A 72,089-nucleotide genomic window follows, 5' to 3' on the forward strand; every position below is an offset into this window, starting at 1 on the left:
ATTAGGATTGATAATTATAATTTTAAAGATGTTTTATTTTGAATAAAATATATTAATTATCACAAATCTGATTTTAAATCTACTTAGACGCGGAATTACCTTTTAACCCGGTTAATAAATGATTCCACGAACAAAAGCGCGTTGTACTTGTGAATCAGCGCGAGACGACAGAGTCGTCGCCTGGCGCTGCAATTGTCGCCTGGCGACGAGCTTGTCGTCTGGCGCTGACTCCTGTCGTTGGTGACAGGAGGTATTTTATTCCGAATATGATTTTCTTTGATCCCGTGCTATTTGTCCTTATAAATAGGGGTTGTATCTCCCCGTTTTTAATCATTCACAACCATCATCTCTCTCTATTCTCTCTCTAAAAGCTAGAAGCTTTCCTTCTCTCTCTATTCTTTTTCTAAACCTTCCCTTTTACAAAATTCCACATACATTAGCTTTAGACACACCTAGCCATGTTCGAGGTTGCTTTCACCCTAGACGTGAAAGTTTGATAATTTCTGAGTGTTTAGTCCCAAAGCTTATTACAATTCTTTGATTAGATTTACTCTTTTAATATTTTTCCTTGAAGTTACTAACGTGTGTATTTTGTTATTAGAAAGAGATACGAGGCATCAAAGTAATTACTTTAATTGCTTTATTGATCTATTGATATAGAAATCATGCTTAGATTATTTTGTTGATTCCTAGTATCATGTTAGGATGTTTTATTGCTTCCTAGTATCATGTTTAGGGTAATAACTAAAATTTCTAATATCATGTATGTTTATTATGATGCTTCCTATTTCTTTCCTAATATCATGTTAGGGCTAATTGATCTTTAATGTTTAGTGACATGATAGGGTTTGTTATTAATCTTGTTAGTATCATGCCTAGGATCTTGCTAATATTATTATGCTTTGAGATTGAGAACATTATTATGATTGTTATTATGTTGCTTGATATTATATATATTATTATTTTTATTGCTTGATCACACCTTTTATGCATGTTTAAAGGGAATTTGTACTTGTAATCACGCTTAATAAGATAATTAATAATCTTGTTTAGGTTAATATGATTATAATTAAAGTGATCGCCAATAATAGTTTTATTTGTGCATTAATATTCAACCAACATAGATTGAACAGGTTTAGGGTTAACCTATTGATTGTATGTTAGTCAGAAAGCGCACATGAATACAAGAAGAATAAAGTAGAGGCCTATTATTATGGCAAGTTCAATCTCTTTTAGGTTGGATTTGTACCTTCATCCCCGAACTTCCAGTCATGGTTCCAGACCTATTAGAGTTAGCGATTTCCTGGATCGTTAAGGGGTGTAACCTTCACCCTGTGAACGGTTTACAAGTTCCTAAAACTTGTTGGCGACTCTTTTACTCTAGCTTCCTTCCCTTGGGACGCTACCATGCTTAAGTGTATGATCACAGTGGGGCTCAAGTGTGGGATGCTTGAAATATTCCCTACAGTTTTTTGGCGACTCCACTGGGGAGGATTTCTATTTTAATTCCTAAAATTTATTTTGGCAATGATTTAGAATGAGTGGATGAGACTCGAAAAGTTCTAAGTATTTCATGTGCGTAATTTTGATTAACATTATTGGCATAAGCATAAAAAGGTTCGCATTGGAAAGACCATCCATAATGCGTCAAAAACATTGGATTTTTACACATAGGAATCTAGGGAAATATCTTTCACAACTAAAGTCGAAATAACGCTACGAAAATAAAAGAACAGAAAGCTAATGAGGCATGTAGGAATTATGACAGGCTCAAGTCGTATTCACCCAATCAAAAATAAAACCTAAATCTACTAACTATGTAGATAGGGAAGAAGGGTCGAACCACAGGGAAACAAGTCAATTTACTCCTAATTAATTAAATGCAATCTAAATTATCAAGTAACAAATTGTTGTAAAAAGGGTAATTAAATACTAAAAGGTAAGAGTAGGAAGGGAATAAAAAGGGTATAAATCAATGAAGGGAAAACCTAGGGCATAGGTTCACTAATAAACAATATTCCAGGGCAAATCATAATAAGCAATCATCAAGCATCAATTAATCAGATTATAAAGGGCTTTTGCTACGTATTATAATCACAGAGTTAATTTACCGGTATTAAATCTCATCTCTCGAATCTCGACTTAACCATTAATAATTTAGTCTGCCTATTGAAACTAAGTCTAAACATCAATTCTCATCTGTCGAATCTCGAATTAATATTGCTAAACTCATACAATTAAATCTGGCCAAACCTAATTGCATAGCATTAAATCAATCAATAGGAAATTAATCAAGCATTGATAATCAACAATCACAAATTACCCCTTCATATTATTTATTAGATGCCCATAAACCCTAGAAATGAAACTATTCAAACATAATTAAATCTAAACTAATCAAAACAATAAAGCAAGACATGATGAAAGGATTAAAGAAAATAACTAAAATTAAAAGAGAAGAAATTGTTACCAAAAGAAATCTGGATTAAGGAATGGAGTTAAGAACAAAGTTGAGAGAATTTCAGAGAGAGAAAATATTCTAAGTAGAGAGAGAAAATCTCAAAAAGAATGTAATCAAAATTACGTCCAAAAATCGTGCTTAAACATCCCTAAAACACATGCTAATTGAAAACTAACAATCTTGACAATCAGGTCCTCTAAAAAACACGCGCCGAATCGGGCGAAGGGCCGCCAGATCGGGCCCGCCTTTTTTATTTCGCCCTTCCTGACGCGCCGCGCCCGATCGAGCTTACGCTCACCCGATCGGGCGCGCCTTCTTGGTGCTGCTTCTTTGTGCGCGCCCGCCCGATCGGGCGCAAGCTTGCCCGATCGGGCCCGGCTTCTTCTTCTAGGCTTGGACTTCGATTGGGCTCGATTCTTCGGCCCAATCCGGATTTCCTCTTCGGGTCTTGAATACTCGATCCATATGCCCCGGTATCACATACCGAGCCCTTAATCACCGGCTCTAACCGGTCTTGGGCTTCAAAGATGGTCGTGTCCTTCTAATGCTCGTAGTTGCTTCGTGAAAAACCCGGAAAACGCTCCAAATGTGCAATTTCCTACAAAACTCAAGCAAAACTACAAAAACACTAGAAAACACAAATTAGTAATAAAAGTGGCTCTAAAGAGCCAAAAACACCACTAATTATGACCATGGGACGGGGGTAAAACACTATATAAATTGGACATATCAAACTCCCCCAAGCCAAACCTTTGCTTGTCCCTAAGCAAAGAGCTCATCAATGAACATATAAAACATGCTTCATCCCAAGTAAACAAAATCAAGCACAAACGATTCAAGGCAAATCTAATGAACATGCTTTAATATCAATCAATCTCATTCCTCTAATCATCCTTCCTCCCCAACAATTATCAAGTAGAGCAAACCACATGAGCATATAGAATTCAAGACTAGTTCTCACACACTCAAATCTCATTTATGTGGCGAGTAAAAGATGTACTCGATCACTCTCCAACCAACCCCTTTATAAGTGAACAATGCCCTCCCAACTCACACTCTCGTGTGTTTAAACAATGTACGCTCAACCTACTAATCGACTCGAAATATGTCAAATCATAACTTGCATTGATAAACAACACTTTCACATTCATACAACTCTTATGCACAAAGGTCGGAAGGTCTTTAAATCTTGTAATGTAAGGCTAGGGTAAAGGGTAGGATAAATTTAGGAAAATGTGAGAGTAAAGCCATGCTTAAGGGAGCCATATCCTACTAAAACCCAAGGTCAAAAACAAGTGATGACCAAACCTCTCCAATCACAACTTAACTCCACAAAAATTCACCAAACAATCATATACACAACACAATCCCAACACTTACATATTCACTCACAAAGTATGATAATATGAAATAGAGTGAATTAAAACAAACTTTGAACTACGTATTCTTTTTTTTTTCTTTTTTTTTTCTTGAGCAACCTTCAAATAGAACATTTGAACATTTGAAACAACTTTTTTTCTTTGCTCTTTTTTTTTTCTTTTTACCTCATATTGGAAATTTTCAACTTTGAAACACAAAACATCAATATTTTCCAATCAAAATATCAAAGAACAATCACTCTTCTTTTATTCCCACATTGTGCAAATGATATGCACACCACAACTCCCTCACCAACTAATAGCTCCCCCAAGCCAAGCTTGGGACTAGTAACCAATGGGGCTCATATAGGCTTGTAATGTGGCTAAATAAACAATAAAAAGGGCACAAGCAACAACATGGGTAACAAGAAGAGAACAAATGTATCTAATATCGTCTGACGGCTACCTAAGAGAACAAATGCCTTCGTCCTCCTCAATGTGCATAATATTGAGCCATATAAACATTACTAATAGTTGCAAACCAATACTTAAATTCCTTGACATACCATGAACTATCACACAATTCCTAACCAAATCAACTAGTCAAGCACTATATTCACAAATAGTTGGCAAAATTGACGCATGTTTAGGCATCCGAACAATTAAACTTCAAATCATGATCAACAAATTCACAAAGCTCATTATCATGTACCAAGAATCAAAACAATATTTTCCAAGTATGGGACACAGAGAAGCATGATTTACAATTCATTGGAACTTATTTTTGAATTTTTATATTTTTCAAATTTTTTTTTGTATTTTTTTTGATAAAGGAAAGTAATAAAAACTACACTAGAAAGCAATAAAACTATACTAGAAAAGCAATAAATAGAGAAAAGAGAGAAAGAGTTACCATATGTACAAGAAATCTCCCCCCAAGCCAAATCAAGCAATGCCCTCATTGACTTGGGAGGGTAGCTAGGAGAAGCTACTCCTCGTCATCATCCATCCTCTCGTAGCCTCCTCCATAACTCGAGCCGGCACCACCCTGGGTCGTTCCTGCACCACCGTACCCGAACCACCTGCAAAGTAGTTAGGGTCTACATTTCCCCCCATACCCCCAAAAGGAGCATCACCCCCATATCCATGGAATGAAGAGTAGTCCACGTAAGTACCAAAAGCTCCGGGGGTAGAATACCCTCCTTGGGGGTATTGGAACCAATCGGGAACTAATGCCTCGGGGGGGATAGCCCCTCGGCGTGCATAGTCATCATATATAGGGTATAAACCCCTCCCGAGGTTCCTCTCTACATGACCTACCCGCCTATACAAAGTGCCTAACCTAGAGTCTAGGTTATACACCATGCCCTCCACTCTCCCTTGCCCCCTCTCTGTGCGGTCAAGTTGGCTCCGAAAAGCCGAAAAGTCATAAGGGGCATGGGGGTCGATGTTATAATCGACGGAGGAGGTGGGCATGCCATAGGTGTAGGGTTGGGGTGGTGGTTGGTAGTGTGGTGAATGGTGTTGGGGGGAATGGTGGTGTTGTGGTAAAAGGTGAGGTTCTTGAACCTCGCCTTGACCTTTTATCTCGAAAGTGTATGAAGGCTTCCCTTTCTCAAATTTGGTCAAGGCGGGGTTGGGTAGTGTAAATGCTTGGTCTCTCTTACCCGATTCCCGGTGGACTATCCACCAAGTCTCACCGCCCATAGGTTGCACCCAGTTTAGGCCCCCTAAGTAAGCTAGGTCCATGAGGGTTGAACCCTCCACTTTCCTATGCCCGGTTGGGTTCCATCCTAGGTGTTTAACAGCAATATGGGTCACCAACCCCCCTAAGTAGATAGGCGCCCTAGACCTACCCCCCTCGGCCGCATTGGCCGCCCTTTGAAAATGTTGGGCTATCCTATGTGGTATGTTTAGTTTCTCAGCGTTAGGAATCATATAGGAAGCCAACAATTCAAGTTCATCCCTCCTAACGTTTGCCGGTTCATGCCTCCCAAAAATTGTGAGGCCGGCAAACCTTTGCCAAAACTTTGGGACAGGATGTTGAATCCACGTCCCTTTGGCGTGTTGGAGGTTAAGCAAACCCTCCCCGGTGAGTCTCTTGTAGACCACGGCAATGTGGTCTTGGGAGGGTTTAGTAGGTTTGCCCGATTTAAACTCAAATAATTTACCAAATTCTTTTAAAGTTAATCGCACATCATTGTTTAGCAATCGAAATTGTACATGAGTGATTAAAGCATTCATTTTAATAACATTGAAATTAGAAAGAAATTCTAATGTCAAATAATCATAGGTATGATGATGCATTTGGAAGAAACCACTCATTCCTATACCCTTAAACAATTTCTCTACGGGTTTATCAAGACCTAGCCTAGACAATGTAGGATGATGAACGAATCGAGTAGAGATTACCTGCCTCTGGATGAGGTTGAGCATTCTAGATCGTTGTTCTGTTGAGGTGATAACAACCTCCTTCCATCCCGGTATTTGAAGCTCCGGGTCGACCATCGGTTGTTGTTGCTTAGAACTTTCACCCCTTTGTTGCCTAGATCTCTTTGAAGCCATTTGTAGTGAAAATTTTGGGTATTGAAGCTTTCTCTCTCTAAGGGTTTTGAGAAATCTTGAGAGAAAGTGGTAGAAAGTTGGTGAAAAATGTAGAGGAAGGTGTGAGGATTAAGAATAAGTAAAAAAATTTGAGTTTTGATGGATGAATTTGAGGAGATTTTGAAAGGAAAGTGAGTTTGGAGGTTTGAAAATGGAGGTTTTAGAGAGAGAAAGTGTGAATGAAGAAGAAGAAGTAAGAAAGAAAAAGAAAAGAAAGGGGGAGAAAGGAGGTATAATGCTCGGAATTTAGGCGCGCCCGATCGGGCGAATTTAGGCTTGGCTGAAATGTGAAATGCGCGCCCGATTAGGCAACCTCCGCCCGATCGGGCGCGAACTCGAACTTTGGAATCGCCAAAATGCTCGCTCGATCGGGTGAGCCTCGCCCGATATTTCTTTTTGTGTCACTCGATTTCTCCAAAATTCCGCCCGATCGGGCGTATTTAGCTCGAATTCTGACCACTAGGTGCGCGCCCGATCGGGCCCGTACCCAATCTGAAGCTTCTCTTTTCTTCAAACTTTTTCTCTTGAAAACTCCTTACTTTATGATCTAAAACCTGTACAAAACACTTATGAAAGGTAAAATTTCATTCTCCTCACCTCTCTAAAAAAATAAAATAAAATAAAATAAAATAAAAACTAGTCTAGAAAGCAAGAAATACGGGTTGCCTCCCGCAAAGCGTTGGTTTATCTAGGTCCCGCATGACTCTCTTACCACATTGAAGCTCAAAATGAATCGGAACCGCTTAGGTGAAGTAATTCAACTGCACCAATCGTAGCCCCCTCATGATATAGCTTAAGTCTTTGGCCATTAACCTTGAACTCATTACCATGTTCATTGAAAACCTCCACAGATTCGAATTTATTAGCCCTTTTTACAGTAAAAGGACCCGACCACCTTCACCTCAACTTTCATGGGAATAGTTTAAGTCTAGAGTTAAACAACAACACTTTATCACCCTTTTTGAATTCTCTCGGAAGGATCATCTTGTCGTGCCATCTCTTTGTCTTCTCCTTGTAGACACGAGCACTATCATAGGCCGTCAACCTAAACTCATCGAGTTGGTTAAGTTGAAGTAACCTCTTTTCTCCGGCTAATTTTGCATCCAAATTGAGCTCCTTAATAGCCCAATATGCCTTGTATTCTAATTCGATCGGGAGATGACATGCTTTACCGTACACGAGTCTATATGGAGTAGTACCTAATGGGGTCTTAAACGCAGTTTTGTACGCCCAAAGGGTGTCATCCAACCTATCGCTCTAATCTTTCCTTGACTTTGCCACCACCTTCTCTAGAATGGCCTTGATCTCACGGTTAGAAACTTCAACTTGGCCACTAGTTTGGGGATGGTAGGCTAAACCTGTCCTATGGTAGACACCATACTTTTTGAGGAGGGTGTCTAACTTCCGCTCATGAAAGTGAGATCCTCCGTCACTGATTATAGCTCTAGGCACGCCAAATCTTGGAAAGATGGTCTTCTTAAAAAGTCTGTGGACCACCTTGGCATCATTAGTAGGAGTAGCGATGGCCTCAACCCACTTGGATACATAATCGACGGCGACAAGTATATAGCGGTTCCCTTTTGAAGAAGGGAACGATCCCATGTAATCAACACCCCAAACGTCAAAAATTTCAACTTCCAAAATTCCAGTTTGAGGCATCTCATGCCGCTGCGAGATGTTGCCAGTCCTCTGGCAAGAGTCACAAGCCTGCACAAAAGTGTTAGCATCCTTAAACATTGTAGGCCAATAAAAACCTGACTCATTAATCTTGGCCACCGTTTTAGTGGGGCCATGATGTCCTCCATATGGTGAGGTGTGGCAACTAGTAAGCACACCGTGGACTTCCCATTCGGGAACACACCTGCGAAATAATCCATCTGCACACTCACGAAACAAAAAAGGATCATCCCAAAAATAATGTTTAACATTAGAAAGGAATTTCTTTTTTTTTTGGTAGGACAAGTCATGAGGTAGAGTACCACCCACTAAATAATTAGCAAAGTCGGCATACCATGGGTGTTGCTCTACAACTGCATATAGATTGTCATCAGGGAAAGAATCATCTATAGAAAGAGAATCCTTACCCTGATCATACCTGATACGTGACAAGTGGTCTGCCACTACGTTCTCTGCTCCCTTTTTATCTTTTATTTCGATATTAAAATCTTGGAGCAAAAGAACCCAACGGAGTAGCCTTGGCTTTGATTCTGCCTTAGCTATCAAGTACTTCAACGCTGCATGGTCGGTAAAAACAATGACTTTAGAACCAACAAGATATGATCTAAATTTTTCTAAAGCATATATAACAGCAAGAAACTCCTTCTCCGTAGTGGCATAGTTGACTTAGGCTTCATCCAAAGTTTTGCTTGCATAATAAATAGCATGCAAAACTTTATCCTTTCGTTGTCCGAGCATGGCTCCTAGTGCGAAGTCACTTGCATCACACATGATCTCGAAAGGTAAATTCCAATCGGGAGCACATATGATGGGTGCCGATATCAAAGCTTGCTTAATCCTGTTAAAAGCCTCAAGACACTCGTCAGTAAAAATAAAAGGGGCATCCTTGAGTAAAAGCTGAGTCAGTGGTTTAGCAATTTTAGAAAAATCTTTGATAAAGCGACGATAAAACCCCGTATGACCCAAGAAACTTCTAACTCCCTTAACATTAACTGGGGGAGGTAATTGCTCAATCACTGAAATCTTAGCTTTGTCTACTTGTATGCCCTTGTCAGATACAATGTGACCTAGAACTACTCCCTCTGTCACCATAAAGTGACATTTCTCCCAGTTTAGAACTAAGTTTCATTCTTCACATCGTTTTAAAATTTTAGCGAGATTTATTAGACATGAATCAAATGAAGAACCATACACGCTAAAATCATCCATAAAGACTTCCATAATAGACTCTATGAAATCAGAAAAGATGCTCATCATACAACATTGAAAGGTAGCGGGGGCATTACATAAACCAAAGGGCATTCTACGATATGCAAAAGTGCCATAGGGGCATGTAAAGGTTGTCTTTTCCTGATCTTCAGGGTGAATCGGAATTTGGAAAAATCCCGAATACCCATCCAAATAGCAAAAGAACTTATGGTTAGCTAACCTCTCAAGCATTTGATCTATAAAAGGGAGGGGGAAATGGTCCTTTTTAGTGGAGATATTCAGTCTACGATAATCAATACACATACGCCACCCTGTTACAGTTCTAGTGGGTATTAATTCATTTTTTTCATTAGTGATCACAGTCATCCCACCTTTTTTTTGGCACTACCTGCACAGGACTTACCCACTTGGAGTCAGAAATAGGATAGATAATACCCGCATCAAGTAATTTCATAACCTCTTTCTTGACTACTTCCTGCATGTTAGGATTCAATCTTCTTTGGGGTTGAATGCAGGGCTTATAGTTATCCTCTAAATGTATCCTATGCATACAAAAATCAGGGCTAATACCCTTAAGATCATCAATACTGTACCCAATTTCTTTCTTATGGGTTTGAAGAACCCCTAGAAGTTGGGAAGTTTGTAGGTCATTAAGTGCAGTACTGATGATCACGGGGTATAGTTCCTATTCATCTAGAAAAATATATATTAAATGAGAAGGGAGAGGTTTTAGTTCAGGTTTCTTGACCTCTGCAGGTTTTGATTCCTGAACTAAATTTACTACCTTCATTGTCTCCTTGGGGTCTAACTCTTTTAAGGAAAGAGCTCTTTCAATATCCTGTACTTCATTACCCCAAACGCTTGCATTATCTGCAGATAAAGTCCCACAAAGAATTTCCTCCAGGGGATCCCTTGCAAGAACCTGTGGCAAGCTATCATCACAAATATCGTCCATTATATCAATTACATCAATATAACAACAATTTTCCTCTAGCATAGGCCCTTTCAAAACTTTTCCTAAATTAAAAGTAATATTATCATCACCAACAGAAAGGGTTAGTTTACCATTTTTCACATTAATAATGGCTCCTGTAGTATGGAGGAAAGGCCTACCTAATATAATGGGTATTTGTGTGTCCTCTGCCATGTCTAAAACAACAAAATCAACAGGAATAAAAAATTTACTAACTCTGACAAGGACATCCTCTAAAATACCTAGGGGGTATTTTACAGAACGATCTGCCATTTGCAAAGTGATATTAGTAACTTTTAATTCTCCCATATTAAGTTTAGCACAGACAGACGATGGCATAACACTAGCACTGGCACCCAAATCACACAAAGCTTTATCAATAAAAACATTCCTTATATGACAAGGGATAGAAAAACTACCGGGATCCTTTAATTTAGGAGGGGATTTATTTTGCAATAAAGCGCTACACTCCTCTGTAAAAGCTACAGTTTCTACCTCATTAAAGGCCCTTTTCCTAGTCAGAATGTCTTTCATAAATTTAGCATATGCAGGAACCTGAGTGATTAAATAAGTGAAAGGAACTGTTACCTGCAAGTTTTTCACTACCTCCAAAAACTTACCGAATTGTTTATCAAACTTACTCTTCAATTGTCTATTATGGGAATGGTAGTTTGATAACTGGGCTCTGCACATCTCCTCCCTTATCCTGGGATTTACCCTGCAAAGAAACATTAGAAGGGTTAGTATCTTTTTGTAGCCCTGCAGGGTTAGCAGGATTAGCGTTTGGTATAGAGGAATCTGGATCAGGTACAGGTCCATCTTCCTTTGGCATGGGAGGTCCATCATAATGTGAACCACTCCTTAGAGTGATTGCATTGGCTTGATCTGTGGGATGGATTGGTTGCGATGGTAGAGCTCCCTGCTGACGGGTTTGTAGGGTAGATGAAAGTTGCGCAATTTGATTATCCATGATTTTATTATGAGCTAAAATTGAATCAATTTGTGCATCCCTACTCTCCATATGCTTTTGTATGTTGGTAAGAATTGCTCTAATTTCTGTCATAGCAGGGTCAGAAGATGATGAGGGTTGTGCTTGGTTTTTCTGGCCAGAATTAGGATGGTAATATTTCTACTGTGGTGGAGGTTGCTGTTGTGGTTGTTGTGAAGGTGGAGGGTTTTGTACATTGGTACTCCGGTAAGAGAGATATGGATGGTTCCGGTAACCAGGATTATAAGAGTTGGAATATGGGTTATTTTGCCTATAGGTTTGGAAGGCATTAACTTGTTCCATGGAACTCCTACAATCTTGCTCCCAATGCCCTACAATTTCACAATTTTCACAAAAAGCTTCATTGTTAGTAACAGCAGAAACATTAGCTACAGAGTTAGGAGTAATAGTAAGGTTATCTAATTTTTGACAAATAGACGTTAATTGAGCTTGCAAAAAGGATACGGAATCGACATTATGTTTTCCTTTATTTGCAAACCCTCTCGGATTCCTGTATTGGGAATTGTGTATTGCCATATCTTCAATAACCTGTCCTGCATCGTCCACATTTAAATTCATGAATCTCCCACTAGCTGCAGAATCTAGAACCGATCTAGATGAATTTCCAAGTCCATTGTAGAAAGCTTGGATCAATTGCCACTGTGCTAGATTGTGGTGGGGGCATTCTCTCTGTAGGTCCTTGAACCTCTCCCAAGCCTCATATAGCGTTTCATCGGCCTCTTGAGCGAAGTTCTGAATAACACTCCTTAGTACCGCTATTCTCTCTGCAGGATAATATTTATTATAGAAATTCAAAGCAAGAGTTTCCCAGTCAGTAATACTAAGTGCAGTTCTATTCAAACCATTAAACCATAATTTAGCTTTGCCACATAATGAAAAGGGAAAAAGAATCTCCCTGATTTGGTCCTGCGTGACCCCGGCTTGTCTAATGGTGTTACAATACTGTTAGAAATCTGCAATGTGAAGATTAGGATCTTCACCCTTAGCTCCACTAAATTGCTTCCTCTCTATCATAGTGATAAATTGGGGCTTGATCTCAAATTGAACTCCATCAAGAGCCGGAGTGGGAGTAAGGTGCGGGAAATCTGTGAGCTTCGGCTGCGAGTAGTCACTGAGCTTCTTTTGGGCCGTCATCTCTGATTCTGAATCTGAAGGAATTTCTGCGTCGCTAGAATCAGAGGGAGGGTCTCTTCGATTGTTGTGTTCCTCAGAACTCGCCAGAATTTGTCTATAAAGTTCCTTTGCCTATGAAATGAGCGCTCGATCTCAGGATCAAATGGAACGTAACCTGATCTGGAACACCTGTGCATAAACAAGGAACTAAAAGACAAATATGAGAATTGCCTCAAAGAACTAATGTTCTCTAAGACAAGAAGGGATAATCTAGACTACAAAAATAATCAGAAAATAAAAATAAGACCGTTTCCCCGGCAACGGCGCCAAAATTTGACAGGCTCAAGTCGTATTCTCCCAATCAAAAATAAAACCTAAATCCACTAACTATGTAGATAGGGAAGAAGGGTCGAACCACAGGGAAACAAGTCAATTTACTCCTAATAAATTAAATGCAATCTAAATTATCAAGTAACAAATTGTTGTAAAAAGGGTAATTAAATACTAAAAGGTAAGAGTAGGAAGGGAATAAAAAGGGCATAAATCAATGAAGGGAAAACATAGGGCATAGATTCACTAATAAACAATATTCCAGGGCAAATCATAATAAGCAATCATCAAGCATCAATTAATCAGATTATAAAGGGCTTTCGCTACGTATTATAATCACAGAGTTAATTTACCGGAATTAAATCTCATCTCTCGAATCTCGACTTAACCATTTATAAATTAGTCTGCCTATTGGAACTAAGCCTAAACATCAATTCTCAGCTGTCGAATCTCGAATTAATATTGCTAAACTCATATAATTAAATCTGGCCAAACCTAATTGCATAGCATTAAATCAATCAATAGGAAATCAATCAAGCATTGATAATCAACAATCACAAATTACCCCTTCATATTATTTATTAGATCCCCATAAACCCTAGAAATGAAACTACTCAAATATAATTAAATCTAAACTAATCAAAACAATAAAGCAAGACATGATGAAAGGATTAAAGAAAATAACTAAAATTAAAAGAGAAGAAATTGTTACCAAAAGAAATCTGGATTAAGGAATGGAGTTAAGAACAAAGTTGAGAAAATTTTAGAGAGAGAAAATATTCTAAGTAGAGAGAGAAAATCTCAAAAAGAATGTAATCAAAATTACGTCCAAAAATCGTGCTTAAACATCCCTAAAACACATCCTAATTGAAAACTAACAATCTCGACAATCAGGTCCTCTAAAAAACACGCGCCCGATTGGGCGAAGGGCCGCCCGATCGGGCCCGCCTTTTTTATTTCGCCCTTCGTGACGCGCCGAGCCCGATCGAGCTTACGCTCACCCGATCGGGCGCGCCTTCTTGGTGCTGCTTCTTTGTGCGCCCCCCCCCCCCCCCCCCCCCGATCGGGCGCAAGCTTGCCCTATCGGGCCCGGCTTCTTCTTCGAGGCTTGGACTTCGATTGGGCTCGATTCTTCGGCCCAATCCGGATTTCCTCTTCGGGTCTTGAATACTCGATCCATATGCCCCGGTATCACATACCGAGCCCTTAATCACCGGCTCTAACTGTTCCTGGGCTTCAAAGACGGTCGTGTCCTCCTAATGCTCGTAGTTGCTTCGTGAAAAACCCGGAAAACGCTCCAAATGTGCAATTTCCTACAAAACTCAAGCAAAACTACAAAAACACTAGAAAACACAAATTAGTAATAAAAGTGGCTCTAAAGAGCCAAAAACACCACTAATTATGACCATGGGACGGGGGTAAAACACTATATAAATTGGACATATCAAACTAGCGCTGAGAAAACAGCCTCAGCGCCAAACGATGGCGCTGTCGCCTGGCGATAGTCTTGTCGTCTAGCGACGACGCTATTTTCTCGCGCCAAATTTTTCCAATACCGAGCCAGAAATCTGCCTTCTTGTTTCGACTAGTTTTCTAGTACTGTTTGCTCGGTTTTACTTCCTAATTGAGTTTTTCCCTTTTTTCTAAAACCCATATGTGTTCTACATATGGCCATAACCCTCTAGGAATTCACGCTCCTTCTACCCAATCAAACGCTCCTGGCAACGACGAAAGGTACATCCGAGTTTGTTGAATTCACCAAACCATGGAAGCGAGTTTAACTCGCGAGGTCCCATCCACTCGCACCAACCCTTCCAAAGGTAAGGCTTCCGCGCGGTGCATCCGGACTCATAACCATGGACCCTCTTTGACTAACTCATATCCTGAACTTTAGAGAACTAAAGCCATGGTTAGGTTGCAAACTCATTACATCATATTGTGACTATATGACTACTTGTGCATTATTTGTTGTGCATATTTTATATATGTGATTCCCCTAACCGTTTGTTTGACTTGTGAATGAGTTAAATAAATTAATTAATGACTAAAGGACTTTGCTAATTTAATTAATTAATTAAATAATGATTAAAGTCTAAATAATTGATCAAACTTGACTTAGTACGACTTTTAGGCTTGTCCCTTTTAAGCAAAATACTGGAAATAGTCCCAGATCGACGTTCCAATAATGGCGTAGAGATTAGTACTGTGGCGCCACGCGCTAGAGATTAGCGCCAGGCGACGATCTTGTCGTCTGGCACTGACCCTTAGCGTCTGGCGATAGTTCTGTTGTCTGATTATAGCCTGTATTTTTGCTTGAGTCTTCACGATAAATCAGCCTAATCAATTTGCTAAAACGGTTTAGTCGGTTCATTAATGGTTGTAATCATGTTCAGTCCTTAATTGAGTCTAGGCACATAGTCCCATGGTCTCACACAACAGTCAAAGTATGTCACTCACATTCACCATTAAAGTACACACATAATATGTCACATTTTGACCATGTCTAGAGAGTCTCGTATGCGCGTATTTTCCATCATTTGAGTTGGGGGTCCACTTTGTTCCAAAATTCTTCTATATATTCCCATCTATATCATTTTTTTTCGGTCTCTACATACTTTTTCCATACCTATCATATTCCCCTTTCTTCCATGATCTCTTCCCATCTATTGCATGTTGAATAGAGCTTGAGTCAAAAATGAAAAACTTATCCCTAACTTCCCTTTCCGAAGCGCTTGATTGAAGAGACAAGAGTGTTTAACCAAGACAACACTTTTTTTTTGTATCACTCTTTGATAGAAGAAAAAAGGTCGTAATAATGGCTAGTGAAGAAGAAATTTTCTTAAGTAATACCGAGGAAAACTCGTCAAGTTTGGGAGAGGAAATTCATGAACTACGCAATACTATTGTCATGCTTATGGGTGCAATAGAAGGACTAGCAAACTGGATAATGGTTATCGAACAAGGTTCTCATTGTCAAAACCGAAAGGACAAAAAGGAGGATCATTATTTTTCCTTTTCCTCCCGTCAAAGCTTTAATGAAAAACTCAATGATCCTAAGCCGCTGGCAAAACGGACCATTGATGAGTATACACTAATAGGAATGACTTATAGCGAAGCTTTCAACTAACTCTAGGGCCAAGGTCTCATTCACCCTATTGGTCCAATTCCAGATCTAGTACCTGAGAGATGATCTTCCAATTGGGACCCAAAATCATATTGCCAATATCATAGAGGCCATGGTCACACCACCGAAGAATGTTTCGCCCTCAAGGATCGCGTTCAAGACCTCATTGATTCAAATCTCCTTCATGTTCCTCCGAGCAACAAGAAGGCCAAGATTAGTAGCAATAACAACAGTGGCTGGAAAGGAAAGAGGAACAACCGTCCTTCCTCTTTCGAAAACACCTACTCTAGTAACAATGCTGCTACCTTTGACCTTAATGAAGTCTTAGCCATGGATAATCAAGGACCTAGAAAGCAACTAAAAAAGAATTTTGCTCCTATTGGGATTAGCTATGATATTGCTTTCGATCGACTCCATGCCAAGGGACTCATTACTCCCATTGGACCTATTCAAGATCCCCCACCTGAGAAGAGACTGCCTAGTTGGGACCCAAACGTACACTGCAAGTACCATCAAGGTAGGGATCATACTACTGAGAGCTGTTGGAAGCTAAAGGAGGTCATCCAATATCTAATTGATAATAACAAGCTTCCCACACCTCTAAATGGCAAGAAGACTGAGTGATAATAAAATAAAGACACGAGGCGAGCTTCAACGACAAGATTTCGTGACATTTTTTTCTATTTCTTTTTTTCATCCTTTTCCCAATAAGTCTAGCATAGGCACCTTTTATTTTCCTTAGATCTTATTTGTAGGGTTTTCCTTTTTACCTTTTAATAAAATGAGCATTTCTTTTCTTGCATATGATCATTTCATTACATTGCATTTAATAAAATAAAAAAAATAAAAAAAAAAGTTATGTCGAACTAAGCACAGGGTATACCAATGATTTGAGGCACCCCTTGTATCCACATCATATCACCCTTCACCCTTCAAATATGCAATCCTTTCTTGATAAACCACTTTGAGCCTCGTCTAATGATAGACCTTTCTTTCTTCGACCCACATCTACCTAACCTTGGGATGGGATGGTGTGCAATTTATGCAATTTTTAAAGAACAAAAGCTTAAGTAATTTCAAAAAATTAAAATAAGCAAAAATGATAAAAGTGTACAAAAGGGCAAGTGTTCCAATGCCTTTGATATGAATATATCTTTCATAAGAACACGTCTCAGATTGCGTCTCTTATCGAGTGCTCGGTACCGTGCCTGAGAAACATGAATGCCAAGTGAGTGATAGACCGCATGATCGGGATTGCCCACACTTATCAAAATAAAAAAAAAAGAGAGAGAGTTAAAGAAGTGAGGAAACCTCAAGCATAAAAATATAAAGATTTCAAATGCAAGATTGTACAACTTAGGGGCTTATCTAGGGTCTTGAGCCTTCATTCCCCTTCTTCTTCAACCTTTAGCCTAACCACATTACAACCCTTAAAAGACCTCTTTGAGGTATACACACACTTGTGCGAGGTTCGACTAGGGCTACGTTCGGCCTGATTCCTAACGGATACGTAGGCAACCTCACATTGAGGTGCGGTCGTAATAAAAGTGCATTCATATTTACATTCATAATTAATCATATCAAGGAATTTCCAATGCTCATCTCTTTCCGTTTAGCTTACCTAGCCTAAGAGTCACCATCATTTGACTCTTCTTGAAATAATATCTTTCCATACATTTAGCCTTTGCAGCCTAACTTTAGTGTCACTTTCACACACGTCATAGATACATGCCGAAATAATACTTCCCTTAGGAACCTTTTGTCACGAAATCTTGACATAACATGGAAGCATACCTTGTCATCGTTGCATCACGAAGTATGAAGTGCTTAGCCTCCGTGCCTAAGTTACGTAAATACTTTCATCCAAAATTAACAATGGAGATAGCCTAGGATGTTACAATCTTCACACCCTAAGATACGACATCGACACATACATTTGTTAAAGCTCATTCAACATGCACCTTCAAAAACTTTACTCCTGTCTTTTTGCGTCTTTCTTTTTCGGGAGATAGTCGGTACACTCCACAAAAATGACGGAATTTTTTGTTTTTCTGCGTTTTCGAGTCGAATGCACACATAAGTCATTTACATATCAAGTCTCATGAGTCGACACCTTGCACACACGAGTCACACGAAGTGAGTCATCATTAAGTCAAGTTTACACCTTGAGTCATGTCAAGCCATGTATGTCAAAACGCTTTGAGTCGAGTCATGACAAGTCATATATGTTAAAAATACATTGAGTATTATGCAATGAATCAAACAACACTAAGCCTTAGGTTAACCCTAAAATAAAAATGATGAGAAAAGTCCTATAGTCCAAAATACAAATGCAGGTACAAAAGATTTGAAGCAAAAGAACGCAAATGGCTTAACAAATCAATTAGAGTCGGCCTGATCGCAATTAGATTGACGGTCAGCCTGATTGATTGAGCACTTCCAGATTTTGATCAAGCACCTCGTTTGAAATGGATTTTCGACAGAGTTTCAAGGCATAGGAAGCTATCACTTCCAAAGAGCAAGCAAGCAAGGATGTTCCCGGATTTTTCGAAAAACCGCGAATATAAACGCATGAAATTCTTCCAAGATAAGAGGAGTTTGAACAAAACTTACATGGATTGGTAAATTAGAGATAAAGAGCTTTAATTTGCAAAATATTTGAGCGGATTTGGTTGAAAGGAAACGACCAAGTTGAAGGTTTAGAGCGAAACCGAGCAACGAACAACAGAAGCAGCGGAAATGGAGAAGAAAGGAGTTTTTAGTTCAAAAACTTGACTCTGTCGCCAAACGACAAGATTGTCGTCAGGCGCTGACCATCATCGCCTGGCGACAGAGCGAAAGTCTGGCGACAACGTGTTTCGGCGTGCGCTGGTGCGGCGATAGGATTTATGGCCTCATAAATGACTATGTGGACCTTATGCAGCAATTTCGGGCTCCTTGGTACGCTAATTAGCCCCTATAAGCAATTTGACATGATTAAGTAATCGGCTCGATTACAATCACAGTAGGTGATCGACCTAATAAAAGATCGTCTCACTTAGCTTAAAGCGCCTAAACATTGGCTCATCGCAAGCACCGACGTAATGGTTCACAAGCAGCAAAATGCGCCGACGTACTGGTACCGCGGTAATTTCAGCAAATATCACAGTAGCAAAGTTCAAGCGAGCTTTGAGGATCAACAAGCGTTGGTCTTTAGTAATTTTCTTCGAAATATTATCACAACAACTGAAGATGGCTGGAAGCGGAGTTGTCTTCGACGGCATTCCCTAGCTTGCGGAGGGTTGTCACAAACAACTGAGGGTGGCTTCAAGCGGAGTTATCTTCGACGGCATTCCCTAGGATGTGGAAGGTTGTCAGACAATAGAGGATGGCTTCAACCGAAGTTATCTTCGACGACGTTCCCTAGGATATGGAAGGTTGTCAGAAAATAGGAGGTGATTTCAAGCGAAGTTATCTTCGATCATGTTCCCTAGGATGTGGAAGATGGTCATAAAACAGCGAAAATTGAAGGCAGCTGCAAGCGTGGTATTCTTCAAGCGGTATCCCCTAGCTTGAGGAAGATCGTAAACAAAATCGGTTACTCCAGAGACGTGTGCTTGACGGTGCAAGATACGCGTTTCTTAACTCTTTTATCTTTTTAACTAACGCTAGTTTGCAGGTATCGGCGTTGCAAGAATGATTTAGGATCGCAAAACTTTCTGAATCAATCTCCGTCCCTATCGCTTCTTTGACTTTTGTTTTCGAAACTTGCGTTTCTCCAAACTCAGTCAAAGTGGGGGCTTCTGTAGACACCCAAATGTGTCTCCCCAAAACCAAACCCAGTGATGAATACCTTTCACGTTATTTAATTATCGAACAAGGTGAAAGTGTGAAAAGTCTAGTGATGAGGCTGTTTTTATTAAAATGCTTCTCTTTCTGTTTTCAAAAATAAATATTTCTTTTCTAACTCTATTTATAAAAATAGCCAATCCAATTTGGTTTGGTCCATGATAAGGGTCCAATAATAGTGTAGTTGGATTGGGCTTGCAAAGATCTTTCCAACGATATATTATAAGCTCAATTCCGATGAATTATGAGGAAATTATGGATTAAATTAAATTAGGCCCAATGATTTTACATGTGGCCCAATGATCTAGAGAATGGCCTATTAATTATTATTCGTAAAGTGATTAGGATTGATTTTAATCTTCTAGAAAGTTATTTTTAATTCTAATAAGATTAGGATTGATAATTATATTTTTAAAGATGTTTTATTTTGAATAAAATATATTATTTATCACAAATCTGATTTTAAATCTACTTAGACACAGAATTACCTGTTAACCCGGTTAAAAGATGATTCCGCGTACAAAAGCGCGTTGTACTTATGAATCAGCGCAAGACGACAGAGTCGTCGCCTGGTGCTGACAGCTGTCGCCTGGCGACGAGCTTGTTGTCTTGTGCTAACTCCTATCGTTGGCGACAGGAGGTATTTTATTCCGAACATGATTTTCTTTGATCCCGTTCTATTTTTCCTATAAATAGGGGTCGTATCTCCCCGTTTTTAATCATTCACAACCATCATCTCTCTCTATTCTCTCTCTAAAAGCTAGAAGCTTTCCTTCTCTCTCTATTCTTTTTCTAAACCTTCCCTTTTACAAAATTCCACATACATTAGCTCTAGACACACCTAGCCAAGTTCGAGGTTGCCTTCGCCCTAGACGTGAAAGTTTGATAATTTATGCGGGTTTGGTCCCAAACCGTATTACAATTCTTTGATTAGATTTACTGTTTTAATATTTTTCCTTGAAGTTACTAACGTGTGTATTTTTTTATTAGAAAGAGATACGAGGCATCAAAGTAAGTACTTTAATTGCTTTATTGATCTTTTGATATAGAAATCATGCTTAGATTATTTTGTTGATTCCTAGTATCATGTTAGGATGTTTTATTGCTTCCTAGTTTCATGTTTAGGGTAATAACTAAAATTTCTAATATCATGTATGTTTATTATGATGCTTCCTATTTCTTTCCTAATATCATGTTAGTGTCATGTTAGGGCTAATTGATCTTTAATGTTTAGTGACATGATAGGGTTTGTTATTAATCTTGTTAGTATCATGCCTAGGATCTTGCTAATATTATTATGCTTTGAGACTAAGAATATTATTATGATTAATATTATGTTGCTTGATATTATATATATTATTATTTTTATTGCTTGATCACACCTTTTATGCATGTTTAAAGGGAATTTGTACTTGTAATCACGCTTAATAAGATTAATAATGATCTTGTTTAGGTTAATATGATTATAATTCAAGTGATAGCCAATAATAGTTTTATTTGTGCATTAATATTCAACCAACATAGATTAAACAGGTTTAGGGTTAACCTATTGATTGCATGTTAGTCAGAAAGCGCACATGAATACAAGAAAAATAAAGTAGAGGCTTATTATTAGGGCAAGTTCAATCTCTTTTAGGTTGGATTTGTACCTTCATCCCCGAACTTCCAGTCATGGTTCCAGACCTATTGGAGTTAGCGATCTCCTAGATCGTTAAGGGGTGTAACCTTCACCCTGTGAACGGTTTACAAGTTCCTAAAACTTGTTGGCGACTCTTTTACTCTAGCTTCCTTCCCTTTGGACGCCACCATGCTTAAGTGTATGATCATAGTGGGGCTCAAGTGTGGGATGGCTTGAAATATTCCCTACACAAGGTTTGAACATTTCTTGACTCGTACCCTGAAGTGACCCAATCTGAGATGACTCATGACCCTACCCTAATTGACAGGTCTACGTAGTTATAAAATTCTATTAGATTGTGAAATATATTATTTAATTGATTAGCATATATTATAAATGTATGTTTTACGGTTTGAACTACTTCCTTCGCTCCAAAAAATATTATGATATAAACAAATAAATTTATATGATAATTTTTTAGAATTATAATCTAATAATTTTTTTAATATAATTATAATTCAATGTGTACATCTATAAAAGTTGTATTTTATCGAAAATAAAACTCTAAACTAACAATTTTATCCTAAAATTCTATCCAAATAGAATTCTAAACTAATTTTTTTATCTTATTAATTTTATTTAAATTTATTTAACGTGGCGCGACACTTGGCAAAAAGTTAGAATGGCAAGTGTCGCTATCTCGTGGCCTGATATTAGTTATATGATATTATACATCAATTTTGCTATTAAGGTTGAGAGCTAAGTGAAGGAGTTCTGTCTTTGATAAGTGCAATTACTAGATATATCAAGGATCACAATTATGGAGATAATTAGTTCATTCTATAGGGTCGTCAATGTTTGGTGCTAGATATAACAATTGATCTTTGGGCTAGTTAAATAGTCCAAAGCCTTATAGAATGGATCCTATGAGGTCACACACAAGAGTATTGGGTCAAACAAGTTAGAGACCCATTATTGGGCCTCATGAATTTATGACATGCCACATTGATTGTTGGGCTAGGATGGTTTGATGAGCTTAGAATGTTTTGGGCTTGACATGGATTTATTTAGAGATGTGATATATAAATATAATTCATGCCTAGGGTTGTATGACATAACAATTAACAGTTAATTGTGAACCAAGCAACAAACTCCCAAAACCCTAATTCTCTCTCTCTCTCTACTCGACCCTCTCTCTCTCCTCCCTGTCCATACAGCCCCCCCTCCTTGGGTGGCACGTGTGGTGGTTGTTTGGGTGGTTCGTGGTGTGCTCGTGACTCACATCTCCGTCAAAGGTTGATTGAAGTGTTTGATCACAACTAACTAGCATTAGTGGAGGTTTGATCCGTGCTCGTGGACTTAGTAGAGGAATCACACGTGGGGTTCTTATTCTCCTTATTGTTCTTGCTCGATCATACGTGGAATCACGCTACAAAGGTATTCATTCTAATTCTTTATGTGTTATTCATGATCTTGGGATTAGGTGCTATACGAATGTGATTCATGTTTCCGTAATACGTACCTATAAACTCCAACACTAAGCCTATTACAATAGTCGACCACCTTCTCGACAGCCAACCCTCCTTTAGCATTTATCTAACTATCAAAGAGTTTGCACACCTTAAAGATCCGCAAGCTTCCGCGATATGACAGCCAACAAGGATGTGATGAAATTGTCTCCCACAAGCTCTAAGAATATTAAATAAAGAAAAAGTTAGAAAGAAAGTGGAAAATCCTTAGATGTACAAGGTATGGGGGCCACGTATAAAAAATAAAAGGCATAGCTCTCGGCACTCTAAAATAGATGAGCCTAGCCCTCTGACTTCTCAAATATAAAAAGTAAGCACCCCCCTTGGTATTTCTTTTACAAAAGAAATGACAAAAGAATAGTTCTTTTGAAGTTGAAAATTAAAAAGAAAAGAATTATTCTTTCTTTTTTCAAAGCCAATATCTCGACAATTATCAACAAGTAAGATGGGCTCATTGTGTCAAAAAGATGGGCTCATTATGTCATTTGGGCCCAAGTATAGTTATTCATGCTTAGCTACAAGCTTGTACTTCGTAGAATTAAAATTAATACAGGGTATCAACTCTCTCTGCAAAGCCTAGCCGAATATCAAGACAAGCCATGCCCTGAGCAATATACACAGGGCTCAGTCTGAAGAAAATATTTCAAAAAGAAGAAAAGCTCTCAATTGTTTATTGTTTAGGCAAATCTTAGTAAGGTCATCTAGGAATTTGCTTAAGGGTTTAGGGGGTAATAACAATCAAGCCACAAATAAATACAATAACCAAGAGCAATAATAAAGCATTAAGTAAACAATTATATTGAAGAAGATTAAGTTTAGAGATACAATACTGAGAAAGGACAGGCTTCCTTGTTCAGCAAGGACACAGTCTCGAGAGAATAAGTAGAATAATCCGTTTATATTGATGTATGAGTGTGCGTACATGAGTATTATAATGTCTAATTATGCTATTTATACCTAGGAATAGCTAGGGTTACAAAGATAACAGAATATATTCAAACGAGGGAGATCTTCTTGATTTTATTCTCTTTTCCTTGTTCATCAGGTTTATTCTTGGCAAGTATCTTCTTAATTGATTTTCTGAGCTTCTTTGCTATACATGTATCAATCAGGCCGCTGCTTGCTTCTTGATGTATTTTTGAGTGTTTGGTTGTACCCTAGGTTTATTTGGTTGCTTGGTAACACGGGCCCAACAATTGCCCCTAATTTTTATGCTCAAGCATTGAGGATGAAAATTACCTAAAGGGAGCCGTTGGAGAATTTTCAAATTTTGGAAATTATCTCAACGGTTAACAAAAATAGGGAATGTGGTGACGGTTTTAAGGCAAGTGCTTTGATAACTGTGAAGGGCGGTTTATTTCTCTTGCTAAATTTATTGGGTTTGCAGGTTCGTATCAAATCAGTTTACTCTTTGTCTCAATTTTGACTTTTCTTTAGGTATTTTCTCTATCTTCTCTGTTCTTCTCTGTCTTTTTCATTTTTGCTTCCTTTGTGTTTTGCGATGGGTGACACTGTGAAAGTGGTGTTTGCTGGGGCTGATGAGGGTGTGACAAAGCCGACTCTTGTTGCACAAAACGTTTTCCCTACTAAGGATGTCTATCCTTCTCATATGACAAAGGAGGATGTTCAAAGAATCACCACTGTTGCGCAATTCCCTGATGGTGTGGTGGTGAAGATCCCATCTTCTAAGGAGAGGGCGGACTGGACTGCCCCTAGTTGGGTGTGTTTCTTTGAGTACCCTTTCGTAATTGGGCATACCTTTCCTTTTTCTTCTCTTGTTCGTCAATTTCTGTCTAAGGTTAGGGTTTTGCCCTGTCAGTTTTTGCCCCAAACTTGGAGAGTTTTGCGAATTCTTGATTTGCTGAGTGCGAAATTAGATATAGAGTTGGATGTAAGAGATTTGTGCTATCCTTACACAATTAGGACTAGTGGTAAAGGTCGGGTTGGGCTTCGTTTGAAGGATGGTGTTGATCCTTTGGTGACGGACTTGGAGAAAGCGTTTGATAAGAAGTGGTATCACAAGTTTTTCTTTGTGAGGATTGATTCATTGGGTGATGACAATGATTTCTTGATTGACACTGTTGAGGCCGAAGGTATTTATTTTCTTATTTTCTTTGTGTTGCTTTCCTTCTTTGTTGATTTGGGCTTATTTGCTTGATGGTTGCAGTGAGCAAGTTGAAGCAACGTTCTCAGTCTAAGTCCTTGATTGACAAATTGTACGAGTTGAGTGTGGACGAGAGATCCTTCAACGAATTGACGCAGCCTAAAGTGGTTGTTCAGATCGAGACTTTGGACGATTCTGACTCTAAACAAAAGGTTGCCCCTACTATGTCTCAAGGTATGTCTCCCTTCTTCGCGTTGGTTTTTGTTTCTGCTACATTTGTTGTTGTGCCTTGTTGAGACTGTACGGCTATTTGTCTGTTTTTGTACCTGTTGGATTTTTCTTGTACTTGTTGGATTCTTCTTGTACTTGTTGGATTTTTCTTGTACTTGTTGGATTTTCCTTATTCCTGTTGTATTTTTCTTGTACTTGTTGCTGGGATTGTATTGATGTTGTGTTGCAACTAGCTGAATTTGCCTTTACTTGTCTTGTTTTTTGTAGATACTTCTAGGTCACTAAGGTCCCATGATCTGCTTAGCTCTTCTTCCATCCTGGGTCGCATCAGATCGCGGGCTTCTTCCAAGGCTCCAGAAGATGTTCCGGCTAATGTGATTCCACTGAGGAGTGCCCCTCCTCCGCCTTCGCCTCGTACTAACCTTAAGAGGAAGTTGGAGATACCTGCTGATGTTGATGCTGCCAATTTCTCCTATGAATCTTTGGCTCCTCATGTGGGCACTTTGCTTTTCCTAGCCTAAAAGGAGCGCCAGTCTTCGCAGACCTTTGCTGACCTTTCTCAAGAGGCTGCTGCGCAGTCCTTCCAGGTATAGTATACTCCCAAAAAAAATCAACAAAACGGAACAACAGGCTATTTTATCTTTACTCTGTTGTGTGTTTGTGTAGAGTTTTCAATCATGCTTAGGCGTATTGAACAAGGTGTCAGAGTTCCCTCGGGTTTATGATGTCATGAAGAAGGAACGTGACGCCCTTGCTGACAAGTATAAGGCTGCCACTGATGCTCTGAAGGCTGAACGGACTAAGCACAAGGAGTGCTGAACGGGATGGGTTGAAGAGTACCTTGAAGGATGCTACAAATGACTCTCTTGATGCAGCTAGCTACTATTTTGGGAAGGCACGCTTGGAGATGATGGAGGATTATCAGCAAGGAAAGCATGAAGCGTGGGACTATGCTGCTGAGAAGGCTGCTTTTGAGAAGACTTTTCTTGAAGGGACTTCTGCTCCTGGCACATTGTTGCTGAGTTATGCTGATGAGGAAGTTAATTCTCCCATGAATGAGGATGCTAAATATGGCCCTGGAGATGGAAAGTCTGCTACTGAGAAGGAGGTCCCAGCTGACAACACTGGAGAGAATTAGTTTTTGTGGTGCTGTGTCACCTATTTGTCTTAAACAATATTTATTTTCTTTTGAAGTATGTTTTTTTTACTGCCTTAGTGCAGTTGGATGTTTTTCTTTTGTGCGACCTTGTTCCAGCTGGATGCTTTGTTTGTTTTGTTGCTTTATGCAACTAAGTAATTTCAGTACCTTGTTATGCTATGTGTGTTTTTTGTTAACTTGTGTTTATCATCGTATTACAGTTGTTTTTCAGTTGTATTATAGTTGTGATGCAATGTTGCTTACATGTTTTTGCTGTTGGGGCTTGCTTGTTCTGTAGGGAAGGGTGCTTGCAACGATGCTATGTCTCTCTGCCTTTTGCATAGCATTGTTGTCCTTGCAAAACAGAATAGGGTGAGGGGTGGCCGTGGGTTTCCCCAACGGGCCTCCGATGCTTAAGTTAGTACTCGTAGTGAAGTTAAACTGAATTGATTGAGTTTGAGTAAAGAAGAGTACCTTTCGTGCTGCATCTGGCTGTTGGAGAGTTTTTGCTTTTTTTGTTTTTCTCATTTTTTTTTTGTTTTTCCTGCTTTTCTTTTTTTTTTGTTGTTTTTTTGTAAAAACGAAAAGGGGTTGGGATAGTAACTGCGTACCTTTCTTCATTCCTCATAAATGATAAAGCTTTAAATGTGCTGCATTCCAGCTTCTCTGTACCTCTTTCCCTTCCGAGCTTCTAAGTCTGTATGCCCCACTGCCTACTACCTTGACGATCTCGTAGGGCCCTTCCTAGTTGGGTGCTAGCTTTCCTGCATTTGCTTCTCTTGTGTTCTTATAAACCTTTCTGAGGACCCAATCTCCTATCTTGAAGACTTTTGCTCTTACATTCTTGTTGAAGCTCCTTGCTACTTCTTGTTGGTAATCTGCCATTCTCATTCTTGCATCTTCTCTAAGTTCTTCTACAGTATCCAGATTGTGTATCAACTCGGCTTGATTTCTTTCTTCTGTCATCAACCCGTACCTTGCAGTAGGGACCTTTACTTATGTTGGAATTACTGCTTCACATCCATACACTAGTGAGAAAGGAGTGTGACCTATGGCGCCTTTTGGAGTTGTTCTATCTGCCCATAGTATGTTGGGTAGTTCATCTGCCCACTTCCCTTTAGCGCCTTCCAATCTCTTCTTCATGTTGTTGATTAGCACTTTGTTGCTCGACTCCGCTTGTCCGTTCGCTTATGGGTATCTTGGTGTAGATGTGATAAGAGAGATGTTCCATTCTTTGCAAAAGTTCGTTGTCTTATTGCTGATGAACTGGGACCCATTGTCAGTAATGAAATTTGCTGGTACTCTGAATCTGCTTAGTATATTCCTTTTGACAAATGAGATGATGTGCTTGTCTTTGATGTCCTTGTATGCTTCTGCTTCTATCCATTTTAAGAAGTAGTCTGTCATTGCCAAGAAGTAAACTCATTTCCCTGATGAGGGGGGTAGCTTTACTATATCCATTCCCCATTTCATGAATGGCCAAGGCGTTAGTGTTGGGTGTAGCTCTTCAGATGGCTTATGTGTTAAAGGTGCGTGCTTCTGGCATGATAAACATTTCCTGGGGAATTCTGCGGCGTCCTTCCTCATGTTAGGCCAATAGTATCCCATTCTGAGTGCCCTATTGGCGAGGTTTCTCCCTCCTGAATGATTTCCGCATTCTCCACTGTGCAGTGATTGCAATACCTGTTGTGCCTCTTCTTTTTCTAGGCATCGTAAGAATGGTCCTGCTGCTGACTTCTTGAAGAGTACATTGCTGATTAAGCAATACTTGGATGCCTTTAAGACAAGTGCTTGAGCTGCCACTTTTCCTGCCGGTGTTACTTTGTCTGTGAGGTAATCTTTAAGAGGCCTTGTCCAGCTGTCTTCTTTTTCTGTAAGGTTTGTTTGTATCTCATAGACGCTCATGGTCGAGTCTCTCTCTATGGCTGGTGATAACACATGTACTAGCGGTATAGCTCCAAACACATCAGGGTTGATGTTTGACCCTAAGTTTGCTAAAGCGTCTGCCTCAGTATTCAAGTTCCTGGGTACTTGTGCTATCTTGAATTCCTTAATGAGCCTATTTGTTACTTCCAGATATGCTATCATCTTTGTATCCTTTGCTGCATATTCCCCGTTGATCTGGTTTACGATGAGTAATGAATCAGATATTACCTCCAGATGTTATATCTTCGTGTCTTTCGCCAAAGTTAGTCCTGTGATCAATGCTTCGTACTCTGCTTCATTATTAGTTGCTTTGAAATTACACCTTACTGCCTGAGCGATCTTGTCTCCTTGCGGTGATGTTAGCACTACTCCTAGGCCTACACCTCGAATGTTTGCTGCACCATCTGTGTGGAGTTCCACTTCTGCATTGCCTTGGGTTCCTGCAAGGCCAGTACTTCCTTTTGCGCCTCTTTCTCCAGGGCTGGACTGAAGTCAGCTACGAAATCCGCTAAGGCTTGTGACTTAATTGCGGTTTTGGGCTCATATTGTATATCGTACCTGCTGAGATTTAAAGCCCATTTTTCCATTCTGCCTGACATTTCTGGTTTTCTCATGATGGCCTTGATGGGGTAGTTGATTCGTACTCGTATAGAGTGACTTTCAAAGTATGGGCGCAGTTTTATCGAAGTAGTGACTAAGGCTAGAATGATTTTCTCTAGAGAGGCGTATCTTGTTTCCGTACTGAGTAAGGTTTTGCTTACGTAGTAAATAGGAAATTGCTCTTTGTCTTCTTCCCTGGTGAGGACTGCACTGATTGTCCCTTCTGACACTGCGAGGTATAGCTGAAGTGGTTCTCCTTCTTTTGGCTTGGAGAGTATTAGAGGGTTGGCCAAGTACTCCTTCAGCTTCTAGAATGCCTCTTCGTGCTCTTGCTCCCATTTGAATTCTTTGTTTTTCTTCAGTACGTCGTAGAAGGCTTTGTTCTTGTCAAAAGATTTAGAGATGAATCTGTTCAATGCTGCTATCCTCCCTGTTAGAATTTGCACGTCCTTCTTCGATTTTGGTTGTTCTAAATCCAAAATGGCTTAAACCTGCTCTGGACTGGCTTCTATTCCTCTTTGAGTCACCATGTAGCCCAGGAATTTCCCCGACTTTACTCCGAATGTGCACTTCGTGGGGTTTAATTTCATGTCGTACTGCTTTGAGATGGCAAAGGCTTCCTTAAGATCCTTGACATGATCAACTACTTTCTTGGACTTGACTACCATGTCATCTATGTAGACTTCCATTGTGTTTCCGATTTTTTCTACGAACATCTTATTTACCAATCGTTGGTATGTTGCTCCTGCGTTCTTCAGTCCAAAAGGCATTACCTTGTAGCAATAGATCCCTTGGCTTGTAATGAAAGCTGTTTTCTCCTGGTCGTCCGTGTTCATGAGGATTTGGTTATAACCACTATAAGCATCCATGAAAGAGAGTAGCTCGTTCCCTGCTGTTGCATCTACAATGGCATCAATATGAGGAACGGGAATGGATCTTTTGGGCAGGCCTTGTTGATATCTGTGAAGTCGATATCAACAAGGCCTGCCCACTACCATGTTAGAAAGCCATTCTAGGTACTTTACTTCTCTGATCTTTCCTGTCTTTAGTAAGTTCTGGACCTCTTTATTGATAACTTTATTTCTTTCTGGTGCGAACTTTCTTCTTTTTTGCTTTACTGGTGCGTGCATTGGATCTACGTTCAGCTTATGGGTAATGATTTGGGTTCAGCTGGACTTCTGTTGCTTCTTGATCCTCTGCTATGCTGAGCTTCTCTTGGCCCAACTGACCCTCTGATTGCTATGCTGAACTCTTCTCTGTAGACGTTACTTTTAGGGCAATCTTGTAGCATTCTTTGGCTTCTTTAGGATCCCCTTTAATTTCTTGAATACCCCACCTTGTAGGGAACTTGATGACTTGATGATAAGTAGATGGGATAGCTTTCATTTCATGTATCCACGGTCTGCCCAGAATCATATTGTAGGATGAAAGAGTATCAATTACTAGGAACTTGACTTGTAGATTAATTCCCTTTGCATAGGTTGCCAATGTAATTTCTCCACTTGTCTTCTTAGTCTCTCCACTGAAACCCACTAGCACTGTTGACTTGTTGATAATATTCTTCTCGTCGATGTTCATATGTTTCAGGGTATCGAGCATAATGATGTTTGCTGAACTTCTGTTATCAACAAGGATTCACTTGATCATGCAATTTCCCACTAGGAGCGATATCACTAGGCAATCATGATGGCCTTCCACTGCATCACTTTCTTCAAACATGATTGGGATGTCTATCTTTGACCTTGCTTTCCTATCGGGCTGATCCATATGGCTTTCTTTGGCATGGCACTTTGCTACTGAATATGTTAACCCACACACCTCTGACCCTCCTGATATGAAGCAGATTGTCTTGACTATTGGAGGAGGAGGCGGGGGTCCACCTTGCTGGGACTCTTTCTCCTTTCCTGAGATTTTGGACCTGTTCGTCAGGAGCTCTTTGAGTTAGCCTTTCTTCAACAGGTATGCAACTTCCTTTCTGAGCGCGACACATTCATCACTTGTATGGCCAATATCTGAATGGAAATCACACCATCTTGACGGATCTTTCTTCTCTCCTGGCCTATCACTCTTCCTGGGCCACTGCACAGTATCTCCCATCTTGTTCAAGGTTCTTATTACACCTGCAGGGTTAACATTGAAACAATATTCATGCAATTTAGGTGGGAGTTCAGGATCTTCCCTCCAATCTGAGAATTCTTCTTCGACAGCATTGACCGATCCCTCATCATAGCGGGACCTCTGGTACGGCTTAAACCGATGGTCCCTCCTGGGAAAATTATTCCTTCTTGACGAGCGATCTGGCTCGGGGGTCTTTCTTGCGTACACATCTTCTTCAAATCTGACCTGAGCCATGGCCTTAGCTTGTACATCTTCGAAGGTTGCACAAGGATACTTTGTTAATTCCTTATATAGTTCGCTATGATCCAGCAGCCCCCTTCTGAATGCTTCAATTGTTGTGGGAGCATCACATTTATGTATCCCGATTTTCTCCCTGTTGAACCTGTTAAGATAATCCCTCAAGGATTATCCATGTCTCTGCACGACACGGTACAGATCTGAAGATTACTTCTCGATCTTTCTGTTGCTTGCGAACTTGATCTTGAATAGGTTTACCATTCCTGCAAAAGATCGAATAGTACCATTCTCTAAGTTAATAAACCAAGTTAAGGTTGGACCTGACAGGGTGGCTCCAAAGCCTTTGCACATTATAGCCTCCATGATGTCTCTAGGGATTGAGCTGGTCATCATCTTTGGCTTGTAGAAGGACACGTGCTCATCTGGGTCTGTTGTTCCATCGTACATGGCCATATTGGGTGTGTTAAACATCTTTGGCACTTCCACCATGGCGATCTCTTCTAAGAAGGGTGACTTTATGTGGCCGCCTGCCGCCTCTTCTTCCATGGGCTTTGGCACTCCAGGGATCTTTGCAATCTTGGCTTCAAACGCCTTGAGGTATTCATTGACTACCTTCTCTATCTTTCCCTCCTCAGTTCCTTCCTGCTTGCTTTTCTTGAATGTTCTTGCATCAATGAAATCTAAATCCAGGGGGTCTTCCCTGCTGTTAGAACCTTTTTCCCCGTTATTAGGGGTATGGAAAGTTCCAGACATATCAAGCTGCATGGCTATGCTTTCAGCACTCTTTCGGGTGTTAACAGTCTTAGATGCCACTGACTGTATTTGGCTAAGGAGGGCTTCATTTTGTCTGGTTAGGCTGGTAATCTTGGCTTCAGTTTGGACTTTCTGGGCTAACAATGTTTCTATTTGGCTTTTTTGCTGGTCTAGGGTTTAGCGGAATGCGTTCATTCCTTCATTGATTTCGGCTATGGTGAAGGGTGCTGGTTGTCCAGTCATGGTGATTGTCTTGGTTTTGATGGGTTTAGCAGGTTAATTGATTATCAGCCCCACGGTGGGCACCAAATTGTTTAGGCAAATCTTAGTAAGGTCATCTAGGAATTTGCTTAAGGGTTTAGGGGATAATAACAATCAAGCCACAAATAAATACAATAACCAAGAGCAATAATAAAGCATTAAGTAAACAATTATATCAAAGAAGTTTAAGTTTAGAGATACAATATTGAGAAAGGACAACATGATCCCGAGAGAATAAGTAGAATAATCCATTGATATTGATGTATGAGTGTGCGTACATGAGTCTTATAATGTCTAATTATGCTATTTATACCTAGGAATAGCTAGGGTTACAAAGATAACAGAATATATTCAAACGGGGGAGATCTTCTTGATTTTATTCTCTTTTCCTTGTTCATCAGGTTTATTCTTGGCAAGTATCTTCTTAATTGATTTTCTGATCTTCTTTGCTATACTTGTATCAATCAGGCCGCTGCTTGCTTCTTGATGTATTTTTGAGTGTTTGGCTGTACCCTAGGTTTATTGGGTTGCTTGGTAACACGGGCCCAACATTTATAAGCTGTCATTCCTCATCCGGCTTAGCTCTCGGATAAAATCTCAAAAACCGCATAGTCATCTCAATTAAAGTATTTATAACGCATTGCTTGGGGCTGGTTTTCACACTTGCAAGTCACTTGGGGCTCTTTTTAGCCCTCGGGAACACTAGGGGCTCGTTTTAGCCCTCGGGTACGCCTCAAAATCCACTCCGGCTTACATGACAACTTCTCTCATCTTCATTCCGCGTGATATCCGAACTTTGTGCGATCTCGTTCCCACATCACGCGTGGGGCTAAATGTTTGGGCCAAGTCCATTTTCCTAAGCCCATTGACCTGGAATTACGAAAATACCCCTTCATGATCCAGCCCATCATTAATCAGAGCAAAGTACGGATTTACCCCTAATCTGTTCAATTAAGTACAACTTCTGTCACCTGAAAGTACATCTATAAATAGCTCTCCAATCATTAATGATGGTAACTCTTTTTTAATTCTCTCTCCTTCTCTCTCTAATTTCTCTCTCTAAAGTACTCTCTCTCTCTCTCTCTACTTTCTTTCTCTAGAAAGTACACTCACTGACTTAAGCATCGGAGGGGGTTTCCGGGTCACACCCCCGGGGCAGTTAACCTTCTCTCTTTTGGAGGCCTAGCTCTCGGACAGCAAGGCGGAGCCAAAGGACGTTTGGACAATTATTGGACTTAGCCTTAGGACATTTTGATATTATTACCCTAACCCCGAGGAGTATTTTGTTTCCAGAAACATTAACCACTACTATTTGGTATGAGTCAATCACAATTCAATGAATACCTTATTTTATAAATCCTACATCTACATCTTCAATAAAATAAATTACAATAATTATCAAACGGCTATATATCACCTGAAACATTGTACAAAGATCAAAACACCAGTGTCAATGCTATAAACATCGTATACTATTGCTTACTCAGGTTAGTCATGTACTATATATACTCATAGAATCACGTTAATAAAATTAAATAATATACTTAACAACGTTAGTAAAGACTACGGGACTGTTTGTCATTGGGGCCCTTTGTGCCTTAGCACACCTCACGCCTTTTAATACAGGATTGTTTCTGACAATGCGAAAAGACTACAGTATTTGATGAACTCCTAACATGTTCATAATCTAGAATTTTGTTTCAGACCATGTACCTTGTGTGTTTTGTGACCCATTTGTTGCACACTCATGGTTAAAATTAGGAAAATTTGAATTTTGATACCTCGAATATGGGGCTAATTGAATTTTCGTACTCGTTTAAAATTTTTTTTTTATTCTGGTACCCATCAAAGTGTAAATTTATAGGTTTTGGTACGTCCGTTCATGTTCCGTTAAGTTTTCCGTTAGTGGGATCCATTATCTAATTATTTTATAATTTAAATTATATATAAAAAAAAAAACTTTTTTAAATTTAAAAAATTAAAAAATAACTTAAAAAATAAAAATAAAAACCACCAGCCACTGCCAGTACTGTCACGCTTCCCTCCTTATACCGGCCAACGGCGACCACCAAGCTACAACAGCCTGCCGCCGCGGCCAGGTACGAAGCCCAGCCACAGCAGCTGCCATCGAGACCAGGCACGAAGCCCAGCCACAGCAGCTGCCGCCGTGGCCAGGCACGAAGCCGATCCACAGCAGCCTACCGCCGCGGCCACCTTTCACCACAAACGAACCACCTTTATCAACAAACGAACCACCGACTCCAAACGAGTCGTCGACCACCACCAAACGAACCACCTTTCACCACAAAACGAACCACCTTTCACCATACGAACCATCACAAACAAACCAACACAAATAAACCGTCTTTCACCACAAACGAACCACCAACTACAAACGAGCCGACGACCACCACCGTGAACGCCAAAGCCACCACGACCACCAGCCAAAGTTATTGTATGATTTGAGGAGAGAGATAAGAAATTGAACCCTACAACCCTAAAAATTGATTTGGGGGAAAGGGGGAAGAGATGTGATGTCAGGGGTAGCCAAGAGTGGGAAAGAGAAGGGAAATCGGCAGGGGGAAAGGGAGGGGGTGAAGTCGCCGGCACCAGGGAACATTTGGACAACGGCACGGGGAGGGGGAAAGGTGACGGGGAGGGGGGAGGGGTGTCATTGGCTGGATTTTTTTTTTATTTAAATAAATTATTAATTAATTGGATAATGGGCCCACTAACGGAAAACTTAACAGAATGAAGACGGAGGTACTAAAAGCTACAGTTATGTGTTTTTGAAGGTACCAATGTAAAAATAAATTTTAAATGGATGCGAAAATTAAATTAGCCCCATATTTGAGGTACCAAAATCCAAATTTTCCTTAAAATTATGCTTTGCCGTAGAAATTGCAAAGACTGATGCTTATGCACCTTCCTGTCTAACTAGTAGAGATACTGTAAAGATCAGACACGCTTTGCAGCTTCCAATACAGTTGCGAATACATGAAATGTGCACAAATTGGCACCCTCGGTGCCCCTAATGTATTTAAGCTTAGTTAGCTCATTTACAAAACTATGTCGTATCTCCAAGAGAAACCTATGTTCAGCTGGAAAGCTGAACTATTACATGGTCACTGGATCAATAGGATCCTGCACAACATTTGCGCATTGCGCAGCCACAATAAAGATTTCCTAGATAAACTAATGGCAGTTTTTGAGCCTGTTATACATTAACAAAACATAAAACTCATGCAAAGTACAATGACAGCAGCAGGAAGATCAAGAACTGCCTTCAGATATCCCCGAAGAACCAGCAATATCTTCAATTCTCATATTAATTGCCATTTCTTCGACCAGCTTTCCCTTGTCAGCTGACTCATTAACAGCCTTATCCAATCTTTTTAACCATCCATCATAGTCAACTGGATATGGAGTCCCACATAGGGTGTCTACGTAATCAGCAAACGCCTTCAGAATAGCAGAAACTTCACCAAGGTGCCTCTGAATGTGTCTCTTTGCCCAGCTCCTCTGCCTCCATTGCAGAGCAGATTCTATTGAATCTTGTTGTTGCATATTTCCTCCACACAAGAAGTACAGTAAATAAACAAGGCTCTCCACATCAGATGAAGGGCAAAGTTTCCCATGCTGAAGAGTATGGGATGACGAAAAAAATAAGTTCATTGCAGGGCCATCTCTTTCCTCCAAAACAGCCCGTCCCCATGATACTGGGACGTAAAAGAAGCTACTGCTTGAGCCCTGAGCATCACTAACACGTACCACATTTTCCGGACAAATGTCTCCATGTTGAACATTGGCCATCTTTGCGCTTCTCAAGGCTCCTAAACAATCTCTGCAGCAACGGATCACCTCCTCGCAGGAAAATGGCCCATCTTGAGAAACAATGGACGAAACAGGCTCGCCAATGGGAAAAATCACAAGAACCGGCGTTCCACACAATGGATGACCACATTTCTCATTTGGGTTTTTTTTCTTACAACTACCCGGATGCAACATTTTTCCAGAGGCCACAATTTCAGGCAAATATTTGCTCGAAATTCTGGCCTGCCTCAAGACATTTAGAACTTTGGTTTGCCTTTGTACTTGATACCATAAACTCATATCTTCCCATGATGGTTCTAGTCTAGATGGATGAGCACCCACGTATAAAGTCAACAACTGCGTGGAATTTTCAAGTGATATAGCACTATAGCAAAAGGATTTTTCATCAAACAATGGCTCGTGGATTTTGAAACTCTTTTGACCTTGCTGCTGATCTTCAACATGTATTATGTCACCCTCTTGTAGCATCAGGTGTGATGCTTGATGCATAATTGCTGGATTAACTTCATGCTCAAGCTCTACAATTTCTCTTTCTCCTTGTGCATAGTCATGAGAGGGATGCTTACCGGTTTCAGTCTCCAAGAGATGACACTCAATTCTTCTTTTCTGAAGTCGGAGGCTGTGATCTGATGCTAGTGAGGCTATTGATTTTCTTGGTGAACCACCAAATTGGACAATAGAGTAGAAAGTTGCCAAGAGAAGTTGCAGAGTCCCCAAGTCGCCCCAGTTGGCATTTCCTAGTTTATTCCATATTCTGTCCACTGTAGAAACACTAACCTCTGAATGAGTCTTCATCCATTCCGCCACTGCCTGATATGGATTATCCACATTCAGTTCAAGATGACGAACATCACCAGTTAGCTTCACCACTGCTCCAAACTTAGAATCCATAACCAGAATGTAAACAGAATTATCAATAAACTCACAACGTTTGCTTAGCCTCCTTGAAATAAGTATATGAAAACCGTAGAAAAGGGCTTCACTTAGTGCATTCAGTGAGATACCCAATTTATTTCCCAGCATTATATCAGGTTTGAATAATGATAACTGAACCACTTGGTCCCAATGGATATTTACATCATTTCCGTCTCTTGCAATTAAAGCTGCACCACAAAGCTCTGCAACTTTCCCCCTTGATATCGCTTTATCTAGAGAATAGAACCTTGATCGAGGATGACGAGCACAAGACACAACAAATGGTGAAGGGGAACTTTTATGCCAAAAGGTACGCCATAATCCATCAACCATGGTGTGGAGGAAATCTTCCAGAGCAAAAAATTCCTCTTCTTTTAAATCACTAGAGCAGTACAAAGAAGCTGGCATTCGAAAAAGTTGCTGAAAAAATGTTCCCTCTAAAGCATAGTCAAGCTGACGGAGTTCATCAATCTGGAAAGGATAGTCAAATGAATATTCATGGTTGGAATCTGTAAGAGAATTTTCCAAAATCCAATCTTCTAGGTTCTGAATAAAAAGTTCGGAGTCAACTAAGTTTCTTGCGCAGTCTTTGAGTGCTTTGTAGGCTCTTTTGGAGATAGGAGCTAACTTGTTAAGAGATGCCAAGCCAGAAGAACCCTTACAGACCCCTGCTGAAAGTCATTAGCAATGCATATTGGAGATTAGGTAGTAGTTATAGTTAAAAGGACGGATAATTTTTGAAGTCTTTATTGATGCAGGGTAGGAGAACATGAAATTACCAGTTTTTGGCTTTCTAAAACTTTCGTCAAAAGTTTGTGCCGAGTACAGGTCCAGATCATTATGATGAAACCCTGAGGCATGTCACCTATTTAGAAACCAAAAATGAAATATATAATTGTTGAAAGATAAACGTAACTTTGCTACTGACCAGTGTTGGATTTCCTGAAACTTTCATCCACACCGTGTCCAGGCGAAGAGTCATTTTCTCCAAATACTGCAAGATGCCCACCATAAGTCCATAAGATTGTGCAATATGCCATTTATGAATGTTTTCACCATATACAATCTTTATAACCATACTAAGCAATATATATAAACCAGAAATTGCAAAAATAATCAACACAGAGTCACATACATCATCATGATAGCACCAAGAGGTGCCACTTGAATGATTAAACTATGTACTGTATCTTTTATAGCATTGCCGCATTGGCTACAACCAGAAGCAAACTATATATGTTCTAAATGAGGCTCCTATCAACTCCATATAATATCAATGGGAAGAACCTGCAAACCTCAGATAAAAGTCCATTTAAAGTTTGCAACAACTGGTAGATGCTAAAGCACGAGTCTTTTGTGGAAAATGTATATGGTTTTTGTACTAAGAGAAATAATTTTATTCTTGACACTACTGGAGTAGTCATCTTTGCAATTAACATTAAACGTCTTGTTTAGTAGAGAGGCATTGTATGGAAAGAAATACATGATGGTAATATTCACAAATAAATAAATAAATTGAATATGGCATGCAAGCCAACATGAGCAACATTAAAAATAATACGAACCAGATGTAGATTTTCTGAAACTGCCAGAAAGACTTTGCCCAGTGGATGAGTCAATATCATTCTGTTGAATGCCTGAGTGATGTTAATCATAGAAATCATACATTTAAAATGACTTTATGAAGGAGCATAAAGAAAGCATAGTGCAGAAAAATACAGCTACAGCCTACAACTGATGGAAGCTCATTGAATAGATTTCCTATAGTTTTAGAAATATGATACAAGACAATAGGAGAGCCATCCCCAAAAGCTATCTCAAGTGGAGGAGAACCCATTGTAATATATAAACCCCACATCAGCCCCCTATATGACCGATGTGGGACTCAAGTCCCATACCTTGCAATGGACAGTCCTATAACAAAATATGTGCTTGTGAGGTTGCTAAGTATGTTGCAGAATGTGAGGGGAACAGACTTAGTGGTTTAGTTTGTACAATAAGCTAAATGTGGATATGTGGGATTATGCTTCCCTTGTTATAGAGCTTATAGCTATGTTTGTTTTGCCTATATAAAGATTTTTATAGTAGTTAGTTTTAAATGGAATAAATGGAGAATGGTTCATATTTTATGCTCTTCTCTTCTCTTCCCTTCTCTTATGTTTTTAGTCAAAAATATATGTAAACATTGTAAAGACGAGACGGCATAGGCACACTTTATAACCATAAGCACACATTGAGCAAAGCTATAATGGTCTCAGTTTTGGCCCATTTTTAGCTAAACTGTAGCCGAAACTTTATTATTTTTACCAATATGTCGCTGAAGATCTATTTTTATTATCATAAGTTGCCTGCTAGGTAATATTACCGAAGTTGTCACTTACCTCAATTTTTTTTTTTCTGCCTACTTTGTCATTTGAGCGATAGAGTGATACAGCAAACAGAAGCTACTAGTACATTAAATCAGTGACTAATATGGTAACATCTAAGGCCAAATTGATAGGCCTATGTGAACCAATCATTTTAGGTGCATAAAATTTAGATAGTGAATATTGTAGATCACAGCTTTCATCATGTACAACTACTATAGTACTACTGATAAAATGTAACATCAATCTTTATGTGTGTTTGTACCACCTGGTTCTACTAAATGCAACAACTCGAAAATCTATATAAACAAAATCCAATATCGATATATATCCACTCACACCAATGTAGCTCCTAAGGCTTTCGAATCATTAACCATCAGTCTAGGTCTCTAGGATGAACCAATTCTCACATCCTCTGTCCCAAAGTTACAGCTTACAGGCTGTGCTCAATTTTAGGATGTCTCAGTATGACAAGGCACCTTCTGTTCTTAGTATGTAAAAATTTGAATTCCCTCATATACACTTACCCAAGAATTCGAAAACAAGACTACATTGGTATGGAGAAAATGTAAGAAATTTGTAACAGTGAAAGATAATTATGACCTCAGATCAAAAGTGACCTATTACCGAGGGACAGAGGCTGAAGAGTAAAGGTATACTTTAAAGTTTACATGTATCAATTTCAGTCACAATGACATTCTCCCAAAGGGTGAAAATGATGTTATATTATCACAACTCATGGAGTCATGGACTCATGGGAAAAAGTAACGGAAAAATTGTATAATATCTTACTCCTCATACTAGAGGATGCCAAACTACCTTAGGTAAGGTTTTTGGGGATGTCACGTATGCCACCTTAGCTTTTGGATCAAATTTTATCTACATTACTACCATTTAAGGCTTGTGAAGAGTAGTGGTTAGTTAGCCACGTCAGTATTCATTTGTTTGTTACTTACTTTGTTATTACAGCTGGCTTAGTAGTTAGTTAGGTGGGCCACAATTTGTTATAAATATAGCTGACCCCTGTATTGTACACTTTACTGATTCATTAATAAAAATTCCCTTTCTTAAACTTTCTCTCTCTAAATTTCTTCTCTCTTAATCTCTTCTTCTTCGATTACTTAGACTCAAGAACAGCAAAGTTAACATGGTATCAGAGCCGCGAATCTACTTGATTTGGGCGTAAAAAATCTTCATCAGTTTGTAAGTTTTCTGGAGATTTATCGAATTACATATGTTTTTGAAGATTTTTTGATTGATTGATTCTGGAAATTAGTCACAAATTCCGCTTGATTTTCTGGATTATTTGGTTGATTTCTGGGTTGAATCTGTTTGAAGTAGTTGAATTCTTGAAATCTTGGATGATTATATTGTTGAATTGATTAGAGTTGTTCTAGAGGAATTTGATTGATTGTGTAGAAATCAGTTGAAATTCGTTGAAATCTTTGATATATTGTCGAAATTTGTTGAGTTTTTTGGGTGATATTTGATTGAATATGGCTGGGTTTGAGCAAAGTCAGAATCAAGATCCTACTCAGGATCCTACATCCCCCTATTACATACATCCAAGTGATAATCTGAAAATGGCTTCAGTTCCAATCAAATTTGATGGAACAGGTTTCAGTGATTGGAAAAGATCGATGATGCTAGGTTTATCTGCTAAAAACAAACTAGGGTTTGTTGATGGTTCTATTTCTATGCCTAGTTCTGTTGATGCATCTTTCAGTGCTTGGAAAAGATGTAATGATCTTGTTATAAGTTGGATTTTAAGTGCTCTTGAGCCTGTGTTAGCAAGAAGTGTTTTGTACTTTACAACAGCAAGAGATATTTGGCAAAATTTGGAGGAAAGATATGCTCAGTATTCAGGGCCACAGTTATTTGCTTTACAGCAGCAACTAGCAGATTTACAGCAAGGAACAACAAGTGTAGCTAAGTTTTTCACTAAGATGAAAATGTTGTGGGATGAATTGGATGCTGTAAATCCATTTCCTGTATGTTCTTCTGGTGGTTGTACATGCAATCTTAATCAGAAGTTGGCTACACAAAGGGATAATCAAAGGTTAATCCAGTTCTTGATGAAGTTGAATGAGAATTTTGGTATGGTTAGAGGAAATATCTTGATGATGCAGCCTTTGGTAGCAGTTACACATGCTTATAGACTTTTGGTGCAAGAAGAGAGGCATAAGTCAGTGATTGGTGATATGCAGACCACAAGTGAGTCTTATGCTTTTGCAGCAGATCGAAGGAGTTCATATGACAACAAGGGTTATAAAGGACAGTATCAGAATTATAATCAGAACACAAGGATGAATTATAGTGAGAGAGGCAGAGGAAGGTCTAGTATGGCTTATGATAACAGAAGGTCTCAGTTCTTTTGTGAACACTGCAAAATACCAGGACACACCATTGAAAGGTGTTTCAAAGTCCATGGTTATCCTCAAGATTTCAGAAGCAGTAATAAGGGTAAAAATACAGGCAACAAAAGATTTGCTAATTTTGCTCAGATGGAAGAAGAAGGTTCAGCTTCAGATATGGTTTCTGTTCCCAGAGATCAGTATAATCAATTCATGGAGTTCTCTGATAGGGCATCTCAACAAGCTAGTGTACAGTCTGATTCATAGATTTCTGGTTATACAAAGGATACAGTGAACAACAACATCAATGGTTCTGCTATCATAGCAGGTAAAATATGTTTATTCTCGGCATTTTGTTGTGATTGGATCATTGATAGTGGAGCTACAGATCACATGACTTGTGATCTGAAATATTTTACAACTTATGAAGAAGTTTCACCTGAAGATCATTATATCACTATTCCAGATGGGAGCAAAGTTTCTATGACACATATGGGTTCAGTAGATTTGAATGGTGTCAAGTTGAATTATGTTTTATATGTGCCAGAGTTTAAGTTTAACCTGGTTTCAATTCCAAAATTATGTAGTGATCTAGGTTGTGATGTGGTTTTTACAACTAATGGATGTTTTGTTCAGGATCATTCAATGAGAATGCATCTTGGTGATTTGAAGAATGGGTTATACTATACACCAGCTAGGGCTTCGGAACAGGACAGTTTCCTTTCCAGATTTGAAGGTGCTATGGTTGCAAATGTTGCTTCCTCCTCTTCCTCACATTCTTCCACTAATTCAGCTGACAAAGCTAAGCTTCTTCACCTTAGGATGGGTCATTTACCTTTTTCACAACTTAAACTTGTTGATTCTAGCATTAATATCTCAGATTCTTCTCAATCTTTCTTATCAATCTTTCTCTCAAGTATGTCCTATGGCTAAACAGCATAGATTGTCTTTTCCTACTAGTGCTGTTAAAACTTCTAAATCTTTTCAGCTCTTGCATATAGATATATGGGGGCCTCATAGAATTTCTACTTACAATAATTGTTCAATTTTCTTGACTATTGTTGATGATTACTCTAGATGTACTTGGATTCATTTGTTAAAACATAAATCAGATGTTGTTTCTGTTCTCAATTCCTTCCTTTCCTTTATTGAAAATCAGTATAATACCTCTGTGCAATGCATAAGAACTGTGCAATGCATAAGAACTGATAATGCTCTTGAGTTATGTGAAGGAGAAGCTAAGAAACTTTATCTAAGGAAGGGTATTTTGCATCAAACTAGTTGTGTTGATACACCTCAACAGAATGGGGTAGTTGAGAGAAAACATAAACACCTACTTGAAACAGCTAGATCCCTATTCTTTCAATCTGATGTTCCAGCACAGTTTTGGGGAGAGTGTGTCTTATGTACTGCTTATGTCATAAATAGAATGCCCCTACAGTGTTTAGGAAACATTTTACCTTATGAAAAGATACACAATACTAAGCCTAATATTTCACACCTAAGGGTGTTTGGATGCCTTTGTTTTGTCTCTACACAAAAGCAAGGTAGAAGTAAGTTTGATACTAGGGCAGAACCACATACTTTTTTGGGATACTCTACAACTCAAAAAGGGTATAAGGTCATGAATATCTCAACTAAGGTTGTACAAGTTTCTAGAGATGTAGTATTCTATGAGAGACATTTTCCATACCACATTAATCCTTCATCTACTTCATCTAAATCTTCTTCTTTCTCTATTTTTCTTCCTTTTGAAACCTTACCTGATCACATTATCTCTGTTTTCAATTTTTCTGATTCTCAAACTTCTCAAAACACACAAAATTCACAACATTCTCTGAATTCTCCCAATTCACAAACTTCTCAAAATTCTCAACTTTCTATCCCAAATATTCATGTTCCCAATACTGTCTTTGTTCCTAAAGTTAGAAAGTCTTCAAGATCATCCAAACCACCATCTTGGATGAGTAAATATGTTTGCAGTTTGGCTGTTACTGAACCTACAGAACATTGGTGTAATTTTGTTGCATATGAGAAAGTCAGTTCACATCATAAGACTCTTGTTGCTGAGTATGAGTTTGTTAGGGAACCAGAGTCTTATACAAAAGCATCTAAGTCACCACAGTGGGTGGAAGCCATGAACAAGGAGTTGAAAAACTTGGTGATAATAACACTTGGGATGTTGTTCAGCCCAGTTGGAAAAAAGGCCATAGGATGTAAATGGGTATTCAAGTTGAAAAGAAAAGCAGATGGAAGTACAGAAAGGTTCATTAGTGGCAAAAGGTTATACACAGAAGTATGGGATAGACTTCTTTGAAACCTTTTCTCCTGTTGTTAAAATGGCAACAGTCAGGTGTTTGCTTTCTTTGGCAGCTTGTAAAAATTGGAAAGTCTTCCAATTAGATGTTAACAATGCTTTTTTGCATGGAAACCTTCATGAGGAGGTATACATGAAAGTTCCAAAAGGTTTTAGTGCTCCAAAGAATGTTGTATGCAGACTTAAGAAGTCACTATATGGGTTAAAACAGGCTTCAAGGCAGTGGTTTGCAAGGTTAGTGCAAGAATTGAAGGTTCAAGGTTTTGTTCAATCAAAAAATGATTATTCACTCTTTATCAGAAATTCTGAGGAGAAGTTGACAATAGTGATTGTATATGTGGATGACATTCTGGTGACTGGTTCAGATGAAGTTAGTATACAAGCTTTGAAGGAACACTTACATAGAGTGTTCAGCATTAAGGATCTGGGTGAAGTCAGTTATTTTTTGGGGCTAGAGGTCTCAAGGTCACCTGAGGGTTTTGTTATGACACAGAAAAAATTTACAAAAGAATTGCTTCAGAGTTCTGGTTTTGATCTGACAAAGTATGCTGTAAATCCATTGCCAATCAATCTGAAGCTTACTGCAGAAGATGGTGATCCTGTTTCAGATCCTTCTTTCTATAGGTGTCTGGTAGGAAAACAAATTTCCTCACAAACACCACGCCAGATTTGTCCTTTACAGTACAAGCTTTAAGTCAGTTTCTGCATGATCCTAGGACATCTCATATGGCAGCTTTGCATCATACTTTGAGGTATGTGGCTGGGACAGCAGGACAAGGTATTATTCTAAGGGCTGCAGATAAGCTAAAGCTACAAGCTTTTTCGGATTCTGACTGGGGTGCATGTGCAGACTCCAGAAGATCAATAACAGGCTGGTTGATGATGTTTGGGAATTCCCCAATTTCCTGGAAATCAAAGAAACAGGCAATTGTTTCTAAGAGTTCTTCAGAAGCTGAGTATAGAGCCATGTCAAGTGCAGCTTCTGAGATAACTTGGTTGGTGAGGCTTCTAGAAGAAATTGGAGTTCAAGGTCTCAAACCTGTTGCTCTCAAATGTGACAACCAATCAGCTATCTATATTGCTAAGAATTCTGTCTTTCATGACAGAACAAAGCATATAGAAATTGATTGTCACTTTACAAGGGATAAAGTGATGGAAGGCTTAATTGCTTTGTGTTCTCTGCCCACAAAAGAACAACTTGTTGATTTGTTTACCAAAGTTCTTCCTTCAGCACAATTTAATGAATTGCTTTCCAAGCTGGGAATGTTGCATCCAGATTCCAGCTTGAGGGGGGGTGTGAAGAGTAGTGGTTGGTTAGCCACGTCAGCATTCATTTGTTTGTTACTTTGTTATTACAGCTGGCTTAGTAGTTAGTTAGGTGGGCCACAATTTGTTATAAATATAGCTGACCCCTGTATTGTACACTTTACTGATTCATTAATAAAAATTCCCTTTTTTAAACTTTCTCTCTCTAAATTTCTTCTCTCTTAATCTCTTCTTCTTCGATTACTTACACTCAAAAACAGCAAAGTTAACAAGGCTCTCTAACCTCAAATCGAGGGTGAATACTGAACATTAACCTTGAACGTGAGGCGGTTACTGGCCTTACTGCCCCCTAAAATGCCAGAATGCAGGCCAAACTCACAAGATCATCATCCAACACAAATTCATGCCAATTTTCAAATCCAGGGTTCTCAAACCAATATCATCAAACTCTACAAAAACTACTCTCTATCAAATAGATGCGATATCCTTAATTTTCCTCACCTTAAGGCTGTGCCTCAAAACACACAAAGCCTTAAACCCTTACTACATTGAAACAAAATTCAACACAATGCTCATAAGGTTACACAAAAAGAATCATGTAAATTACATTTCTGCTAGTTTTCTGTAATTCAGTGCTCCATAAAATGCTTAACTGACAATAAACACTGAAACAATCTTACCACTTGGATTTTAGTCAAACAAATGATATAATTTATACTTAGAATGAGCAAATATCAAACTCACCTAATCTCATTGCTTATTTCCAACAAAATTAGCTTCAAAGAGGAGGGATAACAGCAACTCTAATGCCACAAATCCCTGCATTGTATAACAAAATTTCCCATGTCAGAATTTCTTATTTCAACCTGGGATCAAATCTCGTCTACATTATTAACACGTCACAGAACCTTATCACATTAAATCTATTCCTAAAACATAAAATTAGGAAAGAAAACTTACTATAAATTGCAGCTTTCGATTTGGATATTAGAACCACGAGCATCTAAATGCATGAAAAATGTAAGGTATATATGAAAAATTAATATTACCCTTAACTCAAAATCAACCAGAAAATGCTATTTCCCAATTAAAATCTAAGAAAACCCACAATTTTTTTTATGGGTTTTCAACTTATTTTTGCAGTTTTATAGTTTTTTTTTTTTTTTTTTTTTTTCTTGGATTTTTCAAGTGAAGTAACTCAGTGTGGAAAAAAAGGCGGAATTTTGAGAATTCCTAAAACCCAGAAAAAATGAATAATTAAAGAAGTAAAAAACAAGAACTCACATGTAAGATACTACTTATTTCAACACCACTATGACAGACATCTCGTGCTCTTCAAAAAAGGAATTGTTGATTAAATTAAAAAAAAATAAAAAAATAAAACACATACTAACATATTGTATTTTCTTGATTTTTTCAAGGAAAAAATAGAAAAAAAAAATTAAAAATAGAATCAATATAACGAGAAAATAAAAGCTGTTGTGCCATACTAAAAGCTGAAAGTGGTCGGTTCCAGCAAAGCATTGACTGTAGGACCCACTGAAAATGATTTGACTTTACTCTTCTTTTCTGGTTGATTTTGGCGCGTAATTTTCACGCTAACATAGTTTTGTATTTTATCTGTGTTTTAATAGGCTAGAGATGCACGAGTTTTAAATGGTTTAACAAAATACTCCTGTTGTCTCCAAAAGTTCGATTTTTTTGGCCTAATTTTAATCCTAAAATGATTGATCCATTTGCATTAAAATACCCATTAATTTACAACAATATTTATGCAAAATTAGCTTTTTTATGCTCCCTCCATCCCGGAAAGAACGGCCCATTTGGCCAAATTTTAGTCCCAAAAAAAAAGACCCATTAGCATTAAAATACCGACCAATTTGCAACAATATTTGTGCAAAATTAGCTTTCCCATATAAAATTTTGTTTTTTCATATACTTTTATTACTATCTCTCTTTACTTTTTTATAAACCTCATTTAAATTTATCTTTCCAATATACTTTTACTTCTTTTATTTAACTTTATTAATACCCGCGAAATCAACCCAATAAGGTTGTTCTTTCGGGGATAGAGGGAGTATAAAATTTTGTTTTTTCATGTATTTTTAATACTTCCTCTCTTTAGTTTTTTACAAAACCCAAGTAAATTTATCTTTCCAATATACTTTTACTTCTAACCCGCGAAATCAACCCAAAAGTGTCGTTCTTTCAGGGACGAAGGGAGTAAGATGTTAGTGGGATAGATAAGGTTACTCCATATTATTTCATTGTAAAGTAAGGTGGTGTGAGAGGGAGTAGGGATTATTGGAGGAGCTAGTGAGAAATAATAAAGTAATAAAGAGTGGGGACATTAGTGTTTTAAGATGTATTATTAAATTGTAAGAGATTTTCAAAAATGGGACTCTAACTTATAAAAAAACAGACGAAAATAGTAACTCTAGCATATAAAAAAACGAATGGGGTACAATTTGACCGGCACATAGTTTTATATAATTAAACTAGGTTAGGTCCCGTGCCATGCACGGTAATTTTCAATAACTATTTTTAAATGAATATTATATTAAATGTTTGACTTTCATATGTTATATTCATATCAGTTAAATGCTGAAAAACAAAAAAAAATGGTAGGAAAAAAATCACACTAAGAATGTTAAATACGGGTCTAGGCCACACCCGTCACGGGAGAGTGCAAGTCCACCACTTTACAAGACCGAGGAGGTTCCACCTCAAAACCATATGACAATGAGGGGAGTAGCCCCTTAGCCTTATATTGTGATGGTAACTCTTGAATTCTTTCAATGTGGGATTCCATTACCACTACACTCCCCCTTTTTAGTGTTTTAGAGTGGAACAAGAGAATGCTCACATGTGGGTTATTCCTAAACTCAACACTCCCCCTCACATGTGAGCTGTCCATAATTTTTGGCCCAGTATAGTTTAGTCATCAAGGCCCCAATCGTGAGATCGTGGGTCTGACTCTGATACCATGTTAAATACGGGTCTGGGCCGCACCCGTCACGGGAGAGTGCAAGTCCACTACTTTACAAGACCGAGGAGGTTCCACCTCAAAACCATATGGCAATGAGCTAGGGGAGTATCCCCTTAGCCTTATATTTGTGGTGGTAACTCTTGAATTCTTTCAATGTGTGATTCTATTACCACTACACTCCCCCTTTTTATTGTTTTAGTGTGGGACAAGAGAATGCTCACATGTAGGTTATTCATGGGCTCAACAAAGAATAATCAACATGTGTCGTTCTTGGCAAGTATTATTAAAGTGTCCATAGTTAATTATAGGTTATTAATTATTTAAAATTTTAATCATAAATTATTCAAGGAAATAACAAAAGTATCCTTTCTTGAATTGATATTCACATTTCATTGTTTAAATTTGTAGCTTTGAAATTTTGAAAAATAAATAAATTCAAGAAAAAATTATATATGATCTTGTTATAATAATTTTAGTACATTTTTTTTAACCCAACGTAGTACATTTCTTTTAAAAAAAAAATGTTAATTATTTTTTATTTTATTACTTAAGTTTACAATTGTTAATATGTTTTTTTTTTGGAAGGATATGATACATCAAATCTTCTATTACACACCATAAGATATTATTACAGTATTATATACGTAAAGATTTGTTTCTTAAATATAATTTTTTTTTTTTTTTTTTAAAAAAAAAATAAAAAAAAAAAAAAAAAAAAAACTAAGGACACACCAGGAGATGACACGTGTCATTGGTGGTGTGTCTTATAGTATATAGTTATTGATGATTGAATTAAACAAAATACAAAGTAGTCGTAAGAGGTAAGTGGGGTAGTTAGAGTATTAAGGAATTGTAAAAGAAAAATAGTTGGGTTAATAACTTATTGAAAAGTAATAAATGTGATAGAATGGAAATAATAATAATAAAAAATAGTAGTGTGGTTGGGTGGGAACCAAGAAAAGAAATATATAATATTATATTGAAAATATATACTTCCTCCGTTACTTTATAATTGCAACACACATTCATCATGGTATTTAAGATTATTGGATATCACATGATATAATACACTTAAACTGGAGTTAAGAAGTTGTTAGGAGTATAATCAAGTGTACCATGAACTTTAAATAAAGGTAACAAAGCAATAAAAATTTTCCTTTTATAGTGTGTGTAGACACCCAAATGTGTCTCCCCAAAACCAAACCCAGTGATGAATACCTTTCACATCATTTGATTATCGAACGAAGTGAAAGTGTGAAAAGTCTAGTGATGAGGATGTTTTTATTTAAATATTTCTCTTTCTGTTTTCAAAAATATTTCTTTTCTTACTCTATTTATGAAAATAGCCAGTCAAATTTGGTTTGGTCCATGATAAGAGTTCAATAATAGTGTAGTTGGATTGGGCTTGAAAAGAGCTTTCCAACGATATATTATAAGCCCAATTCCGATGAATAATGAGGAAGTTATGGATTAAATTAAATTAGGCCTAATGATTTTAAATGTGGCCCAATGATCTAGAGTAGGGCCTATTAATTACTATTCCTAAAGTAATTAGGATTGATTCTTATAGATGTTTTATTTTGAATAAAATATATTATTTTATCACAAATATGATTTTAATCTGCTTAGACGCGGAATTACCTGCTTAACCGTTTTAAGAAGATGATTCCGCGTACAAAGCGCGTTGTACTTTTGAATCAGCGCGAGACGACAGAGCTATCGCCTGGCGCTAACAGCTGTCGCTTAGCGCTGACAGTTGTCACCTGGCGCTTCCCTTGTCGTTTGGCGCTGACTCCTATCGTTGGCGACAGGAGGTATTTTATACCGAATACGACTTGATTTGATCCCGTGCTATTTTTTCTATATATAGGGGTCGTATCTCCTCGTTTTTAATCATTCACAACCATCATCTCTCTCTCTCTAAAAGCTAGAAGCTTTCTCTCTCTCTATTCTTTTTCTAAACCTTCCCTCTCTCAAAATTCCTCATACATTAGTTCTAGACACACCTAACCAAGTTCGAAGTTGCCTTCGCCCTAAACGTAAAAGGTTGATACTTTCTAAGGGTTTGGTCCCAAATCTCTATTTCAATTATTTAATTTAATTGTTTGATTTATTATTTTCCTTGAAGTTACTAACGTGTGTATTTTGTTATTAGAAAGAGGTACGAGGCATCGAAGTAAGTAATTTAATCTCTTTATTGATCTTTTGATATAGAAATCATGCTTAGATTATTTTGTTGATTCCTAATATCATGTTAGGATGTTTTTATTGTTTCCTAGTATCATGTTTAGGGTTAACTAAAATTTCTAATAATATGTATGTTTTTATGATGCTTCCTATTTTCTTTCCTAATATCATGTTAGTGTCATGTTAGGGCTAATTGATCTTTAATGTTTAGTGACATGTTAGTGTTTGTTATTAATTTTGTTAGTATCATGCTTAGGATCTTGCTATTGTTATGCTTTATTTTTAACATGATTACTATTATGATGATGTTTATTATTATATATTGTTGCTTGATATTATATTATTATTGTTATTGCTTGGTCACGCATGTTATGCATGTTTAAAGGGAATCTTGCTATTATTATGCTTTAACATGATTATTATAATGATGATTATTATGATCATTGTTATTATGTTGCTTGATGCTTATTATTGTTATTTCTTGATCACACCTTTTATGCATGTTTAAAGGGAATTTGTACTCGTAATCACGCTTAATAAGATAATGAATAATCTTGTTTAGGCTAATATGATTATAATTCAAGTGATCGCCAATAATAGGTTTATTTGTGCATTAATATTCAACCAACATAGATAAACATGTTTAGGGTAAACCTATTGATTGCATGTTAGTCAGAAAGCGCACATGAATACGAGAAAAATAAAGTAGAGGCCTATTTTTAGGGCAAGTTCAATCTTTTTTAGGTTGGATTTGTACCTTCATCCCCGAACTTCTAGTCATGGTTCCAGACCTATTGAAGTTAACAATCTCCTGGATCGTTAAGGGGTGTAACCTTCACCCTGTGAACGGTTTACAAGTTCCTAAAACTTGTTGGCGACTCTTTTACTCTAGCTTCCTTCACTTTGGACGCCACCATACTTAAGTGTATGATCACAGTGGGGCTCAAGTGTGGGATGCTTGAAATATTCCCTACAGTTTTTTGGTGACTCCGCTGGGGAGGATTTCTATTTTAATTCCTGAAATTTATTTTGGCAATAATTTAGAATGAGTGGATGAGACTCTAAAATTTCTAAGTATTTCATGTGCGTAATTTTGGTTAACATTATTGGCATAAGCATAAAAAAGTTCGCATTGGAAAGACCATCCGTAATGCGTCAAAAACATAGGTTTTTTACACGTAAGAAATTAGGGGAATATCTTTCACAACTAAAGTCGAAATAACGCTAAGAAAAAAAACTTGAAAATTCAAGAACAGAAAGCTGCCGAGGCATGTAGGAATTAGCGCTGAGAAAACAGCGTCAGCGCCGAACGATGGCGCTGTCGCCTGGCGACAGAAATTTTCGTCTGGCAACAGTGGCATCGTCTGGCGACAGACGCTATTTTCTCGCGCCGAATTCTTCCAATACCGAGCCAGAAATCTACCTTCTTGTTTCAACTAGTTTTCTAGTACTGTTTGCTCGGTTTTACTTCCTGATTGAGTTTTTCCCTTTTTTCCGAAACCCATATGTGTTCTACATATGGCCATAACCCTCTGGGATTCACGCTCCATCTACCAATGGAACGCTCCTGGCAACGAAGGGTACATCCGAGTTTGTTGAATTCACCAAACCATGGAAGCGAGTTTAACTCGCGGGGTCCCATCCACTCGCGCCAACCCTTCCAAAGGTAAGGCTTCTGCGCGGTGCATCTGGACTCATAACCATGGACCCTTTTTGACTAACCCATATCCTGAACTTTAGAGAACTAGAGCCATGGTTAGGTTGCAAACTCATTGCATCATATTTTGACTATATGACTACTTGTGCATTATTTGTTGTGCATATTTTATATGTGTTTTCCCTAACCGTTTGTTTAACTTGTGAATAAGTTAAATAAATTAATTAATGACTAAAGGACTTTGCTAATTTAATTAATTAATTAATAAATGATTAAAGTCTAAATAAATTGATTAAACTTAACTTAGTACGACTTTTAGGCATGCCCATTTAGAGTAAAATACTTGAAACAGTCCTAGATCGATGTTCCAGTAATGGCGCAGAGATCTGGACTGAAGCGCCACGTGCTAATGAATAGCGCCAGACGACAATCTTGTCGTGTCGTCTGGCGCTGACCCTTAGCGTCTAGCGACAGTCCTGTCGTCTGACGACAGTCCATATTTTTGCTCGAGTCTTCACGACGAGTCTAACTAATCAATTTGCTAAAACGGTTTAATCGGTTTTTTAATGACAGTAATCATGTTTAGTCCTTAATTGAGTCTAGGCACATAGTCTCATGGTCTCACACAAGAGTCAAGGTATGTCACTCACATTCACTATTAAAGCACACACATAATATGTCACATTTTGACCATGTCTAGAGAGTCTTGTATGCGCGTATTTTCCGTCATTTTTTTTAGGGGGGTAAGTCGGATATTAATCCTCCAATTAAACCATACTTGTTTGAACCCTTATTTGATCCTTAAAAATACACCCTATTTTTGCCTTTTTTTTTTGTTTTTAAAACCAATAAAGTCAAAGTCAATTTGAGTCAAGTCATTAAAACAAATAAATGGTTTAATTTACAGCGCTTGGTCAAGAAAGGAAGGGCGATTAATCAAAGACAATACATTTGTTCAAGTACTCCTTTTTGATAAACCAATCAGTCGGAAAAGAAAAGCCAAGAAGATAATGGTGTCTCAAGAAGAAGTTAATGAACTCAGGAAGGACGTGGCCAACCTAACTGAATTGATGAAGAGTATGGCTCTTCAAATCAATGACCCTGTGAAGCAACAACAAATGGAGCTCATGCAAGAAAGCTTGAGCAAAATATCTAATGATTACAGATTACAGGACATTAGCTCACAAGGGGTCTCAGTGGACAAGGAACTTCTTCCGCAGAAATTCAATGCCAATGAAATCCCTAGGTTCAAGGCAACAGATAATCCTTACTTCCACTTAAGAGCTTTCGAGACAATAATGAACATTAAGGGGATAGATAAGAAAATTTTTCATTCACTGTTTTCTTTATCACTCGAAACCGTTTGTCAACAATGGTTCTTTTCCCTTGACAAAGAGAAAACCTCTACTTGGGATGCCATTGTAAACGCTTTCATTGATAGGTACAAATGTAATATTCAAGTTGAAACTGATCATAGGGAACTTGAGATACTTAAACAAAAAGAGAATGAAGGTTTTACTTCTTTCTTTAATAAGTGGAGGGAAACCTCTGCTAAGATGATTGAGGTACCTACCGAAAAGGAATTTGTGAGATTATTCATAAAGAATCTCCAGGAAAAATATTCCAAACATCTCAAGTATCAAAGAAACTTGAATACTTTCAAGGCCGTCTATGACATTGGAATTAATATTGAAGACGACCTTGCAAAGCAAAAAGCTGCTAACACTAACTCCAACAGTAGCTGAAAAGGAAAGAAGAACGACAATCCTTCTTCTTCCAAAACTAACCACTCAAATAATGTTAGCACCTTTAATTTGAATGAAGTCATCACCATGAACAATTAAGGACAAAAGAAACCATTTAGGAGAAATTTTACTCCTATTGGTATGAGTTATGACATCGCGTTTGACCGTCTTCATGCAAAAGGTCTTATAACTCCTATTAGACCATTTGGGGATCCACCAATAAAAAAGAGAACGGCTAATTGGAACCCCAACGCACACTGCAAATACCCATCAAGGTAGGGGCCATCTTACTGAGAATTGCTGGAAGCTAAAGGAAGCTATCCAGGACTTGATCGACAACAATAAACTCCCAGTGCCTCCTGCAAGCAAGAAGCCAAGCATCAACAGTGCACCACTTTTTGACTCCTTGGCTATATCTGATGAGGAAAGTTGTGTTGATCCCTCATCTTTAATCAAACCAGTCGAGGAAACTCATGTCTTTGAAGAAGAAGAAAAAGTATTCTTCGACGCCATGAGTGAATGGTCCCCAATGCAACAATCGGCCACTAAAGAAGATGTGTTGCTCTTCATATATACGGTGGAGAAAATGATATGCATGTGTAGAAAAGTTCCTGAACGCACGAAACAAGAACAAAATAAACATGTCAATGAAGAGATAACACCTATAAAGACTACTATGAAGAAACCATTCTCTCTTCAAGTAGTCGAAACACCCAAAAGGAGCCATAAGTCCTACACTCCAATTGGGACCACCTATGCGAATATGTTCAAAATGCTCTCCGAGAGTGGCAAGATTAAACCTCTCGAACCGAGACCATTTGAATCGCTAAAAAGGACGAACATATTCTACTGTCCATATCATCAGTCAGGGGGACACACAATAGAACACTATTTTAAATTTAAGGATTTAATTCAGAAATTGATTGATGATAAAAAGATAGTCCAAATTCCACAAGAGAAATATGCTACTATTAATGGAGTTTGGGACAGTGACGATGAGGATGTCTACCTTAAGGATATGGAGGAAACCCCACCCTCCACAATATATCCAGTGGACGATATTTGGAATGAAGAAGATTCACCCATAGATGTTCTCACAAGATCCAGAATGCAACCTCCCATTACCATGCAACAACCTATCCCTACTAATCAGCAAGTTCCCATACCCATCATAGAAGACAACGATGTTGTCAAACAACTAAAGAAGACTAAAGTTGATATGAATGTATGGAAACTTTTAGCTACATCCCATCAACATAGGTTGGCAGTGATGAATGCTTTGGATAAAATAGGAATAGATTCTGAAACCACTCCTGAGGGTTCGGCTAACTTTCTCACAAGTGATCTTCCTAGTCCCATCAACTTGATCACCTTTTCTGACAAAGACCTACCTCTAGAGGGTGACAAACATAATAAAGCATTAAATCTCATAGTAATCTGCAAGAGGATGAATGTCCCAATGACTCTTGTAGATAATGGATCAGCGATTAATGTCTGTCCACTCCGAACTGCGAGAATGTTAGGGATAAAGGATGAAGACTTGTCTCCGTCTACACAGGGAATAAGAGCCTATGACAACACTCGCCGCTAAGCTCTAGGAACTATCACTATGAATGTAATGGCATGAGTCATAGAACATGGTACTACTTTTCAAGTGGTAGACATTAAAGCATCTTTCAACCTATTGTTGGGACGCCCTTGGCTTCACGACCTAAAGGCCGTCCCTTCATCCCTTCATCAATAAGTGAAGGCTATAGTTGGAGAAATCCCTGTCACAATTGATGCTTCACCAATGAGAATCAAGGCTATTGAGAATCCCATCATAAATGTGGAGCACGATGAAGATGACGAATACTTGTGGGGCTTTAACAAAGAGGTCTCCTTAATTGAGGAGGATGAAAGGACCCCTCTTCACTACGACCTCCACTCTAACATGACAGTAAATGCTATCCTCCGAAAACAGGGACACTTTCCCGGAATGACTCTTGGAAAGACGGAAAGGATAGCAAAGCAAATGGGACTACTTGGCCTCCCTAAATTGGACACTTTCGGACTTGGTTTTGAACTGACTTCGGAAGACCTTAAGCGAGCCCGAGAAAAGGCCAATGCGCGTAGGAATGCTCGTACCCAAAAGAAAGCAATCCCAAAGGATCATTATCCTATAACCCTAAATGGACAATTCATAAAAGAGGGAGAGGACTATTGTAGACACCCAAATGTGTCTCCCCAAAACCAAACCCAATGACGAATACCTTTCATGTTATTTGATTATCAAACGAGGTGAAAGTGTGAAAGGTCACGTGTTGTGGTTAGTTTTATTAAAATTCTTTCTTTCTGTTTTCGAAAACAACTCTATTTTATGAAAACAGCCAATCCAGTTTTATTTGGTCCATGACAAGGGTCCAATAATAATGTAGTTGAATGGGTCTTGCATAGAGCTTTCCAACGATATATTATAATCCCAATTCCGATAAATAATGAGGAAGTTATGGCCAAAATACTAAACTGGGCCCGGTTTGATCTTTACATGTGGCCCGATGATCTAGGGGAGGGCCCAATGTTAATTATTATTCCTAAAGTTATTAGAATTAATTATATTCTTATAGAATTCTCTAAAAGGTTCTTTTTAGTCCTAATAAAATTAAAATTAATAATTATATTTTTATGAGTTTTACTTGGAATAAAATATTATTTTATGAAAATACGATTTCAGTTTTCATACGGACTTTACAAGTCGATTTTGATCGATAGGTGGACTCCATGTTTGAAAGAGCATAGGAGTCCAGGCTGTCGCCAAACGACAGGCCTGTCGCCAAGCTACAGAGCTTGTCGCCAGGCGACAAGGTCGGTTTTGCGGCGACAGCGTGAAGTTTTATTCCTTATCAAATTCTACCTATTTCCGGACTGTTTTCTTATAAATAGGGTCCTGAACCTCCATGTTTAATCATCTACAATCATCAACAATCATCAATCTTCTCTAGGCTCTCTCTCTATTCTTTTTCTAAACCTTCTCTCTCAAAATTCCGCATACACGAGATCTAGACACATCTAGCCAAGTTCGAAGTTGCCTTCGCCCTAGACGTGAAAGGTTATAGTTTTTGAGGGTTTGGTCCCTAATCTCTCTTTCAATTATTTGATTCAATTGTTTGATTTTATACTTTTACTTGAAGTTACTAACGCGTGTATTTTGTTATTAGAAAGAGGCATGAGGCATTAAAGTATGTAGTCTTATTGCTCTATTCTTGTAGAAAGCATGTTTATTATTTATTAATTCCTAGAATCATGTTAGGATGTTATTATTGCTTTATGGTATCATGTTTAGGGTGCCTCCTATGCTTTCTAATATCATATCAATATCATGTTAGTACCATGTTAGGGCTAAAGCTTTGATCTTTATTGTTTAGTGACATGCTAGGGTTTGTTATTAATCTTGTTAGTATCATGCCTAGGATCTTGCTATTATTATGCTTTAGCGTTATTATGATTATTATGATTATAATTATGATGATTGATTATCATGTTGCTTGATGCTTATTTATTTTTATTGCTTGATCTAGCCTTTTATGCATGTTTAAAGGGAATTTGTACTTGTAATCACGCTTAATAAGATAATTAATAATCTTGTTTAGGGTTAATTTGATTATAATTCAAGTGATCGCCAATAATAGTTTACTTGTGCATTAAATTCAACCAACATAGATAAACAGGTTTAGGGTTAACCTATTGTTTGCATGTTAGTCAGAAAGCGCACATGAATACGAGAAGAGCCTATTTTTAGGGCAGGTTCAATCTCTTTTAGGTTGGATTTGTACCTTCATCCCCGAACCCTATTTGGTTCAAGACCTTTTGGAGTTGACGATCTCCTTGATCGTTAAGGGGTGTAATCTTCACCTTGTGAACGGTTTACAAGTTCTTAAAACTTGTTGGCGACTCTTTTGCTCTAGCTTCCTTCCCTTTTGACGCCACCATGCTTAAGTGTATGATCACAGTGGGGTTCAAGCTTGGGGTTAATGGCTTGAAATATTCCCTACAGTTTTGGGCGACTCCACTGGGGAGGATTTCTATTTTAATTCCTGAAATTTATTTCGGCAATGATTTAGAATGAGTGGATGAGACTCGAAAAGTTCTAAGTATTTCATGTGCGTAATTTTGATTAGCATTATTGTAATATGCATAAAAAAGGTCCTCATTGGATAGACCATCCAAAATGAGTAAAAAACATAGGATTATTTACACGTAGGAAATTTGAGAAATATCTTTCACAACTAGAATTGAAATAACGCTGCGAAATCTGGAAAATTCTAAGAACGTAGATACCTGCTAAGGCATGTAGGAACTAGCGCGTAGAAAACAGGATCGTCGCCTGTAAAGTGCTTCTGTCGCCTGGCGACAGTTCTGTCGCTTGGCGACAGGGGTACTTTTGCGGCGACAGTCCCTGTAGTCTGGCGCCAAGTTCTTCCAATACCGAGCCAGAACTCTGCCTTCTTGTTTTGACCATTTCTAGCACTGTTGGCTCGATTCTACTTCTTGATTGAGTTTTTCTCACTTTTTTGAAACCCATATGTGTTCTACATATGGACATAACCCTCTGGGGGTTCAGGCTCCATCTACCCAATCGAACGCTCCTGGCAACGACTGGTACATCCGAGTTTGTGAATCCACCAAACCATGGAAGCGAGTTTAACTCGCGGGGTCCCATCCACTTGCGCCAACCCTTCCAAAGGTAAGGCTTCCGCGCGGTGCATCCGGACTCATAACCATGGACCCTCTTTGACTAACCCATATCCTAAACTTTAGAGAACTAGAGCCATGGTTAGGTTGCAAACTCATTGCATCTTGTGACTATTTGAATTATTTGTGCATTCTTTGCTTGTGCATACCTTACATGTGCTAACCGTTTGTTTAACTTCTGTTTAAGTCTAAATAAACCAATTAATGACTAAAAAGGACTTTGTCTAATTAATTAATTAATTAATTTGACTAATTAAAGACTAATAAAGTAATTAATCTGGCTTAGTACGACTGTAGGCATGTCCCCTATAGTGAGCTTACTGGAAACAATCCCAGATTAATGTTCCAGCAATGGCGCAGGAGTTTGGGCCGTGGTGCCGCATTTTAATGCTTGTCGCCTGGCGACAGATTTGTCGTTTGTTGACAAGCTTCAAACTGTGGCGACAATTCTGTTGTTTCGGCGACAGTCCAGATTCTTACTCGAGTCATCACGACGAGTCTAATTAAACAGTCTGCTAATCAGTTTAACCAATTTATTAATGGCTTTAGCCATGTTTAAGTCCTTAATTGAGTCTAAACACTTAGTCCTGTGGTCATACACAAGAGTCAAAGCATGTCACTTGCACGCACTCATAAAGCACACACTTAACATGTATGTTACACCTTGACCATGTCTAGAGAGTCTTGAATTCGTGTTTTCCGTCATTTTTTTAGGGGGGTAAGTCGGATATTAATCCTCCAATTAAACCACTTGTTTGAACCCATTCCCCAAAAATATGCACCCCATTTTTCTTTTTTTAAACCATAAAATCAAAGTCAACTTGAGTCAAGTCATCAAAACAAATATGGTTTAATCTACAGCGCGTGGTTAAGAAAGGAAGGACGTTTAATCAAGGACAACACTTTCGTTCAAGTCTCACTTTTTGATAAGCCAATCGGTTGAAAAAGGAAAGCTAAGAAGATAATGGCAAGTCAGGAAGAAGTCAACGAGCTCAAGGGACAGGTAGCTAACATGGCTGAAATGTTGAAGAATCTGGCTCTTCAAATCAATGACCCTGCGAGACAACAACAGATGGAGCTCATCCAGGAAAGTTTGAGCAGATTATCCAATGACTATAAATTGCAGGGCATTAGCTCACAAGGGGTCTCGGTGGACAAGGATCTTCTTTCGCAGAAGTTCAATGCCAACGACATCCCGAAATTCAAGGCAATGGATAACCCTTATTTTCATTTAAGAGCCTTTAAAACTGTAATGAATATTAAGGGAATAGACAAGAAAGCTTTTCATTCTGTGTTTTCTCTATCTTTAGAAACCGTTTGTCAGCAATGGTACTTTTCTCTTGATAAAGAGAAAACCTCTAGTTGGGAGTCAATTGTAAACGCTTTCATTGATAGATATAAATGCAATATTCAAGTAGAAACTAATCATAGGGAACTTGAAATACTTAAGCAGAAAAAGAATGAAGGATTTACTTCTTTATTTAATAAATGGAGGGAAACTTCTGCAAAGATGGTTGAGGTGCCTAGTGAGAAAGAATCTGTGAGAATGTTCATCAAGAATCTCCAAGAAAAATATTCTAAGCATCTCAAATACCAAAATAACTTGCACACTTTCAAGGCCGTCTATGACATTGGTATCAATATTGAAGATGACCTAGCTAAACAGAAAGCTGCTAACAACAGTAACTCTAATAGTGGCTGGAAAGGCAAGAAGAATGACAATCCTTCTTCTTCCAAAACCACCCACTCAAATAATTTTAGCACCTTTAATTTGAATGAAGTCCTCGCTATGAATAATCAAGGACAAAAGAAACCATTTAGGAGGGACTTTACTCCTATTAGTATGAGTTATGACACCGCATTCGATCGCCTACATGCAAAAGGTTTTATAACTCCCATAGGACCGTTTGGGGACCCACCTGTCGAAAAGAGGACGGCTAGCTGGAACCCCAATGCACATTGCAAGTATCATCAGGGTAGGGGCCATCTCATGGAAAATTGTTGGAAGTTAAAGGAAGCAATTCAAGATTTAATTTATAACAACAAACTTCCATTGCCCCCTGCAAGCAAGAAGCCAAGTATCAATAATGCACCACTGTCGGATTCCTTGGCTATTTCCAATGAGGAAAATCAGATTGACCCCTCGAACCTCATTACACCTGTCGAAACCATTGAGGAAGAGGAGGAAATCTTCGAGGATGCCGAGGATCATTTTCCTTGTGGACAAGAACCTGCAACTAAGCAAGAAGTGTGCATCCTTATTCAGGTTGTATTGGAAGCGAGAGAATTATTACGTGAGGCCATGGAGGTTGTAAAGGAACGAAACGAACTACTCAAAAGTAGACCTCTACCTAAAGAGAAGAAATCATTCTCCCTCCAAGCAATTGACACACCCAAGAGGAGCAATAGGCCGTACACTCCAATTGGGACTTCTTATGCAAACATGTTCAGAATGCTCTTCAAGAATGGTAAAATTCAACCTATCGAACCGAGACCATTTGAATCACTAAAGAGGACAGATAGGTACTACTGTCCATATCATCAATCAGGAGGACATACCATAGAAAATTGTTTCATGTTCAAAGACGTGGTCCAAAGATTGATTGATAACAAGAAACTAGTTCAAATCCCACAAGAACAAGATGCTACCATTAATGGGGTTTGGGATAGTGATGACGAGGATGTCTACCTCAAGGACGTCGAAGAAACTCCACTTTCGACAATATATCCAGTAGGTGACATTTGGGATGAAGAGGATTCACCTATAGATGTCCTCACTAGATCCGGGAGAATACAACCTCCCATTACTACACAACCTATTCCCACTACTCAGCAAGTTCTCATACCAATCATAGAAGACAACGATGTTGTCAAACAATTAAAAAAGACTAAGGTCGAAATGAACGTATGGAAACTTCTAGCTACATCCCGAGAACATAGAGTTGCGGTCATGGATGCTTTAGCTAAAGTAGGGATAGAATCGGACACCACTCCTGAGGGGTTGGCAAACTTCCTCACGAGTGATCTCCCAAGTCCTACTAATTTGATAACTTTTTCCGACAAAGATCTACCACCGGAAGGTGACAAGCACAACAAAGCTCTCAACCTCACAGTAATTTGCAAGAGAATGAACGTCCCTATGACTCTTGTAGATAATGGATCGACAATTAACGTTTGCCCACTTAGAACTGCGAGGATGTTAGGGATAAGAGATGAAGATTTATCTCCATCAACACAAGGGATAAGACCCTACGATAACTCACGTCGCCAAGCATTAGGCACAATTACTATGAAAATAACGACGGGAGTAATTGAGCATGCCACCATATTCCAAGTAGTGGATATTAAGGCTTCGTTCAACTTACTGTTGGGACGCCCTTGGCTTCATGACCTAAAGGCCATCCCTTCTTCTCTTCACCAACAAGTGAAAGCCATAGTTGGAGGAGTACCAATTACAATCGATGCTTCACCCATGAGGATCAAAACAGTAGAAAATCCACTAATCAATGTGGAGCACGATGAGAATGACGAAGATCTGTGGGGCTTTAATGAAGAGGTCTCCTTAATCGAGGAAGATAAAAGGACCCCTCTTCGCTATGACCTCCACTCCAACATGATAACCAATGCTATCCTGAGAAAACAAGGACACTTCCCTGGAATGACTCTAGGAAAGAAGAAAGAAATAGCAAAACATATAGGACTACCTGGCCTCCCTAAATTAGATACTTTCGGACTTGGTTTCGAACCGACTCTCAAAGATCTAAAGCAAGCCCAGGAAAAATCAAAAGCACGTAGAATTGCTCACGCACAAAAGAAAACAATCTCAATGGATCAATACCCTCTTACTTTAAATGGACAGTTCATAAGAGAGGGAGAAGATTATCCATGTTACGAATTTCCAGAACCCTTTGTTGTAAACGACATAAGACAACCTGGATTCGAAATATTTCTGGATTGTTGCTTTCTAGATGAGATCCCAACTCCTATCCATAAAGAAAAAGCACCCCCATGCTTTAACTTTAATGTCATGGGACTTCTCTTCGGGCAAGAAAAGAATGAGCCAAGATATATAGAGGATAACTCTTCACTCATTCAAACAGTCCTACAAAGCAAGAACTTTGATCCTTCCAAACTCATCACTCCAGCAAAGGATTTAGTGCGAGGATGGCGCAAGACAGTGAAGTTGACTGCTGCAAACGGAAAGAAGATCTCAATAACTACAGGACAAGGGCCAATGTTCGAAGAATCGTCTGAGTCAGAGTCTGAGTCAGAGTCTTCCCCTATCGAGTCATCTAAGTCTTTAGTTGTAGCACCTCCCTCTAGCTCTTCTATTTCAGCATCCACTCCTAAGATAGTTAGCAATCAAGTCCCAATGGACATTTCTTTGTTTGATGTAATGATTTCTGAGTTTAATAATATGTCTTCTTCCCCTTATTCCTCGTGTTTTTCTTTAACTCAAGATGACGAGTATTGCTTAACTAACGATGAAAATGACAAAGAAATTATTAAAGCAATGGAAACACTTGAAAATAAGACACCAATAATTGAGGACACTGAAACGGTTGATATCTCAAAAGATCCAACCAGTAAAAGAGAAGTTAAAATCGGACTCACACTAAACAAAGATGAAAGAACCGATTTAATTAATCTACTTAAAGAATTCATCGATGTATTCGCATGGTTATATGAAGATATGCCAGGCATTAATAGAGAAATAGCTCAGTACACTATACCACTAATCCTAGGAATGAAACTTGTAAAACAAAAGTTGCGTCGAATGAAACCCGACGTAGCTCTTAAAATAAAAGAAGAAGTACAAAAACAAATAACTGCAGGTTTTATCAGGGTATCCAAATACCCCGAATGGGTTGCAAATGTAGTCCCAGTTCCAAAAAAGGATGGTAGGGTTCGAATGTGTGTCGACTATCGAGATCTAAATAAGGCAAGTCCAAAGGATGACTTCCCTTTACCACACATCGATATTTTGGTAGATAATACAGCATATCACGCACTTCTCTCATTTATGGATGGATACGCAGGGTACAACCAGATTCTCATGGCCGAAGAAGACATGGAGAAAACAACATTCATAACGCCTTGGGGTACTTACTGTTAAACGGTAATGCCATTCGGGTTGAAAAACGCGGGTGCCACTTACCAACGAGCAGCAACTGCCCTACTCCATGACATGATGCACAAAGAAGTCGAAGTGTATGTGGACGACATGATCGTGAAATCTAAAGACCGCCTAGGACATCAAGTGGCCTGAAGAAAATTCTTCGAGAGGATAAGAAAATATAACATGAGGTTGAATCCATCCAAATGTGCTTTTGGAGTAACCTCAGGCAAACTCTTGGGATATGTCATAAGCTCTAGAGGAATAGAGATAGACCCAACCAAGATAAAAGCAATCATGTCAATGCCACCGCCCAAAATTGAGAAGCAAATTCGAGGATTTATTAGCCGGTTGCAATATATAAGTAGGTTCATATCTAAGCTAACAACAATATGTGAACCGATATTCAAGAAGCTTAAGAAAAACGTGCCAGTAATATGGGACGACGAGTGTCAAAAAGCCTTTGAGAACATCAAAGCCTATCTCGCCAATCCTCCCGTATTAGCCCCAGCGCTTCTAAGAATCCCTCTAAGGTTGTACTTAATAGTCACCAAAGAAACAATGGGAGCTATGCTCGCACAAGAGGTAGAAGGAAAAGAAAACGCCATCTACCACCTAAGTAAAAAGATGCTCGAATATGAAGCACGCTATACACCACTTGAGAAACTGTGCCTCGCATTGGTGTGGGCCACAACCAAATTAAGACACAACATGCTTGTTCACACAGTCTTTGTAGTGTCACGAATGGATCCTCTCAAGTACTTATTCGAAAAATCCACGCTTAACGGACGCATCTCAAGGTTGATCGGGCTAGGATAGGTCGTTAAACTATTAACCCTAATCAAATTAACTATTTATAAAACCTAGACTTCACACTAAACTAGTTAGTGGCAAGCAAGGGTCGATCCGCTGAGGAAGCTTTCTCATTTAATATCAAAATCACCATGCAAGAGTAAGAAAGGGGTATATTTTGTTGGAATTTGGAATGTAGACACTAGAACTATAAATAAACAAGTAAAAGGGTGATTAAATCAAGGAATAACAACGCTAGGGATTTGGGGGTTTCAAACATGATTAAAATGAAGGAAAACAATGATAAGCATCATGATTAACATGCCAAAGAATATAAAATTCTACCTAAACAACTCATTTTCATGCAATAGTTTAGGCAAACCAATGAAAGTGGTCTAAGCTAATTAGGATCATTTTCATGCATCCCATTAGGCACAAGCTAACCCAAGAATAAAGAGGCACAATACATGGAACTCTATTTTAACAACTCATTCTCATGCAATCATTAAGATAGAGGTGATCTAAATCTAGTTCAAATCATTTTCATGCATTTAAACTAGAAGGCAATCAAATAAAGTACTACAATAATCTCAAGCCAATAAAAATCATATCTTTCATCAATTTAAGGCATGTAATCAATCCACTATCATCATTCATACATCATTCAATACATATTTTACACCCCCTTCCCCTAGCTAAGAGATTAGCCTAGAAAAAGGGGACTAAACATGATAACAAAACTAGATGAAAACACAATAAACATGAAAGCAAACATGATCAAAAACAATGAAAATACCAAAATATATTAATCCACAAAATAGATAGAAATAAACAACTAGAGTGCAAATAAACAAGACTAAGAGAAAGGATTAGAGATTACTAAGTAGGAAACAATAGAAAGATTAAAACTTGCAAAGTTACTTGATGGATTGAAATGAAACTTGAGCCAAAGTTGCATACATGGAAATAACTTGAGTAATACTACACTTTCTCTCTCTAAGATTAGGGTTTAATTGTTTCTAAGATAATGCTAGATGCCCCACTAATTCACCCTACGGCCTATATATATAGCTCCACTAAAAAGAAACAAGAATTCGAAATAAAAAAAAAACTGAAACCCAGCGGTGCGCGCCCGCGCATAAACACTGCGCGCCCGCACAGCTGCCACGCGTGCGCCCTCTCCGATCTTGTGCGCCCGCAGATCTGTGGGTACGGAGGAATTAGACCCATGGATGCGCGCCTTCTCCCAGCTACTGCGCGCTCGCGCATGATGAGTGCGCGCCCGCACACATGTCGCACATGTGGCGCGCACAACTCTCTGTTTTGGCTCTGCTTCTGCTGCTATCTCGTGCGGGTTCTCACAGGGCTGCGCGCCCGCACAGTTTAAAGGCGCGCTCCCGCGCATAAGCCGCGCACAAGGCGCTCAAAACCTTCTGTTTCTGTTCTGCTCTTGAGGCAATCCTGCGCGGGTTCTCATAGTGCTGCGCGCCCGCACATAGGGGATATGAGGATGGATTGCTCTTCTTCCAATGCCTTGATTCCTACAAAACGAAAACAAAGAAAACAAGGAGAAAGGCAAACAAAGAAAAGAAGAACAAAAAGGGGGCAAACAAGCTACAAGTGGGAGGAAAAACCCGTAAAATGAGCACTAAATCGTGGCATAAATGCCACTCATCAAAGGTGGATAGTCAACCTAGCCCAATTTGATGTAAGATTCATGCCTCAAAAGGCTATTAAAGGATTTGTAGTCTCGGACTTCTTAGCGGACTTTTCAATAGAAGATTCGACACCAATACACGACAATGAATTTCCAAATGAAGACTTGATGGTCACGGAAGATGATACTTGGACTTTATACTTCGATGGAGCCTCGAACCAAAAGGGATGTGGCGTAGGAGTCCTATTAGTATCACCTAAAGAGGAGCATGTTCCAATCTCAATAAAGTTAGACTTCGACGTTACCAACAACGCTGCAGAATATGAAGCATGCGTGGTAGGCCTCGAAACAGCTTTAGCATTGGGTGTAAAGAAACTTCGAATATTCGGAGACTCTTCTTTGATCATCAACCAAATCTCCTAAAGATGGAAAGTAAGGAGCGAAAGCTTAGCCCCTTACCAAACCTATCTCGAAACTCTCACCGATCAACTAGAAAAGGTAGAATACACATATCTACCTAGAGAAGAAAACCAATTTGCTGATGCCTTGGCAAGACTAGCCTCAATGGTCAGGATTCCTAAAGAAATTGAGCAAATGCCTCTAACTATAGAGAAAAGACACAAACCAGCATATATTCAGGCTATAGAGGATGATGAAACAATCTAAGAAGAGGAAGAAGAAGAACCATGGTATACTGATATACTCAATTATGTCACCAAAGGAGAATACCCTCCTCATGCTGACAAAAGAGCAAAACGAGCTTTAAGACTTTTGGCTTCTCAATACGTACTCATAAATGATGAGTTACACAAAAGGGTACCTAAAGGTCGAGCCCTATTATGTGTAGGCAAGAAAGACGCTCAAAGAACTATGAGAATAGTCCACGAAGGAGTATGTGGAACGCATGTTAACGGCAAAATGCTAGTCCAAAAGATAATGCGAGAAGGATATTATTGGACTACCATGAATAGGGATTGTCATCAGTATGTAAAAAGATGCCCTAAGTGCCAAATTTATGCAAATTTGCAACATATTCCTCCATCTCTTCTCTACACCTACACCTCACCATGGCCATTCTCAACATGGGGAATCGATATAATCGGAAAAATCACACCTCCTGGAACAGGAGGTCACGAGTACATCTTGGTAGCAATTGATTACTTCACAAAGTGGGTTGAAGCACAATCATATGCTAAACTCACTGCGAAACATGTAGCACTCTTTATCGAAAGGAACATAATTTGTCGATACGGAGTCCCACATGAGATGATAACTGACAATGGAACTCACTTTCGAGCCGAATGTGAAGAATTGTTACAAAAGTATGGTATTCAACATCACCATTCTTCCCCTTATAGACCTCAAGCAAATGGAGCAGTTGAGGCAGCTAATAAAAATTTAAAGACTATCATCGAGAAAACGACAGAAAATTACAAAGATTGGCCTGACAAACTCCATTTTGCACTTTGGGGTTATCGCACGTCAATTCGAACGTCAACAGGAAACACGCCATTCGCCCTAGTCTATGGAATGGATTTCGTACACCCTGTAGAGCTAGAAATACCTTCTCTACGCATTACGTTAGAAAGTAAACTCGATGAAGTCGAATGGACTAAAGCACGGTATGAAGAGTTAATTCTACTTGATGAAAAACGACTAGAAGCTCTACATCATACCTAATGCTACCAAACTCGTATGGCTAGACACTTCAACAAGAAATTCAAGACAAGAAACATCAAGGTTGGAGACTTGGTACTAAAAGCACTAAGGAAAAATGTTTTGGATCCAAGAGGCAAATTCAGGCCCAATTGGTCCGGACCATACATTGTCAAAGCAATGTTGTCAGGAGGAGCATCTCAATTAACTGACATGGATGACAATGAATTCTCAAACATGACCAATCTTAACCAACTTAAGAAGTACTACCCATAATTACTTGAGTAGGACACTCTAGAGAGCTACGTTTGGCCTGATTTCTTAAGAAAGGATACGTAGGCAACCCCTTAAAGGGTGCAGCCACTTTAATTATCAAGCATTTCGTGTCCTAGCATCGACAAAAGCAAAAAGCAAAAAAAAAAAAAATAAAATAAAATAAAATTGTCGCCAAACGACAACTGTGTCGCCAGGCGACAAGTATAAAAGTCTGGCGACAGACTCATATGAGCAGCGCCAATTTTCTGCAGACGTCTGGACAACTTCGGTGCATTCTGGAAATTTTTTCGACTTCCGTACTTGAAGAAATTTTTTCGGAAAAAATATTTTAAGATGTTTTCATTGCTTTAAATAACATATGTAACGTTAATTTAATTAAAAAGCTGAAATAAATAAAGAATTACATTATTAATGGAATTCAAATAAAGCTTAAAAAATTAAAATTAACTTAAATTGTCTAATAAATTGAAGGAAAAGTAATACTCTAATCTTTCTTCTCTTTCTTAATCCTTTTCCAATTCTTGTCAGAAGCTTCCTCTTCATCCATCACTTTTGCTAAGAGACATCCATTAGAGGATCTACATTCGATTTTAGTATGAATAGTCTCTCCTACAGCTAAAACTCCATTCTTCTTCTCTACCCAAATCTTCTTTTCTGTAGAGTCGACCTTTCTTTTCCCTTTGTCTTTATTAGCACTCTTCTTCTTAGGCATCACAGGAGTCTTCAACTCAACTCTTTCACCTAGGCATTCCGTAGCAGGAAATTTCTTGTCACCAAGGCGAGTCTTCATATTGGTCTTCTCCACTTTGGTTCGGTTCTTTTGAGATCTACCAGTCAACCATTGTTTCACATCATTTGACAGAGAAGGTGGAACCTTTTGGGTAATCACTTTCCATAAAGGCCTAGCACACCAATACTTGTCAAATCGTTCAACTTCTTGTGAAACGGGAAATTCATAAGGGCGGCGAAGATCTCCCCTGGGAATGGTTTGCGCAATCCCATATTGCCTCTTTACTCTGCAGGGATAATAAAAGGTCAATTTTGACAAACTAGGAAGACGACAAAAGGGTTGGGTATTACAACCAATCATCTTTTCAAGCTTCCACCAGGAAACGACCCATTTAATGGAGAAGTCACAACAGGCAAAAACTTTGCCCCACTCACGGCGACCCATCTTCAAGGAGAAACGTTTCTTTCGTCGAACAAAGTAATTAGGGGTATATTTGTCAATATTATCAGGAGGACTAATCAATTCTAGTCTCTCCATGAGCCACATCTGAAAAAAATCAATGCACATAATCAATATTGCTATACGAAAATATGTTTTTAATTTATGTAATTAAGAATATTATATTTCTACCTGTAATAAAATCGGAGAGCCTCGAAGGGGTGCTTCTGGATTCTTTTTCAATTCATCAAGACTAAGCATAGTCTCTCCAACGATTAATGGCATTGGATTTCTCCCAGATTCGATTTGTTCTAGCATAGATATTATAATTGCTTGACCATCATTATTTTTACCATTAGTAAGAAAATATTGGCTAAGCATGCAAAAGAGGAAAGCTCTTCTCCTATAAACATGAAAAGATTCAGAGCGTGGTCTATCAAAATAAAAACGTGCAAATTCTTTTAAATCAACATTATTACCATGCACTATGTTTTTTAGATCTTTACCCCTAAGCTCAAGGAAACGCTCATAATCTTTGTAATAATACTCACTCACCATAGGCATTACCACAAGATTTAATGAAGGAAAGCCTAGAATGGCACCAAACTCTTCTGGTAAAGGGCAAATTTCATCATCGCCTAATCTAAAGCAATGAGTATTAGAATCCCAATATTCTAAGGCGGTAGGAATGAAGTCTATATCAAGATCTACCTCCTTTATGCCATAAATACCCCCCATATGGAAAAAGTCAAGTTCTTTTCTCTCCTTAGCAGTTAAAGAACGACACCACTCACGAGTGAAATAAAAAAAAAACTCTTTTTAATTAAAGCCATGATTAATTTTTGAGTTAATCTGTTCAAATTATACAGAAATTGTCAGATTTGGGGGCTATTTATAAACAATTTTTGGCAGATTTCGAATTCTGAAAGGATTTGGAAAAATAAGTCTGTCGCCAAACGACAAGCTTGTCGCGTGGCGACAATGTGTGTCGCGTGACGACAAATCTTGTCGCCTGGCGACAAAAGGATACGCGTGGCGACAACGCACCTGGGCCAGCGACAATTACGCGCCATACAAACCGTGTTTTTCTGACTTCGATTCGACTTTGATTTTGCACATTACACCCCGTTATTCAATACCCTCATATTCAAATCCAATCCATATTGCTTTTGATTAAATTGAGCTTAGGCTTCTTTTAGTCGAAATCATTTTATTTTTCATTTTTTCTTTTGGGGGAGAAAGTCGGATACCCTCCATTAATAATAAAAATGACGGAAATTTTTACGCAAATATTAAGTCACAATTTGCACACACTTACATGCACATAAAATGAAAAATAAAATGCAAAGATAAAACAGGCTTAATATAAAAGTTTGTATATACAATATGTGAGTCATATAATACAACGGACAAAGTCCTATGAAGTCAAACAAAAAATAAATACAGGTATAAACTATGGTGCCGGAGGCCGTAGATGATCAGGTACGCCCATCATATCAAAGAACGCTGTAGTCCGGGGAGTAAGCCCCTCACCATCCCCTGACCCACCAGTCGGCGGAAACCTCAGCTCAGGGCCAGTCCACCCAGGCTCATCAATCGACAACGGCTGAGGCTGCAAGGGCTGCTGCGACGATGAGCCAACCTCGTATGTCCCACCACCCATCGAAGGAGCCGATGTTACGCCTCCTTGGCCCGCCGGCCCAGCAAAAACATCCTCAGGCGAAGAAACCGAGTCCTCGATTGGAGCAGCCTCAGACCGGCCACCTCGGCCACCATCAGAAGTGCGGCGACTCCTTGAGCCAGATCTAGTCGGCTCTCTCCTGGCCTCGGGTCTCGACCGAGTGCGGGGTGAAGGAATAGGCTGTCCCTGCAAAAGTAAATCAAGTCAGATACCAAGTAAAGGATATAATAAAAGGTGACACAAAAGAAAGACAAGAGAGATACCTCCTCAACATCGTTCCTCCGACAGGTAGCTCGGTTCCGTAACCTCACGAGCTGGCTGCGAAAGGCGTCTATACACCTCGCTATAGCTGTCACCACCTCGCGAGAAAACCGTCAAAGGAATAAATTTAGTGATAATACAGAATAAATACAAAAGCAAGAAAATAGATAAACTCACCCGAGTCTGGTGACGAGGAATGGAGCGCTCCACAAAACGTTGATCCTCGGGGGCTGGAGGAATCATCTCCTCGATCGGTCCGAACGTACCCTGGTAATAGATAGACATCGTCGGAGGGACGAATTCCCTAGGACCAGCCTGATAAAATAAAATTCAAATGATCAGAATTCACTTGGGGGATACCTAAAGAAAAATAAAAAGTAAAGCATACCGCTGCCTCCTCAGACAAAACAGGGGTCGGCGCTAGCAAAGGCAGCAAGTCATCCTCGTAACTCTGCTCCAAATGGACATGAGACCGCCAGGGAGTGCCAGGAGACGGCCGACTCGCGGAGTCACGCATCAACGCCTCATGAAACATATGCTGAGGCGGGCAAGTGGGGACGACGAAAACATCCGAGGAGTGCTGAATCGCTACTCTCTCGCCCAGATACACTGTAGCGTCATATGTCCCCTGAAAATAACGACGCTCGGTAGTATACCGCGCGGCCAGCGCAGGTATAGCCAAATCAGCCCATGGTCGGTATACCACGTCAGGCTCCTACAAAACAGCTATGTAAGATAAATGCACTCAAAAGAGTAATATCAAAAAATAAGTGTTCACGAGAACCTACCGAGAGGATCAGATCTCGAATATGTGCAGTCTCAACCTGACCAGTGCGACCTCCCCAACCAGCGCCAACAGGAAGCTCGCGAGGTGAAGGTCTCACCAGCGCAAGCGAGGGGAATTACTCGTAGAACCAAAT

The 72,089-nt window shown here is 38.8% G+C and overlaps 2 protein-coding genes and 1 non-coding gene across 5 annotated transcripts; 1 reads left to right on the forward strand and 2 right to left on the reverse strand.

The window, feature by feature from the left end:
• Positions 1-11,937: 11,937 nt before the first annotated feature.
• Positions 11,938-12,044, forward strand: LOC145577277 (small nucleolar RNA R71). Its single transcript, XR_014098729.1, has one exon. It is a non-coding gene; the product is annotated as a small nucleolar RNA R71 (small nucleolar RNA).
• Positions 12,045-30,773: 18,729 nt separating this feature from the next.
• Positions 30,774-31,952, reverse strand: LOC145575282 (uncharacterized). Its single transcript, XM_081633170.1, has 2 exons — positions 31,426-31,952; positions 30,774-31,332 (listed from the first exon to the last, which is right to left on the reverse strand). Exons 1-2 carry the CDS (start codon positions 31,950-31,952, stop codon positions 30,774-30,776), a joined length of 1,086 nt encoding a protein of 361 aa, XP_081489296.1.
• Positions 31,953-35,055: 3,103 nt separating this feature from the next.
• Positions 35,056-46,676, reverse strand: LOC145574634 (uncharacterized). Of its 3 annotated transcripts, none has more exons than XM_081632468.1 (6): positions 46,214-46,676; positions 45,998-46,072; positions 38,516-38,587; positions 37,879-37,944; positions 37,730-37,801; positions 35,056-37,618 (listed from the first exon to the last, which is right to left on the reverse strand). In XM_081632468.1, the coding sequence occupies exons 2-6, from the start codon at positions 46,005-46,007 to the stop codon at positions 35,475-35,477; spliced, it is 2,364 nt and encodes a 787-aa protein (XP_081488594.1). In that variant the 5' UTR covers positions 46,008-46,072; positions 46,214-46,676; the 3' UTR covers positions 35,056-35,474. The 3 variants fall into 3 exon arrangements, with proteins under 3 accessions (XP_081488594.1, XP_081488593.1, XP_081488595.1); XM_081632467.1 differs by having other exon boundaries at positions 35,056-37,621; XM_081632469.1 differs by lacking the exon at positions 38,516-38,587 and having other exon boundaries at positions 35,056-37,621.
• Between the last annotated feature and the right edge of the window lie 25,413 nt (positions 46,677-72,089).

Source organism: Chenopodium album, chromosome 13 (genome assembly GCF_948465745.1).
Source record: "Chenopodium album chromosome 13, dcCheAlbu1.1, whole genome shotgun sequence".
NCBI lineage: Eukaryota > Viridiplantae > Streptophyta > Magnoliopsida > Caryophyllales > Amaranthaceae > Chenopodium > Chenopodium album.

Coding starts and splice junctions, on each gene's coding strand:
- LOC145575282 (XM_081633170.1), bottom strand. CDS start 31,952: ATGCAGCTTGATATGTCTGGAACTTTCCATACCCCTAATAACGGGGAA. Junction 31,333..31,425: donor GTAAACCTATTCAAGATCAA/GTTCGCAAGCAA, acceptor TTATCTTAACAG/GTTCAACAGGGAGAAAATCG.
- LOC145574634 (XM_081632467.1), bottom strand. Junction 37,945..38,515: donor TTTCAGAAAATCTACATCTG/GTTCGTATTATT, acceptor GGCATCTTGCAG/TATTTGGAGAAAATGACTCT. Junction 37,622..37,729: donor TTTTAGAAAGCCAAAAACTG/GTAATTTCATGT, acceptor AATGACTTTCAG/CAGGGGTCTGTAAGGGTTCT.